Raw genomic sequence first — 72,089 nt, forward strand, 5'->3', positions numbered from 1 at the left:
AGATCTTGACTCATTAATTAACAAGGAGAGACTGGAAGGGAACCTTTCTGAGCTTGGCACGCCCTATCTGGACTAAACTATTGTAATAGTGTTACTTAGACTGGACAACGCTGAATTTGAGAAATGTACAAATGTCTGACTTTTGAATGATTGTTGCCAAGGTTATAGTGAAAGGTCACATTTCTGTGGACGGGAGTGAGCTGTCTCCTGAGAGGAAGGGATAGTCCTAGTGTCAATCATTCTGGGGAGATATGATTCCTAGGAAGAGAAGTGAGGACATGAGGAGACCCACAGCAGAACAGGGGGAAGGGGAAATGTCCCTGGAGGCCAAGGGTCATTTGGATCTAGAGTTGAGGTTCTCATTGCTGTGTGGAGTAGCATTCCCATGGGATTGAAATTAGCACCAAGTACAAATTAGGTGCTTGCCATGGGTAAATAGGTGAGAAGGAGGCACATCGGGATTCTGGGATGGCTCTGCTAGTGGGCAGCAATGCATTATTTCTAATTGACTTTTGACTTAAACTTTCTATTATCCCCAAGGCCCCAGCAGTCTTTTGAAATGACCAAAAAGTCATGGTTGTTCTCACTAGTGTTCTGGGAAATCTGCAGAGCCTCTAGTCACACTGCGGCTATTGATCCTAAATAATATTCCAAACATGCTTCTGAGTTCATGTCCCATGGCAGAATTCATTTTTGTGCCACAAGATCCACACAAATCTTTTACTTGTTTTTAATTCAAGCTTTTTTTTTTTTTTTCATAAATTCCTCTGCTTTTTCTTGTAAGTTTATCTCAAACATCATATAGTTGACCTGGCAGTATTTTGTAGCAGTGTTTGAGGAAACCTACAGTTACCATGTCACAGTCCAGGTAAGCCACCGAGATGAGTAGGTGTGTTAGACTAGCACCTGTTGGTGCTGAATTGTGCAAGGCAGCCTGGCTCGTGGGCCAGAGGTCAGGTCCCACCCCTAAGATTAGTTAGCTCTTCCATAGACAGAGATTTCTCATAGGTCCAGAGTGAGAGTACTCTTCTTCATTATCTTGTTTGCTTTCTGCTGAATATGTTACAATTCACCTGAATTCCTGAAGTTTTGTTCTTTAGTCTAAAGTCACTTCCCATTTTTGATTCTTTGTTATTGCTGCTCTTACCCTTCAAACTAAGAACATAACAAGGGAAAATAATAAATTGTTTTCCCATTTTGGGTCATTATCGTTTTAGCAGTGACTTCCAGTTGACTTTGCAGTTTGAGGGATGGGGTATTCAGATAAAGACAGTTCAGAAAACTCTTTATGCTTTATGATACCTCATGATGATGTAAAATTAATTTTATAATAGAAAGCATCCAGTTCTAACTATATCTAAACTGAAGCTCATATTTTTAAAAAAATCAATAAACTATTTAAAATCATAATTTATATGGGAAAAGTATAAGCAAAAAATATAAGCAATTTAATTTATCCTCAAGTCATATTTATGTTGTGATCTGTAAAGATTCTTCTTTATATGATAAAAATGCATTGCTTTTTATTGGGACTTAGATTAGTATGCTCATGATGGACAAACAGGAAATTTCAAAATCATTACTAATACTACCTTCAGTTATTAATGTTCATATTGCACCTAGAATATTGCAATACAAGTTAAAAATATCCATAATATGTTTTCTTCCAGTTTTTCTAAAGTAGATTCTTACAGCTTTTATTTTGCAGAAGCTAAAAATGGAAACTCACAGCAATTGTCATATTAGTCATTAGGCTTAACAATATCCTCTATTACACAGCACAGTGAAAACAACCAGAGGATAGCAATTTTAGAGTTTTAGTCTGTCAGGACAGTTCTAACCGGGCCAGACTCTTATAAATCTGAAGATAAAGTTGAAATCATAGAAAGACTAAGAATAGTTAGAATAAAGAAAAACACTTCAAAGTCTTTTATTCTCTAGGTATTAAAGCCATATTACAGCACAAATGGGTTCATATGTGCAAATTCACCAAAAGTGACACTTCTGTAACAGTAGTTATCCTTTTCACACATTGAATAGATGGTTCTCCATTTCCGTCAGGATGAAATTAAATTCCTCAGCATGGTTTGTCATGAGCCATCTTTTTTTTTTTTTTTTTTTTTTTGAGACGGAGTTTCATTCTGTCGCCCAGGCTGGAGTGCAGTGGCCAGATCTCGACTCACTGCAAGCTCCGCCTCCCGGGTTCCCGCCATTCTCCTGCCTCAGCCTCCCGAGTAGCTGGGACTACAGGCGCCCGCCACCTCGCCCGGCTAGTTTTTTGTATTTTTTAGTAGAGACGGGGTTTCACCGTGTTAGCCAGGATGGTCTCGATCTCCTGACCTCGTGATCCGCCCGTCTCGGCCTCCCAAAGTGCTGGGATTACAGGCTTGAGCCACCGCGCCCAGCCATGAGCCATCTTTCTAACCTAATTCCCAGCCACGGGAGTTCTTCATCTAACCAATCTGAACCAACCCCTTTCTGCTTCCTTAGCCTGGGGCACTCTCACAGGTCTCTCCGGAGCTTCTCATGTCCTGTTGATGTTGTGTTATCTTGGAGCATTCTCCTACCTTTTTCCTTTTCTTTGCTGGGCCTGTCTCAACATTGTGCTTCTTGAAAGCTTTCTCCAGCTAAGTTAGATAATCTCCTCTAAAATGCCTTAACACCTCAACCCTTCACTCTAACAGTGAATTCAAAGTGATGAGGGAGGGAGATCGGTACTAGGGTCTCCTTTACTCATCTAAGTTCAAGAAAACCATTCTACTTGGGTTTCTGAGGGCTGGCTGGGTCTGGGCCTGGAAGCTTTCCCCGAGGTCATGCTGGAGGCACGTGGAGGATGGGAGGCGAAAACGCTGGAGTGGAGAGAAGTTTGGAGAACTTTCTCTGAGATTGGAAGGGCTCTTCCATACAGAGACCTCCACTGAGGGGTGCCTGGGAGATTGGCACTGGGAATCTCAACTTAGAGTGTCTGAGCCCTTAAAGCTGAGCCTCATGAATTTCAGGGAAGCCCCAGATTTCAGGGAATACATGGCTTAGACGATGAGGAGTCTATTAGACTTGAACCAGAGTGAGATGAATGAAGCTCATACCACCCTTTCGTGATTACTTGGCTGTCTGAAATTCTTGACCTTGAAACTTTTGAATGGACCTCGAGGAGTAGCATCACATATCTGAGGGGAATTTCCTCCGGAATCCATAGGTGGGAGCTCGGGGGACATAAAAGTCAGTTTAGAGAGAAATAAGAGAATATCCCCCTAGTGTTACAAACGACATCTCTATGAAAAAGTGTAGCCTAGTGGGCTAGGAATGATTGCCTTTCGTCCCTTTCTGATTTGGAATTGTTTCCGATAGGAACTGGATTTTATGCATTTCCTTTCTTTCAGCCCCTCACACAAAGCTTGGCCGACTTTGGGCCCTGATAAATAGTCGTTGCATGATGTAGAATCTGTAAGCCTCGTTTTAGAAGGTTTCGTGTGGTAGATATTCCTTTGACCACCTGAAAAACTTCATTTTGGTACCAGTAATTAGTAAACCAATAATTTACATCTAACAACAAAGTCGTTTTTAGAAGGTGCATATAAGTCCCCCAAACTGTCAGTTAATAGAGCACTGAGTGTAATCACTCGTATTTTGGTTGCGTAAAAATGGTTAGATTCGAATTTCTTATATTTGGTTTTAATTTCTGACATGCCAAAACCTGTTTATTCATGCCATTTGGCATAAATTCCTTCTGTCGTGTGTTTTGTCATGTTAGTCAAATCTGGAGAGAATGCTGTACATGTATTTTGCTTTAATCTGAAAACATTGGCAGAATTTGTTCAGACGTCGAAGGGCAGATCCGCTGATCCAATGACAAGGGTGTTCCTGGCATCCAGCAGGGCCCCTGTCGAGGCAGGGATCCCTGCGGGCGGATTGGGGTTCTGCATTGAGATGCACCGCGCAGCGCGGGCGATGGTGCCGCCCTGGGACGATCTGGCCTGCCAGGGCCTCTCTGCAGGCCGGGCGGGGCGGCAGCGCCGCGGGGCAGACGAGGGGCGTGGGAGAGCTGGCAGAGGGTGCGCCAGAGACCGCTTTCCCGAGCGCGATCGCCCCGGTGGCTGCTGGGGAGCAAAGGGGCAGGCTCGGGCAGCTCCTCAGCTGTGCCGGCGATGATAAAACTTGAGAAATAACAAGGAGTGGCCTCTCCGCGTCCTCTGGGTCCAATCTGGTTTCAGGAGTGAAGTTGCTCCCGGGCAGGCAAGCCTGAGAGAGGCCAAAGACACTTAAAGACAAGCAGCGGCGAGAAAAGCACCTCCGCGCCCCACACCTCAGCAGGTCTCGCTCTCGGCACCCTCCTGGCGCCCGCGTTCTCCTGGCCCTGTCCCGCATCCCGATGGCCGCCGCTGGGCTCCGGCGCTCCGTGCGCGGAGCCGCCTGCTGGCAGCTGCTGCTGACCCTCGTGGTGAGCCAGACCTCGCCGGATAGGGCTGGGATGGGGACGGGGGTGGATCCGCTCTGGACGCTGCGCGGAGCTGGGGCCAAAGCGGGCCGAAACGTGACCGCCGCGGCTCAGATCAATGCTGCGGGTCTGGTAGCCGCCCCTAGTTCGGGCCTGCAAGAGTGAGGAGAGAAAACGCGTGCTTGCGGGTCGACTCTGGACTCAGCTTTTTGTTTTGAGACACCGCGTTCGATTGTTGGAATTCTGAGTCGCGCTCAGGCTTCGCTGCGCTCTGGCGGGCGCAGTCGCGGGTTGGGCAGGGGGTTGGGATTCACGCTCCTCCCCAGGTGGTGGAGCTGCTGGTGGTGGTGGTTGGAGGGCGCCTTTGGGTGGAGAGGGAGGAAGAGAGCTTGTTGGTCAGTATTTTAGGACCCCCGAGAGCTCAAAGCACAGACCTGAAATGGGATTTAGGGGCTGCCCCCTCCCCCGCTCCGGGTCCCAGTTGACCTGGATGGGTTCGTTAGTGTGTGCAGCCGTGGCTGTGTCCCTCGGTCCCTTTGTGGGGCTGCCCCTGAGAAGCGGGTTTCTCGGTATCTCCCCTAAAGGGTATTCAGAAGCTCACGCATGCGGTCTACCCCCGCCAGCCTCCCAGCCGGGGGCGGGATGTGCCCGGGGCGCGAAGGTGTGGGAAGCCTGGGCCAGAATGGGGGTTGGGGTTGTGTTGTGTTTGGGGGATGCGGCCGAGGTGGGGAGACGGGTAGAGAGTGACAGTGGTGCGGGATGATGGATGCGGTGGGTTTGGGTAGTACTTGGAGGAGTGCGCGATCAGAGCACAGCCTGGGGTTTCGAGTCTCCGGAAACCTGCTGCCCAGGACCAAATCCTCTAGGAGAGGAAGTTAGAGACAATGCTCTGAGAACATGGGAGACTTGAAGTGTTCGGAACTCTGGCGGCGCGGTTGCACGCGAAGCTTCAGGCTTCAACAGAGTTTCGTTCCGCACGCTCAGAAAGGATCCGCGGACCTGCGACTTCGCGGCATCCACGGATGTGCATGGGGTCCGATGGAAGCGAGGTGTATAGTATCCGCGTCGGCAGTGAGTCGAATCTGGTCTCGCGGATTCTTACTGCTTCCTGGCCCTCCACCCTGGCAAGTGGGAGTGGGTCTAAGGGTTGTCCTCCCTTTAGGTCAGCGAGATATGAATATGGGATTGGTAGTTATGATCTACGATATGTTTATGCAGAAGGAATTGGACAAATAAAGCGCATCTATTTGCCCGGGAACTGTTCCGACAAAGTATCTGAGCTTATGAAATGACTACAAATGCAAACTGCTTGCAAAATGTGTTCTTTTGTAACATATTTAAAAGCTTTTTCAGCTTTTCAGTTTACAAGCATGCATTTGGGGTTTTGTGTTTCCTTTACAAAGGGATTGAGGATGGGGAACGAAACTGCGGGTGCTGCTCTCAGATTTTCTCGCATTCGCTCATGGCTTCTGGAGGCCATAGAAGACCAGGAGATGTCCTGGCAAGGCACGGGTGGGGGTGTCGGGCTGTGGCAAGGAAGAAGGTGGGCGTAAATCTAAATGGAGGAAGCTTCAGCTTTGATCTAGGACATACTGGTTTAAGATTTTCTTTAAAAAAAAATAATTCCATTGAGTTTAGATTAAATGCTATATCTGGAGACTTAAATATCCGAAAGTGTACATAAAATGACAGTTGCTTTCATTTGCAACTGTCAATTTACAAACACTTGCAGTTTCGGACCGAATGGGTAAATTAACACTTCTCTTGACCATCTCATGTCTGTATTTCCTTCCTTTTGACTCACGACTCTCAACTTTTCACTATAATATTAATGACATCGCATTTTAGAAACACTTTTCATTTTATAGAGACTTTAATGGGTATCTTTAAACCATTATTTATCTTTAAAACATTGCTTGTTCTAAGGAGACAGCTTTTCAAAGCAAGTCTTTAACAAGAATCTGAGACTTGTTAAATTTTAGTCTTCCCAGTAAGCAGCCCAACAGGTTGAGGAATTTTCCCATTCTGCACTTTTCCTGTATCTCCTTTCCACCCTGTGCCCCACCACACTCTGAAGTGTAAATACAATTTCTAATAATCACACGCAGAAAGAAAAAAATGAGAGGGGAATACTAAAAAAGAAGTATATCAGAGCATCTCACTATTGTTAAGTTTTTGATTGCCTCAGAAAGTGTATTTTCTTCTTAATGTAACCAGAATTGTTAGGGATGGTGGAAGCTCATTTTCATGAGATCAGTTGTCTTCTGCCTGTTACAAATAATACGAATCTTTTAAAAATATGTGTTGATACTGTTACCAAATCTACTTTAAGAATTATGTTATCTATTATACATTATAAATGGCACATACTTGGACACAGCTAATCCATCATTTTGTTAAACGGGCTCCTTTTCTAAAGGAACTAAAATAGTTGAAACTTTTGAAATAACTCCCCTCAAACCTGTACTTTTCCTCTTTGGAGTTTATGAACTCTGCCTGCAACCTATGTTGATAAATAGGCATCCAAATTTTTATATTTTATAGGGTTAATGTGAATAATGTGAGTCCGTACCAGAAAAACTTGTGTGATTGTTTTGCTCTTGATAATAGTTGATATAATCATCATTTTAAAATGAAAGGGACTATAGTAATTTCTAAAGACTTTTACATTCATGAAAAGAAGATTATGGCAAATAAAGGAAGTAGAGGAAAACTAGTTTTAAAACTGCAAGCTTAAAAAAGTCAAAATTGTAGTATACGTATATTTAGATTGATGCATTATCAGCTACCTTACTAAAAGGAGATTGTTGATGTTCCTATTGAGATACAGCTAGATACGGAAGCACGTTCTGAATAAATAAATGTAAACTCATGCACATTTTTTGGTCCTGTTGTAATTCCCATGTGGCAGTCCTGTTCCATAGATGGTATCTGTGGTGACCTGTAGTTAATCATACTTTCCATTGAAAGTGTGATAGCTGGAATTCCCATCTTACAATGAGTTTGGGTAGAAACAAATTTATTATACTCATCTAAGTACTGAGAATGCAGAGCAGTAAATCTTGCAATTTACTTTTTGAAGTGGTAAGAATTGTAAAGGTAATATTTCCATTCTGAGAAGACTTATGGCCACAGGAGAGATGAAGAGTTTAAAATTCTGTAATTATTGTGTTCAACCCAGAAGATCCTCTTCACATTTAAGACATACCATAAATTTCCATTCTTTTTCTTCTTTCTCTACTGAAGCAGGGTGTCATTTTAGAAAGCCTACTTTGTGTATTTACTATAAAATTAAACACTAGCATAAAAGTGAAACAACTGCAGATAACACCTTTAATTTTCATTCTCTCTTTGGCATTAAATTTTTCAATCAGGATTTAGTGATTTGTCTGATAAGCTTTCTATCATGCAATTAATACAATTTGCTTAGTACTGTAAAATGCAACAAACCAATTTATTTTGCTTAGGCTGCAGTAGGTAATACTTTACATTATCATTTTTAAGCTTAGTTTTTTATATTTTAATTTAAAATATGGGCACTCTTGTATACAGAAGTTATTTTTATTATAAAATAACTTTAAAGGTCATTAGTTCATCATCATTAATATACTAGTGTGTTTACATTTTTTACTTTATTTTATTTTCAATAATGCATCCAAACCTCACAAAAACATAATCTCAATTGAATTCATAGTTTCAAGAAACATACTATAACTGAAGTCTATATTGAATATTATCCCTTTCAAAAGTTGTATTAATGAATTAACTGTACATTCTTTCTAATAATGTCCTAAGTGGCAATGAAAATGAATGAACTACTGCTATATAGTTAGGAACTTTGAAAATATTAGTAATGTTCCATTTCTTAACCTTGAATGTGAGTACCCTAATGTTCATTTTATTATTTATTAAAACACACACGTATGCTATATGTAATCGTTGGTATTTATAATTCATATTTTAGGAAGAACATTTTTAAAAAAGGAAAGAAATGAGCAGTAGAGGGTATGAACTAAACCAAACCTCTTGAGTATAGAGAAACCCTGCTCTAATTGATCAAGTAAAAAAAGAAAAGGCATAGATAAAACAATATTAGAAATGAAAAGGAAGTACAGTTTTGGAGAGAACAAATGTTAAAAAGTAAAATAATAATATTAATAGATAATTCCAATTAATTTGAAAATACAGACAAAACAGACAACTTCTTACAAAATACACATAACCAACATTGACTTGAGTAGGTATACAAAATCTAAATAGACCTATAACCATTAAATAAACTGAATTAGAAGCCAGAGAGCTCCACACACACTTCTTTAGATCCACCAGGCCCGGGCTTATGATAAGTTAATTCTTTCAAAATTATATGGAACAGAGAGTCTGTACTTTCTGTAAATTGTTTCAAACAACAGAAAAATACAGTACTCTTCTTAACTCATTTTATGAGGATTGTATGAAGTTGAAAAATAGTAGCCTGATCTTACTTACAAATATGTGAAATGTTGAGATAAATTGAAAGCAAACCGATATATTTGTAAGCATAAATATATGATGTTCCTATAAGGCTTATCTCAGGAAAGGAAGCATGGTTTCACATTAGAACATCTATTACTGTATTTTAACATAGTATCAACAGAGAAAATGTATCAACAGAGAAAAACTAATTATTTCAAAATAAGTGGAAACAGTTCATTTTAAAAGAATTCATATAATTCATAGTACACTCAGAATACAGAGAATGAACTTTTTTTTTTTTTTTTGAGATGGAGTATCTCTCTGTCACCCAGGCTGTAGTGCAATGGCATGATCTTGACTCACTGAAACCTCTGCTTCCCAGGTTCAAGTGATTCTCCTGCCTCAGCTTCCTGAGTAGCTGGGATTACAGGCTCGCGCCACCATGCCCAGCTAATTTTTGTATTTTTAGTAGAGACGGGGTTTCACCATGTTAGTCAAGCTGGTCTCGAACTCCTGACCTCATGATCTGCCTGCCTCGGACTTCCAGCATGCTGGGATTACAGGTGTGAGCCACTGCACCTGGCCAAGAGTGAACTCTCTTAATGTAATGAGTACATTCATTCTCTTAATGTAATGAATGAATGTTATAAGGAAAAAAGAAAAAGACTCATAATTAATGGCAAAATTATAAAAAATATTCTCTTTAAGTTAGAAACAAATCCATAATGGTCAGTATAGGTGTTTCTATTCAGCATTCCAGAAGAGGTCCTAACAAGCATATTAGATAAAAAATAGCAATAATGAAAGACTTGTAGGATTAAAAGAAAATAAACCTAATTGTCATTTTGCCAGCGACAGGTTTAACTACATAGAAAATCCAACACTATCTATTGACAGATACTAGAACTAATAAAAGTAAGCAAGTTTCATGAATAGAAGCTTAATATTTTTACATGATTGCATATATTATCAAGGGACAACTCAAAAATATGTTAAGAGGAATCCCATTCATACAACAACAAATCAATGTATCTAAGATAAATGTAACAAAAAATGTGAAAGACCTTTATAGCAAAAATTACAAAGCTTTATTGAAAAGCAAACATAATTCGGCTGAGCGCAGTGGCTCATGCCTGTAATCCCAGCACTTTGGGAGGCTAAGGCAGGTGGATCATGAGGTCAGGAGTTCGAGACCAGCCTGGCCAACATGATGAAACCCCATCTCTACTAAAAATACAAAAATTAGCCGGGTGTGGTGGTGCGCGCCTGTAATCTCAGCTACTCAGGAGGCTGAGGCAGGAGAACTGCTTGAACCCCAGGGCAGATATTGTAGTGAGCCGAGATCATGCCACTGCACTCCAGCCTGGGTGACAGAGCGAGACTCCATCTCAAATTGGGGGGGGGGGGGCGGAGAAAAAAACAGCAAAAAGGAAACATAATTCATAAGTAATTGAGAATGAATCATGTTCATGAATGGAAAGTCTCAAGAGCCCTAAATGTCAAATCCTCTTTAAATTAACATTTAAATGAAATGGAATGTCATCAACATCCTAAAAGAAATTTTTACAGAACTTGGGCAGCTGATCATAAAATTGTTTTGAAAGTCAAAGTCTAAAAAGAGCAAAAATACTACTTTAAAAAAGAAGATTGAGCAATGGGGACTTCGAAATTTTTGAGTATCTGGTATACATAAAATTTTAATAAAGATGTGTCAAATAAAAAAACAAAATTGAAGCACTCTGTTTATCAAAAGATTTTGTAATAAAAGGTAAAAAGCAAACTATGTAAAGCTATAAGAAAAAAATAAATTTAAAAAATGCAAACTTAAGTGATTAAAGGAGAAGAATAGACAATTTACAGAAAATAAATGGCAGATAAACACAAGAAAATACAGTCAATCTCACTAAAAATTAATAAAATGCAAATTAAAACAGCCGTTAGGTTGGCAACATGGAAGAAGTCATAAAATTATTTGTAAGGGAGGATATGGGAAATAGAGAGATTTAATATGCTGGGGGCATTAATAGAAATTGATATTAGTACTTTGGAGAGCAACTTCGCAGTAGCTAATAAAATTGAAGATGTTCATGTATGGCACAGTAATTTCCGCTGTAGGCAGTGCTGCTCACATAGCATCATTTGTAATAGAAGAAATGAAAAACAATCTAAATAACCATCAATAGAAAATGACTAGTAATAAACTGTGGTACATTTATGGAAAAATCTCAAACATACTGTTGGGTGAAAAAAGCAAATGGCAAAGGGGTGCATATGAACACATACTACCCAATACCAGCTTATATTTTATAGGCCCAAGCATATACTATATAATAAAAGTATAAAATCCTACTGAGGAAGTATAAATTCTAACTTCTGAAAAAACTATTCCCTGGAGAAGAGTTGGAAATATAATAGAGCATAAGACTTTAGCCACATCTGTAAATTTTAATTTAAAAATGGAGCAAAAATTGCAAAAATTCATTTTTTTAAAGATCTAGATGGACACAGAGCATTTATTATGTTCTAATTGATTTAAATATTTCAGTTAGCTGAAATATTTTGAAAAGAGATGTGAATAAGTATATATTGGGCGTAGCGTTTTTTTGGGATTCAAAAATAGCAACTATAGAGTTACAATATATTTCAACCAATGGGTGGTTTGTTGAAGGAAACCATTTTTCATCCCAAGGTGGCAACTATATGCTTAAGGAAAATATTAAATTAAGCATATGTATGATTTTTTTTTAAAGGGCAAACAACGTATTACTTCATTGTCCCAGTTTGCAATCTGGTTAGGATTTTCTGAAAACGACTTCTTGGCTTATTATACCTAAATTAAACAGCATTGTTACATGTTGGCCCTATTTGTCCGTATTTTTGAGATATTTTATTTATTCTGACTAATTCAAGTGAGGGTAAGGTGAATTTTTGAGAAGTACAATAATTTTAGATCACATATTAGAATAATTTTGATAATGTATATATTTGTATATAGATATATTTACAGTTGTTATGTTACTATGAGTTAAAATCTTTTAATTTGTGTAGAAATCCATTTTATATTTGATTATATCAGAAATAAAATACTTTTTTGTGGTTATTATTCCATTTTATTGTGTTGAAATTACTTCTGTGAATTTGTAAATTTGACAAGGCCTTTCACTACCAATTTGTAGAAGTAACTGGAAAGAGTCATTTTTCGATCAACGTTAGTGCCCTTTTTAGTTTTAAACTGCATTATTGAATTATAATTTACATTCATAAAATTCACCTTCGTTAAGTGTACAATTCAGTGAATTTTAGTAAATTTGAAGAATGTGCAATCATTACTACAATCTGATTTTAGAAGTTTTTCATCACTTTAAAAATAAGCCTCATGCCCATTTACAAGCACTTCCCATGGAAATTTACTTTGTTCCTGCCTATTTACCTATTGTGGACATTTTATGTAAATGAAATCATACAGTATGTGTTGTTTTGTTCTAGTTTCTTTGACTGAGTATGTTTTATAGGTTTATCCTTGTTGTAGCATGCATAGTACTTAACAAAGTAAATTTCATTGTATGGATTGTTTTTACTTTTTGCCTGTTGTGAATAATGGTATGTACTGTGAATATTCATGACAAGTTTTTGTGTGGACATAGGTTTTTATTTCATTTAGGAAGAGTGGAATTGATGGATCATTTAAGTTTATTTTTAACTTTTTGAGAAATTGCAAAACTATTTTCCAAAGTGTCTGCACCACTTTACATTTCCTCCAGCAATGTGTAGAGGTTTCAGTTTCTCGACATCCTCACCAATACTTATTTTTTTCTGTCATATTTATTTTAGTTATCCTAGCAAGTAGGTATTGCATTGTGATTTAGATAACCATTTCCCTAAAACCTAATGATGTTGGGCATCTTTTCATCTACTTTTTGGCCATTTTAATATCTTTTTTGGGATAATACCTATTCCAATCCTTTGCCCATTTTTCTGTGTTATTTGCCTTTTTATTATTGTGTTGCAGGAATTCTCTAAACATTTTTGATACCAGTCCTTTATTGGTTTGAAACTATTTTCTTCTATCCCATGAGTTATATTTTTCACTTTTGTAAAGAAAGTGGTATTTTTCTGGAGAGCAGAAGTTTTTACTTTGAATAAGTATTATTTAACAACTTTTCTTTATCACTGTGTTTTTGGTGTTGTGTATAATAAATCATTTCCTAACCCAACATCATAAAGATTTGCTCTCAAGTTTACCTTTAAATAATTTATTTCTTACATTTATGTCTGTAGTTCATTTTGAGCTAATTTTCATGTATAGTATGAGGTAGGGGTTCAAATTCACTTTTTTTTTTTCAGGAGGATATCAAATCATCCCAATACCATTTGTTGAATAGACTATTTATTTCTCTTGAAATTTCTGCAAGCTAACCATAAATGTAAGGCCTTGTTTCTGGCATTTAAGTTCTATTCCATTCATCTATATATTTATTCTATTGCCAGTACCACTCTGTTTTGATTATTGTAGCTTTGTACCAAGTTTTGAAATTGGTAAATGTGTCTTTCAATTTTTTTTTTGTTTTTCAATTTTATTTGGGTACCTTGTATTTCTATAAAGACTAATTTTCAATTTATTCAAAAAAGTTATCTGGGATTTTTACAGAGATTGTATTGAATCTGTAAATTAATTTTGGGAATGTGTATTCTGATCCATGAAGATGGGCTATCTCTCTATTTATCTAGGTCTTTAAAATTTTCCTTCAGCAATGTTTTATGGTTTTCAGTGTATAATATTTTATTTCTTTGATGACCTTTATTCCTAAGTATTTTATTCTTCTTAATACTCTACAAATCAATTTTCTTGCTTAGTTTTCAAATTTTTCAATGCTAGTGTACAGGAATGCAGTCACATGTTCATCTTGTATCCAGTAGCCTTACTGAACTCATTTATTTAGACAGTTTTTTAGTGGATTTCTAGGATTTTCTATCTACAAATTTATGTCATCTGTGAATAGAAACAATTTTACCTTTTCCTTTCCAATTTGGATGCCTTTGATTTTATTTTCTTGTGTAATTTTCCTGGCTAGAAGCTGCAGTATAATGTTAAATAGAAGCATGGTGAAACCCCATCCCTACTAAAACTATAAAAATTAGCTGCTCATGGTGGTGGGTGCCTGTAATCCCAGCTACTTGGGAGGCTGAGGCGGGAGAATTGCTTGAAGCTGGGAGGTGGAGGGTGCCATGAGCTGAGAGCATGCCATTGCACTCCAGCCTAGGCAATAGTGTGAGACTCAGTCACAAAAATAAATAAATAAATAAATATAAACAAAGAAGCAGTTAGAGCAGAGCAGACATCATTGTCTTATTCCTGATGCTAGAAGAAATAATTCAATCTTTCTCCTTTAAATATGAAATTAGTTGTTGTTTGCCATAAATGAACTTTATCATATTGAGCAAGTCCCTTTCTATTCCTAGTTTGCTGGGGGTTTGTTATAAATGGGTGTTGGACTTTGTCAGTTGCTTGTTTTATATCTATTTATATGATTATGTTTTTTAATCTTTATTTTCTACTGTATTAATGTGACTTTTTAAATTCTAGATCTTCAGTCTTGCTGGTGAAGCCTGCAAAAAGGTGATACTTAATGTACCTTCTAAACTAGAGGCAGACAAAATAATTGGCAGAGGTGAGAAATTTTAAAAGTCTGTTTAAAGCAGAAATTTAGTTTACATAGGCTGGAAAGAGCATGAAAGAGCATACCTTTGCCTTTTGGAGGTAGCCTGAATCTACTAACAAGGGATGTCCCTCCAGGGAGTAAACCAGAAGTTATCATTCTTCTAAAAATGTGAAGATGAGAGAAATATGTTATCAGCCCTAAAGATGTTTATTTTACTTTTTTGCTAAATATTTCCACCTGTGACAGATTTGAATTAATGTGTAAACACGACTCATGGACTGAGCAAATGAATCCTTTGAAAGGTTGTTACTTATATGAGTAGTAATTTATCCACTTGCTTTCTGTTAAGACAAATAGTTGAAGAATGGGATGGATGACAGGTACATTTTGATGTTTATATGCATTTTATTACCCGTTACTAGAGGCCAGAAATCCCAGGGAAGAAAGACTCAATGTGGAGTTTCAGTGTGGGGCCTTGAGAAGCTTGGAACACACAGAGTATCGTGGGCCTGCAGGGGAAATTGTGTACAGAAAAGTGCCAGTGGGAAGAAAAATTCGGAGATCAGATTTTTCTTATGTGACTCTTTACCAAACTCATACACTCCATCGCTCTTTGGCTCATGACTTCTCACTAAATATAGGTGTATCTTAAACCCTCAGATTGTATTGTTAGGGAAACTTCTATATGTTTATTCTGGTGTGTTGGGGGCATGTAGCTAAGTTTTGTCATGATTATAACATGCCCACATCTTTATCTGGAAGGTCATTTTCATAAGTCTATTAGAAGCATATAAAGGTTTAAAACTTTATTTAATAAAAGGTTTATTTAATAGAAATATACAGTTGATAATTATTTTTTAACTGAAAGAAAATGATTATTTTTTAAGTAATGTAAAAAACAAGTTTAGATATCTGGTAAATGCAAAGTGATTGGCTGATTTCATCCCACTTCATGGTTTTTAAAAAGATTATATACATTATTTTAACACATTTTTTCTTCTCATGTGTTTCCACCTTATAACTTGGAAATTTTTACTTGCAGTTAATTTGGAAGAGTGCTTCAGATCTGCAGACCTCATCCAGTCAAGTGATCCTGATTTCAGAGTTCTAAGTGACGGGTCAGTGTACACAGCCAGGGCTGTTGTACTGTCTGATGAGAAAAGATCATTTACCATAAGGCTTTCTGACAAAAGGAAACAGACACAGAAAGAGGTTACTGTGCTGCTAGAACATCAGAAGAAGGTATTTAAAGTACATTAAATATTTTCAGGCATTTTTTTCATTAAAATACTCTCATTAAAAATTGCAAAGAGAAACAAGGATAAATAGGGTATTTTCCCCTTTTGTTTTCATTTTGTTTCCTTTCCTTTCACTTCGCTTCCATTTTCTTACCCTTTTCCTTCCCTTCCATTTTTTCACCCTGTCCCTTTCATTCCTTCCCTTTTCCTTCTCCTTTCCTTCCCCTTCTCTTTCCCCTTCCCTTTCTTCCCTCCCTGTCACCTTCCCTCTCTCCCTTTTTCTATCTTTCTCTCTACCTCACTCTCTTGTCTCTCCCTCTCTCTCTTTCTTAACACTTGTTGAACTCTGGTTTTGGTTTTACTTTATTAAACCTAAATTATTTCTCCTCTGTGAGGGCTTCTTCCACCTCTAAACTCTAACTATTGTCTTTTGTGCACTGGTGTCGGTTTGATTATCCCTCTATTATAGAATTCAGAATTTTTTTAATGCAAAGCCTTTACAGTGAGGAATGCCATTATGAAAGTAGTCACAAAATGATGAAAAGTTTAGGCTGGATTACACCTAATCTGTGTTAACTGTATCAACAATAAAGCTAATTTAAGTTACAGCTTAGCACTTTGCTAAATGTTTAATGCAATTATTTATTAATTAATTCTCATGAAATAAAATATCTCCCTTGCTGCATCATGAAATGAGATGGACATCACTAAAAAGTCTAATAGAACTTTCTCCCGTGATAGAGACGTGCACTGTCCACACTGTTTGATATGGTAGCTCAATATTAATGGCTACTCTGCACTTGGCATGTGGCTAGTGCAACCGAAGGATAGAGCTTCTTATGTTATTTAATGCCAGTTAATTTAAATTTAAATAATCACATGACTTATGGTGGCCAAGGGCTACCGTATCAGACAGTGTATATAGAGCACTGTGGCAGTGAAGGACATATATTTTCTTTCTCTGACCTAAGGGCATGAGCTTTTAACTAAAAGAACAGGTAAGTGCTATCTGGAGATTGTTGTAGAGAGAATGTGTTCTATATCTCTATTTGGGACAAAGCAAGAAGAGCTAAGCATATAATGGTGATTTTCCTAACATGAAAGTATAGTCAGCATTAGAATGGTGTACAAAAAGAAATTCTCTGTTTCTTGAAACCTATAAAATCTGGATATATTCTTTCTTACCCTTCTAATGCAGAAAGACTTTATTAACTGGTTTAGCTTCAGCATGGAAATGCCTGACACTGAACCTCTAAAGAAGGGTTAGGTTTATGAGCTGTCCACTATTTTACACAATGTAGACTGTGATGCTTTTGTTTATTTATGTATTTGTTTTTCTCTAAATTCAGGTACTGAAGACAAGACACACTAGAGAAACTGTTCTCAGGCGTGCCAAGAGGAGATGGGCACCTATTCCTTGCTCTATGCAAGAGAATTCCTTGGGCCCTTTCCCTTTGTTTCTTCAACAAGTAGGTTTACATCTTTTCTGGTTAGGATTGCTTTAATTCTAAGAGTCTGTTTCATTGAGATTTAATACCTCTTTAAACATATAAAAATAAACAGATCTGATTAAAGATGTTCATGAGGTGTAACAAAAGTAAAATGAGAAATAAAATCACTAAAAACCTAATAATAGGTTTCCACTGAGAAAGGCTCTAAAGCCATTGAATGATCTCTATTTGTTTATTCATTCATTTAGCAGGGAGTTACTGAGCACTTACTATATCCTGTGGGAGGTACTGCTCTAGGTCCTAAAGATAGAAGTAAATTTAGTCATGGCCCTTGCTCTCATGTGGTTTACTGGCCTCGTGAAGGAGACAAAAGTAGGATAATAATTACAACTTTTAGTTGTAATTACAACTTTAGTGATGAGTGCTATGATTCTAGTATAGAGCTATTTGGTGATTTGGTAACAAATGAGATGAACATGAAACCCTGAGGTAAGGTGGTAAAAAACAAGAGAAGGCTTAGAGAAGGAGACAACTGAGTTGAGTCCTGAAGAATGGAAAACTTTTCTGCAGGTGAATAACTGTAGAAGAAGAGGGAAGTACAGAAGTGAGAGCTCCTTAGAGGAGCTCTGGGTGGCTTAGGCTTCCAAGTTGTGATGGAATGGAGCAGGTAGATGAGGCTGAAGAAGGAGGTAGGGGTCAAACCACTGTGGACTATGTGCATTCTACTAGTAAGTTTATCTTAATAACAAGGAGAAATTCTTAAGCAGATTACTGACATGATCAGGTTTACTTTTCTCATTAAGATCCAAATGGAACATGTACAACTGAAACCATTACTGAAGTAGGGCTGTGGCCTTCTGCTTGCCTTTTTCCCCTTAAATTTCCAATAGTGTACTTGATATTTAATACTAATGGTGTAACCTGTGTACTAATTGTTTCAGTTTTTAACTATCCTTCCACTGTCATTTACACTTACTTTTTATTCTACCCCAGTGCTAGATATTTGTTTATTATCCATGAATATTATAACTTGAACACTGATGAAGCATGTTAAGAAATGATTTCTAATTGCCAAAGCTGTGCCAATCATAGCTAGTTTTACCCTTTGCTTTACAAAACCAGTCACCATCTCAGTCCTCATTTCCTTGACATATTTACATTTGACATACCTGACCTTTCCCTTATTTTGGAAATGTTTCTTTATTTGGCTCCTAGGACACCACTCATCTAGTTTTCCACTTACTTCGTTGATCACTCCTTAGTAGGTTTGGTTGGATCTTCCTCATCCATCCTCCCAGCCTGCTGTCCCAGTCTCTAAACTTTGGAGAGCTCCAGGGCTCAGTCAATGAATCTTATCTCTTGTTTCTTGATATTTACTCTCTCAGTGATCTCATCAGATCTCCTAACTCTACATACTATTTATACACTGAATACTTAAAACTTGGCATTTCCAGTCCAAACTATCTAATTGATATTAACACTTGGAAGTTTAATAGGGTTTCAAACTAAACTTATGGAAATAAAATGCTTGTTATTTCTCCTAAAAATAGCCATCTCAATTAGCAGAGTTCAATCCTTCTAAATCTCTGGGCATTGGAGTCTGATTCATAAGGTTTAAGCTACAGAAAACATAGTTCTGTCTAAGTTCTTAACAGATAAGGATTTATTACCATTTATTAAAGAGTTTACAGAATTGTCCAGAGGGCTGAAGAAACAAACTTTAGTTGAACTTTCAGGAAAAAATCCTCAAGCTAGCTACACCACAGAATCTACAACCAAGGGACATATTGCCTTCTCCATGATAGAGAAGACATTATTTCAAGAACCAAAGTGCCACTGGCACAGTGAGGAAAACACCATAGCCATATTCCTCCTCATGCAACTTCAGAACAGTCTCTGAACTGTGCCAACCAGCATCAGTGAAAAGATTGATCTGTATCTTATTTTGTAACACAAAGTTGGCAAATATCTAGTAGTACATATGCTATTGCAGAAAAGGAAGGAAAGAAGGAAGGAAGGGAGGGAGGGAGGGAGGAGGGGAGTGAGGGAGGGAGGGAGGGATGGAGGGAGAGAGGGAGGAGGGAAGGAAGGAAAGAAGGAAGGAAGGAAAACAAATGCATCTGAACTGAGATGTCAGAAAAAATAGCAGAAGTAGCAAAAATGAGACACCTGCCTACCTGAAAGAAAGAAAGAAAGAAAGAAAAAGAATGAAAGAAAGAAAGAAAGAAGAAAAGAAAGAAAAGAAAGAAAGAAAAAAAGAAAGAAAAGAAAGAAAGAAAGAGAAAGAAAGAAAGAAAGAAAGAAAGAAAGAAAGAAAAGAAAGAAAGAAAGAAATGTAAACTGTGATGCCAGCAAAAATAACAGAAGCAGCAAAAATGAGACACCTGCCTACCTCACTTTTGGCTTTCTGATCTTGTTCAAGCACATCTGACCATCCATGTTTAAATCCAGAACTCTGGTTTCAAGAGATTCTGCAAAATTTGGGGATTTTGGTTTATTTTTGTTTGAACATTTCTAGCATCTGCACTATGAGAAGACACTGTAGAAGGAAAATGAAACAGATATTGAGCTTCAATTTAGCCTATATGTCTATTCTTCTTATAGTTATTTGATTTCTATATTGTACATTATTGGCATAGGTACATTTTACTGAGATCCCAAATAATAGTGGCTTAAGCAAGACAGAAGTTTATTCCTTTCTTGTAAAAGTGTGATCTGGTAAAAACGCTCTAATTTGAGAAAACACCAAGGACACAGGTTTCTTTACTTTTTAGCTTGGCTGTCCCTGCAGGTTCCAGATGACTCCCCTCTGTGTCCAACAGGGAGAAGACACTCTCTCACCTTCTAGAGCACAACTGGATTTTGCACATATCATTTTTGTTCGTGATATTAAGAGATACTAGCACCCTCCAACATAGCATCCTTGACTTTCATCTTTATACCACACATCCAACCCATCAGCAAATTCTGATGGCTGTACCTTTAAATTATGTCCAGAATCTAACCACTTCTCACCACCCCTATGGCTATCATGTTAGTCTAACTAACTACAGTCTCTTCTCTGGGTTTTTGCGGTAACTTCCTCAGTGGTCTACCTGCTTTTTCCCTTACCCATCCAACCAAATCCAGTCATGCTTGACAAAACAGCAGGTATTACCTTTAAGGATATAAATCAGATGATGTTACTCTTGTCTAAATTCTCCAGTGGTTTTCCATTTGACTCTAAGGAAAAGCCAGCATCCTCGAATTCTCCAATGTGATGTGGCCCCTATTACCTCACTACCTCTTTATCTGCTACTTCTTTTTTCCATGCTCTTTCTATTCCAATCACAGTGACTTTCTTGCTACTCCTTGAACATGCTAGGCAAAACGCCGGCTTGTTCCCTTGCACTTCCTATTTTCTCTGCTAGAAAGATCCTTCCCTATTTATCTTCATAGCTTATTCTTTTAATTTTTGTCAGTTTTCTTCCTAAGGTACATTCCAATTGGGATTCCCTTCTTCATATGAGAATCTCTGTTTGCCTTACTCTTGCCAACAATGGTTATTATTGTTCTTTTCTACCTTTTCTATTGAAATTATCTCTTTAAAATGAAAAGATACATCGGCTGCATTTTAAAAAATTGTAACTGAATTTAGTTTTAATTGTTTTCATATTTTTTTTCCACTTTTAGGTTGAATCTGATGCAGCACAGAACTATACTGTCTTCTACTCAATAAGTGGACGTGGAGTTGATCAAGAACCTTTAAATTTGTTTTATATAGAAAGAGACACTGGAAATCTATTTTGCACTCAGCCTGTGGATCGTGAAGAATATGATGTTTTTGATGTAGGACTTTTATTGATATGCTTGACTTTAAATTATTAAACTATGTTTCTTCTGATGCTTACTCCAGCTACTCTTTCCTGTCTCCTTGCACTCCCTTCTTAGAGGGTATCTTAGAATCAAGGGGAAATAGAATGTGCAACATTTTGGAATACTTGGTCAGCTCTTTGTCTCAACTGCTGTTAGGTAAGCCTGAAATGAAGCAAAGAGGTTCAATACTGGAACGTAAATTTCAATGTATTTAGATGTAAATGTCAGTAAATTTCCAAACAGTTGGTTTTGCTTATGAGATAATCTCTCTCTCTTTCTCACTGGTTACTGGCACCTTTTCTTCACTTCAAGGCGTGTCTACAGTTGATTGGAAGAATCCTCTTTCTATACTGCTCTTACTTCCATTTTTGCCTTTCTTCCACACAGATGATTATTTGATCACATCTGAGAACTACATAAGAAAGTGAAAGTGGGAGACCAAACTCAAATAAGGGTTAATAAGCCAGTATTCTGATATAGATGAGCTTATAGTCAATGGGAAATAACTCAGATAATTTTCAGTATAATATGGTAAACGCTGGGAGGTCATGTGTCATTCCTGTGACTCTGATGGAATGATTATTGGAAAGAGAGATTCTGTTCCTACAAAAAGAGAGAAGAGATGCTGTGTAAACAAACATGACTGATGTCCCCCATGTGACATGCTTTGCATTTGCTTAGAAAATTTTCAATTCAGTGTTGTAATCACATGTTGAATAGAAATATATTCTATTTGACATTACATTGCCTTTAATCATCAATGGGGAAATTAGTACATGTATTTCCTCAGAAAAATTCTTACAAATATGTGGTCTATTAGCTAAAATAATAACAGCTCAGTAGTTACAAATTGGGCATTGCTGCTTTATTTAGATAATGTAGTAGGAATTTTTCCCATTGCAGTGAGTTTAATTGTTCTCTCCAGCATAATTTTCTGATTACAGAGAGGATTTATATTCACACTTAATTCCTCAGTCTAATGGACAGAGTCAGCCCCGACTTCACTGTACTCTGACCTCGGTTTTATTTGTGATAGCCATTTCCACCACATACTGAATGATCTTTGCAGTAAAGTGTTTCTCTATTTGGTGCTTTGATAATTAAAAACCTAGTGAATACAAAAACTTCAAAGTAGTTTATTATTGAAAAGATTTCAAAGCAGTTAGTAGAGAAAGCATCTTATTCTGTCTTGCCAGAATCTGATATTAATGGAACTTTCTTCTTGCTGTTTTGCAGTTGATTGCTTATGCGTCAACTGCAGATGGATATTCAGCAGATCTGCCTCTCCCACTACCCATCAGAGTTGAGGATGAAAATGACAACCGCCCTGTTTTCACAGAAGCAATTTATAATTTTGAAGTTTCAGAAAGTAGTAGACTTGGTAAGTCTGCTTTTAAGAATAAAAAGAATCATTTTAAACATGTCTGTGTACATTTTAAAAGACATTGAGCTTTTTATACTCAAGGCCAGATCAGCCTGAGATAACGTTGAACTAGTATCTACTTACCAGAAAACACTTAATCCCATCACTTTCAATCAATATGTGCCTTACCCAGATAGTACAGAAGTTTTTGTCGTTGTCAATATGATACTAATTAACTGTAAAGGCAGCTAACAGTTATTCAAGCTTTGTATGATACTTAGTTTATGTATTTTATTTCATTTCCTCATTATGTGAGTGTTTCATTATTCTCAACTCCAAGAGAAGACATGCAGGGTGGAATGAACAATAAAACTAAAATCGGTATGGTTTTTTTTTTTTGGGGGGGGGTTTATTTAGGAAGGTGTTAAATGGTTTCCACTGAGGGTACAACTTTTTTTATGTTCCTATTCATATTCTCTTCTTTTAAAACTACTACCTCACTACTTCCAATTTAGAATGAATACCAGAATAACTTCAGAGAAACTTACATCAAATGTTCTCCATTCTAAACACTTGCTCTTACCTGTGGAAAACTGAAGTATTTTAGTTTACCTGGCCCTTAAAATGTGGCACTTATGATGGCTTCTGAGACTTGTAATATGGAGAATAACTACTCACAATAAAGTTTAAAGGAAGAGGATTCAGTCATAAAGGATGACTTTGCCAATTTGCTTTTTAAAGTTTTCAGTAGTTGCTTAGATCTTCACTGCAATATTATATCTGCTTTTTCCGTCCACGTTTTCCTTTGTTAACTTGATGTCATAGATGTTAACTTCTATGGTACAGTTTAAAAATTTTTTTAAAATTATTGGTTTGGAGTTTAGGAAACTTAGTTTTGTTTCTTTTTAAATAAATTTTATTGTGTATACACTATTGTGTATAGTGAAGGTTTACAACATGATGTTATGGAATACACACAGATAATAAAATGGCCACTATAGCATAGAAAACATAGTTTTTAATGTAGGGTCTGTTACTAACTCACTGTGGAAACTCATGGAAGTCCCTCTGAGGTTTCTTACATGTAAAAGGAGCTCATTACATTAGATGACCTATAATGTTTTTAGCCTCACAATTCTATGACATTACATTATATATTAAAGGCAATATAATGTATTGCCTTTAATTAATTAGCAATGGGATATGCTTTCCCTTTTTCCAAAAGGGGTAATTGGTTTCAGGCTTTCTTGAGGATTCTGTTCTCTTCCCTAGTAACAGAGAAACATAAAGGACAAACACATTGATGCGCAGCTTAACCCAAGGTACTTTAAGTACATTTTATCAGTAGGTTCAGATCAGTTGAGGCTGTGATACTAAACTGGTTTATTAGAACAAATCAAATCAGGAAGTAGCAAAAAGATTATAGAAAGGAGAGGCTGGACTACTAAAGGTCGATCGATCATCTATATTATTACTGCATACCCCTAATCAGTCTTGATTTAGCTATCAATCAAAAGTCCAATTTTTAAAAAATCTGATTATTAAGGACACATGGTTTATTCCTCCAGCTAGGTTTGTTATTGAAATATGTGCAGATATGTATTCAAATTATTTTTGACTGCCATTTAACTAATTTCTTTAGTAATTTATGATCAAATGTGTTAAACTGTGAGCAAAACAAAAGTATACCTTCATTTTCAGCATCAGAGTGTTTTGTGTGATGAATTTGAAGTTATCTTCATCAGTCCTATCTAAAGATGAAATAATACTCTGGTAATAAATACATTTTAAATTAGGTTTCCACCATCATTGTTAGCATTTTAAGAACTTTGAAAGCATATTTAGCAATTCTGAAAATTAAAGGCTCTTTTATTTTTTAATGTGTAGGTACTACAGTGGGCGTGGTTTGTGCCACAGACAGAGATGAACCGGACACAATGCATACGCGCCTGAAATACAGCATTTTGCAGCAGACACCAAGATCCCCTGGGCTGTTTTCTGTGCATCCCAGCACAGGTGTAATCACCACAGTCTCTCATTATTTGGACAGAGAGGTAGCTCACACACTCCATAGAATTTCATTTCGCTGAGGATTACGCTTCCCTCCCCCATTTATTATAACTTGCTATCCTGTGGATTAATAGTTTAATTTTATTTTAGGCATAAGACAGTAAGAATTCTTAACATATTTTCTGTTTTTTTAAAAAAATATTATTTCTATTTCCTTATGTTAGAGTAGCCATAAGGACTAGAAATGCAGATCAATTGGCATTTAGAAGGGATGAGAAAAGAAAAAATTTCATTATAAATTTTTTTTTTCTTATGTGTGGCTAGTTGGTTCCAATTCAGCAAAGGTCTCAATTTTCTTGTAGGACAATCAGTTTTGCTTGTTCTATGAGTGTAGATCATGCCCTGATTTCTACTTTAATTATTATAGATATATATTTTTTTTTAGTGGGAAAAGGATTAGTTGAAATAAAATTGATGGATTATTAAAAATATGTAACACTTTTTTGGATGATTGTAATAGCATATTGTCATGTATCTAGTACTTTATATGTTGAACTTCTTAATGCATACTTTTATTTGCCCTTTAGAATATTTTTGTTTGACTAGATAGGTGTTATATCCAATCTATAAAGGAAAAATGTGACAGAAACCTTGATTGACTTGCTCAAGTCAAATTATTGCACTGAATCTTATCTTTAGTTTTTATTGTTCTATTTTGTCAGCAATCATGCATTATTGACTAAGGCAGATGAATCAATTTTATATGCACAAAATAGCTTTATTGGAATAGTTCAATGTTTCCCACTACAACTAGAATACCTTATACAGAAGAGTCAATATCACTGGAAAATATAAGGAAGAAGTCAATGGGATTTGATGACAAAGAAACAGGGAGGGATGGTAGGAATCCCTGAGAAGTAGTACAAACGTTTTAATTATCGTTCTTTTTATTTTCTGTGGGGCTGGAGCATTTTATGTTATAGATAAAATACATAAGGATAATAATAAGTGGGAAAGTTTTAAGGAGAAAATCCAAACGTGCTTTTGTGTCTGTGGAGTATGTAGAGATGATGTGGTAATCAAGTGAATAATCGAAACTTTGCAAGTTAACAGATTTTAGTCATCACATTTTTTAAAATGAAGTTTAGAAAAATTAAATTTAGGGGTCTACAACTTGTAAGATACAGTTTTAGGATTAAACCCAGGTCTGCTACTTTCCTGATGAAGAAAAAACCTACCAGGATTTTATGGGCAATAACCATGGAGCGTTGAGGGGAACAACATGAGAAGTAAAAATCATGGGAGATTAAAAAAAATGAATTTAGAGGAAGATAAACAGAATATCAGGGATTCTTAAAGCATATGGGAAGAGCGTTTTAAGTTGGGAATATTGGTTTACTTTCTCTGTTTGTATTTTTTTTTTTTTGAGAGGGGGTCTCGCTCTGTTGCCCAGGCTGAAGTGCAATGGCACAATCATGGTGTACTGCAACCTCTACCTCCTGGGCTCAAACAATCCTCCCACCTCAGCCTCCTGTGTAGCTGGGATTACAGGACGCACATGGTCCTGTAAAAAAAAAATGGCTTTTTTTTTATTGTTTGTGGAGACAGGGTTTTGCCATGCTGCCCACGCTGGTCTAGACTCTTGTGCTCAAGCAATAAGCCTGCCTCAGCCTCCCAAAGTGTTGGAATTTACAGGTGTGAGCCATGGCCAGAATATTGATTTTCAATATGGAAGGGAGTTCAAGTAAAATAAAGACTGAGGGAAGAGATAGAAGGAAACAAAAAATGAAGAAAAATAAAAGAATAAAAACGTGACTAAAGAATAGTAAGACAAAAGAAGAAGGACACAAAGATGATTGTACCACAAATTAATGACTTCAATTCACTATCACCACACCATCTGCAAAATTTCATTGCCAAATCTAACAGCAACCTTAAGTCCCTGTCTATTGCTGACACTTGTTAACACTCTCTCTTCCCTTAGATTTCTGGTCTTCCTCCTGCTTCTGTGATCTTTCCTTTTTAGTGGCCTTTGCATAGTCTTCTTATTCCCTTCACGGTAGGAATGCTGTAGGTCCTTATATCCTAGGTTCTTCTAATCTGCAACCTCTGCTGAATTGAATAATCTGATTCCTGCCATAATTTCAACCATCATCTACATACTGATGACTTCTGGATAGACATTTCTGGCCATGATCTCTTTGGTACATATGAGGCCATATATCCAGGTGTCTTTTGGACTTTACTCCTTAGATTTCCTTTTGGCACATAAGATTCAACATACGCAAAACAAAACTCAGTATTTCTACCCCTTTGCCAACCTCAGTAGTGTTTACTTCCTCTGAGAACTGTTCTCCTGAATTTCCTGTATTGTTTGGTGGTGCCCCTGTCTTCCTATCTCTCCAAATGGGACACCTGAAAATCATTCTCGATACCTTCTTTCTCTCTTGATTTGTATGTAGAATTTACTGTTAAGTCCTACTCCATTTTAACTCCCAAGTAACTTTCCTGCCATCCTTTCTCTTTGTCCTCGTTGCTACTGCCTCAGATTTGGGACACCTGCCCTATTTATTTATTTGTTTGTTGTTTAGAGAAGAGATCTTGCTCTGTCGCTCAGGCTTTAGTGCTGTGGCGTGATCATAACTCACTGTTACCTCAAACTCCCACTCAAGGGTCCATCCACTTCAGCCTCTCAAGTAGCTTGGGAGTACAGACACATCACCGTGCCCAGCTAAACTTTTATTTTTTTGTAGAGATGAGCTATATTGCCCAGGCCTGAGTCACACTCGTGGCCTCAAGCGATCCTTCTACGTTGGCCTCCCAAAGTGCTGGGATTACAGGCGTTAGCCACTGCGCTGGCCCAAGCCATCTGTTTTAGAAGATGGCTGCAGGCGAGTTTCGACTAATTGCTTAGATTTTTCAGCTTACTCCAAATTATGCCAAAACTTCGTTAAGAATATATTTTTTAAACACTCAAATGTTCTGGCTGGGCGTGGTGTCTCATGTCTGTAATCCCAGCACTTTGGGAGGCCGAGGTGGGTGAATCATGAGGTCAAGAGTTTGAGACCAGCCTGGCCAACATGGTGAAACTCCGACCCTACAAAAATACAAAAAATTAGCCGGGCGTTGTGGTGGGCACCTGTAATCCTAGATACTAGGGAGGCTGAGGCAGGAGAATCATTTGAACTCAGGAGGCGGAGGTTACAGTGAGCCGAGATGACGCCACTCTACTCCAGCCTGGGTGACAGTGTGAGACTGTCTTAAAACAAAACAAAACTAAACTAAACCAAGCTAAAATGTTCTTATTTTGTGTTGCCCCTACGACTTCCAAAAACCTTTTAGCTATTACCTGTTACTTAAAGCATAAGTACTATTTCTGAGTACGGGTCTTTGTAATTTATTATTTATTTATTTATTTATTTATTTATTTATTTATTTATTTATTTTTTATTTTTTTTGAGATGGAGTCTCGCTCTGTCGCCCAGGCTGGAGTGCAGTGGGCGGATCTCAGCTCACTGCAAGCTCTGCCTCCCGGGTTCCCGCCATTCTCCTGCCTCAGCCTCCCGAGTAGCTGGGACTACAGGCGCCCGCCACCTCGCCCGACTAGTTTTTTGTATTTTTTAGTAGAGACGGGGGTTCACCGTGTTAGCCAGGATGGTCTCGATCTCGTGACCTCGTGATCCGCCCGTCTGGGCCTCCCAAAGTGCTGAGATTACAGGCTTGAGCCACCGCACCCGGCCATGGGTCTTTGTAATTTAATCTCTGCCTGCCTCTTCAGTTTTATCCTTGTCTACCACATTGCTAGAGTCTGTGCAAATATGGAAAGCACAGACACACACAGATGTGTGTGCATGTGAGTGAGTGAGTGCAATTAGGTTTCACTCATAAATCTAACAAAAATTTTTCAAGACTAGTTAAATATTTGCTTTGTATTCAGGTTGTAGACAAGTACTCATTGATAATGAAAGTACAAGACATGGACGGCCAGTTTTTTGGATTGATAGGCACATCAACTTGTATCATAACAGTAACAGATTCAAATGATAATGCACCCACTTTCAGACAAAATGCTGTAAGTATATAATATCAAAATCTACCTCTGTCTTATCTGCTGTCATTTTTTATTTAAACTGAATTAATAAAATTAATACTTCATAAAGTATCATACTTTGAAGTATGTATATTTTATGAGTAAAATTAAAGTTGAAACAAATGATATGTAAATTTATTTTATTTATTCATATTAGTGCTCCTATTATCTCCCTTCTGTTAAAGGGCAGTAACATCAGTCTTCATTTGTAATGAAACTTCTTTTATTTACAAGATAACCCTTAATGAAACAATAGTGTTTATGATTCATAGTTTTAAAATAATCTATATAAAATTATAATGGAAAGTATTTTTGGAATGGAAGAAACTTTATTTTTTTTTTGTAAAAGTTGTCTATAAAGTAAAATTTCAATTTTCAATGACTTCTTTCTGTTTCAGTATGAGGCATTTGTAGAGGAAAATGCATTCAATGTGGAAATCTTACGAATACCTGTAGAAGATAAGGATTTAATTAATACTGCCAATTGGAGAGTCAATTTTACCATTTTAAAGGGAAACGAAAACGGACATTTCAAAATCAGCACAGACAAAGAAACTAATGAAGGTGTTCTTTGTGTTGTAAAGGTACAGTAATGTGTAATTGACAACTTAGCAAATTAACAGATTTTAGTTAACTAATAATTTAATCAACTAGTTTCAGATCATAGACTCTGCAAGTTGGAAGAGAATTTAAAATCTATTTAAACCACTATTCCAATCTCATGCTTGTCTGTCTTCTGTAATTTTATTGCCGATTGCCAGTCACCTAGCTTTTGCTTGAACACTCTCATTTATAAGGATCTCCATAGCTCCATTGGCCACTTATTCCACATTTGAAATGCTTTGGTTCTCAGAAGTTCTTTCTTCTACTGTGCCCAGGTTATTTTTCTTATAACTCATGTATTTGGTTCTGATTCTTCCTCTAATGCTATTCAGAACAGGTATAATTCTTTTGAAAAGGCTGCTATGTTCATTTGAGACTTACCTTCTGTAAGATAAATATTCTCAGTTTCTTAATTCTTACATGATGTGACATACAAGCCCATATTCTTCTCGTTTTCTCTATAATATATGCCTGGTTGTATTTGATCCTTTTAAAGGTGATATTGACAATGAAATTTAGTGTTATCTCAGACAGCAATGAACGAACTTATTTTTTGTTCAATATGTTGTATATTTGGTTGTGCTGGTACATTCTAGGGTCCAGGGTAGGAAGAGGGTAGGAAGGGATCTGTTTGAAAAGGATTATTGGTTTTATACTTCCTGCCCAGAGCAAAAAAAAAAATTAATATTGTCCTATGGACAAGAATAAGGGTCATTCATTGAGTGAAAGAGGCTTATCTGCCAAAAATAGTATAGTGGCATCTTTGGTACATAAACCCCTCTATTTGCAGTTATTCCTCCATAAAAATTTCCAAGGCTCATATACTAAGACTTGGCAAGTTCTGTCCAGATGTGAAGAGTCAAATATCAACTCTTGACATCAAACCTCCCTATTTCATTTTTTTATAATATGATCTGCTCAAATTGAATACTAAAAACCCAAGTACTTAAAAAAACCACTATGCTTTACAGTTGACAGTAATAGGAAAGGAAATAAGAAAATACCGCTTACTGCTTTTGTTTTTTATTAGTCTAAATCAATCTAGTCTTTGTTTGAGCTCTCCAGAAAGCAGAATGCAAGACAAAGACCTGAACATGGGTAGATATTTACGAAGTGGGTCCCAGGAAGCCAATGTTAAAATGGGGAAATAAGACAAGAAAGGAGGAAAAGCCAATCCAGTCTGTGTTATTGAGCTCGTCATCTTTGGTGTTCATCCATTCTAGAAACCATGTAGAACTTGCCTCATAATTATCCCCTCAAAGATGGATACTTGGGGCATTTACCCCTCACATCCCTTCTCAGTACCCAGACCCCACTGGTTGAAGGTTTCCCCCAGGGATCCTTAAATTCACCGCACTTCTGGATTGGGCTGTGCCTGCTGTCTGCTGAGGGAGTCCTCTGGTTTTAGGGGGACCCTGAATCTGAAGAGCCAAATCTTTCAGTGCTTGAGATGTAAATCTGTCAGCACTCATGGGAACTGGCTGAGGGGCTGTGGTGTATAATTGTTCTGAAAAGGGCTACCGTGTATCTCATAGTTTTCAAGGCTGAACACTTAGGTAGTACAGGCATTTGTTTCGAATTGATGTGATTGCAGCAGATGTTTTGTTAAGTGTTCTCCTGGACACCCTTCTCCCCTCTTCCTCCTGATGCAGGCGAATCCCAAAATTGGGCCTCAGCCCATTCCTGGCTTCACCCAGAAAAGAATTTAAGAGCAAGACAACGGAGTAAAGTGAAAGCAAAGCAAGCTTATTAGAGCAACAGACAAAGGAAATTGGTGACTCCACAGACAGAGCAGGGCTACTCCCTAGGCAGAGTAGCAATTGTGGATTGCTGACTAGCTCTATTTATAGCTACTCCTTAATTATATGCTAAATAGGGGGTGGGTTATTGATGAATTTTCTAAAAAACGGGCAGGAGTTCCTGGAACTGAGGGTTTCTTCCCTTTTAGATCATATAAAGTAACTTCTGGATATTACCATGGCATCTGTAAACCTTCATGGCACTGGTGGGAATGTCTTTTAGCATGCTAATGCATTATTATGAGCATATAATGAGCAGTGAGCCAACTAGAGGTCTCGTTCATCATCTTCTTGGTTTAACTGACTGTGGCTGGTTTCTTGACTGCATACTGTTTTGATGAGATTCTGTTTTAATCAGCAGGGTCATGACTGGTGCTCAGAAAACAAGTCCTGCTGATCGCCTACCTCACCCCCACCAAGCCTGGGCTTCTCCTGTAAATAAGTCAAAGGAATAGTTTAAGATTTGGGGAGGGTGGATGATACTAACTACAGTAGCTTCTGTCAGAGACCCAAGCTCAGACCTTTTGGTATGCTGTCCATCTGTTCCTTGGTCAGAAGGCAGCTCCTCCAGTCTCTCTCAAGGCTGTTACTCAAGAGCCATATGGAGAAACTCTATTATTATCATTATTATTTAATATCAGTGGTTTTGTCTTGCTTAGAGGAGATAAAATTTAAATACCATTAGGAATTAAATTTCTATTTGTAAGTTTTTTTGACCAATACAACATGAGCTCTAGTAAACTTTTTCAAAAGAATATACTCTAATTTTTAGAAAGGCCTAATCAATGAGTATATGTACTCAATGGTCTTTTGTATGTTTTTTTGTCCAAGGAGTTCTGACCGTAGAGGTATTAAGAAAATATTTCCAAAGATGATTGGAAATTATAACCTATATCATGGAATATTTCTCATTCCATGTGACTGATACACATTTGTTTTGTTTCTGGGTAGCACTCCAGGATTCTCCAGAATGGGGAGCAGTTAGATAAATAATACTTTGCTTTGTTTCTGGTTCAGATTAACCTAATTTCACATCTGGAGAATATCAAAAATTTCCCTAATACATTTATATACGTTTGTTTCCATTATTTTAAAACATTAGATAGTTGCCCTTATATTTGATATTACATCTTAATTTCTGCATCAAGGAAATACTTTTAATATTTTTAGAATTTTAAAAGAAGTTACCATGAATCAAGTTCCTTTTATGTCACAGAAAATGCTAAGCACTTTACATAAGTTGTAGGTAGTTTTCACATCCCCTATATGACAAGGTGTTATTATCCCTATTTTACATTGACTAAAAAAAAAAGCAAACCCCCAAAACACAACAACCACCTAAGGCTGATGAAGGTAAATAACTTCCTCAAAGTCAAGCATATATTAACTGTCCACCCTGGAGTACAAACGTGATCTGTTTTGTTCCCAAATTAATTATCTTTCCATTACCGTGTGCCATGTCTCATTAAGCCCACATGGCAGTTTGTATTCAGTATGTCACAGAATCTATTATATCTGCAGCCCCTTATCATGAAATCCAATTATGTTCTCAGATTCATACTTCATATTAAATGCAAATTAACAATAATGGCTAACATTTATTATTTACTAAATGCCAGACACTATGCCAAGTGCTTAACCTGTAGTATCTCATTTAATTGTTTTAAATGTCAATAGATTATTTATTACATTTATTCAATAATAAAGCCAGTAATTTTAAATTTTTCAGTAAGCAGTTCATTAGTTCAAAGTTCAAAAGAAACAAAAATTCAAAGTTCAAAAAAACAAAAAGCATGGTGTAAAACGTCTCACTTTTACTTGCTCTGTCAGCCACTCAGCTCTCCTTGGAAGAATTAATACATGCCACCTGTTTCCTGTATATTATTCAAAAGATATTATCTATACACACAAACATGTTTAGGTAATCTTATCATGTCTCTTTTTAAAAAACAAATACATTTCACTTCAATTAGCATATCTCTTGAGCTCATTACATATACATTGGTAATATTTCATGGTATGGTATGGACGTATCATACTTTTTTAACCAGTTCCATATCTATGGACGTTTAGACCACACCCATGGATAGTCTGTATTCCTTATTCTGTGCTCTTCTTCATTCAACAACCTTTCTCTCAAGTCATTACATATTGGTATGTACTGGTATGTAAATAGCTTTGCTATTTTTTACAGCTATCTATTTTAGACATTACAGTAAAATATCCATCATATGAATATAAATTATTATTTAACTAGTTCATTATAAATGGAAATTTAGACCATATCAATTGAAATTCTAATTTATTTTCATTATTTCAAAATATACTACAATGAATATACTACAATGTAAATGCAGGATAGTTTTCTAGAAATGGAATGGTTTAGTCAAGGACATGGCTATTTTTTCTGTGGTGAATTTATTGCCTGATTGTCCTCCCGAGAGGTGGTGCATGTTGACATGCTCACCAGAAATGTACACACATGCCTGTTGTACAATAATTGCCAATGATATTTTCAAGTTTTGATATTTATCAGTCAAATAGCAAAAAAAAGGTGTTTCAGTGTAGCTGAGCATTCCTTTTATATGAAGACACCATTGAATGTATTTTATATCTTCAAGCTCACTAGTCCTGTCTTTTAGCCACTTTCTATGTTTTGCTCTTCTCATCTATTAACTATTCATTTATAAGAGTTTTATGGTAGGAAATATTCTTGCAAATATTTTTACCCATTTTTATTGTTGTGTAAGTTTGCTTGTGTTGGTTTTTGACCTCTAGGATTTGTTTTGTTGGCAGGGTTTGCTTGTTCAAGGTCACGATTTATCAGAGGCTTCTATGGTTATGAGATTTGTGTCATTATGATGGTATTGACATTATGAAAGTATTTTATCTGAAATTCTTCTAATTTATTATTGTTTAATTATCTATCTATCCAGTTAAATTTTTGATCTGTATGAAATTTATCCTAGAGCAAATGTGATATGAATCCAATTTTAGTTTTTCTATCTGTTCCAACACAATTCATGTTTTGACATATTTTCATTGTCATAAAATAAGATACATGTATATTTGAGTTTGTTCTAGACTTTCTCTTTTGTACCATTAATTCATTGTTTATTAATTAGCATCTATACACTGCTGTATTATTGCTAGCTATTTAAGAATATCAAATGTATAATATGCATTTTAGTATTTGCAGTGTTCCATGCCATTCTTACCTAGTGATCTTCCTTTGTGGATTTTGTTCTTATGAATATCTTGCTTGTTTGTTGTTCCATGTGAACTTTCAGATCACATCCCAAGTTTAAAAATATTCCTTTTGATGTTTTTACAATTATATTAATTTTGTAGAAAGAGTTGGGGAGAATTAGCATTTTTCTCATAAGTCATACCCAAGATCATAATTAAATTTTTTCAGCTGTTGTGCCTAATATCTGTCTAGGATTTACATCCATATCCACAAAAATGATTTATCCATAGTTTTTCCTTTTGTATAATTGCTATTAAGTTTTTACTATCTAGTTTTTGCTTGCTTCATAAAAATAATTTATTTTCCTTATTTTTTTTCATGCTCTGAAACAGTGTCCCACGAAACCCCCCAAAAACATTGAATTAAAAGATTTATTTATCCTTCCAAAACAAGCCAAGTGGTTATTACTCTCATTCTTCTCATTTGCAGATGAGTAGACTGAATCAAAGAGAAATAACATGCTGCAGCCCATACAGCTAGGATGGGTGATTTGTACCCCACAATCAGGTGTTGAATGTCCAAACTATCTAGGAGAGATAACTCTGTTCGTACATCCAAGATACAAATCCGGATCTGTCTGATGCAGAGCTCTTACTCATAATTCCTGGGCTATTCTCCTTCTGGCTTGGTATCCTTGCTTCCCTTATGTCGCCTCTTTTCCATACCTGAGTTACTTAGCTTGATAAAGCCATTACTTCATTTGCACAAGAGGATCTTCTCTTTTTGGAACCTTAATTCATTTCTACTTTTGGGTGTTTCCTTTTTAAATTATATTCTTCTTCTGACGTTACTAGCTCCTTTGCTAATCGTACCTTCTCTTTTCCTTTGAGTCATTCATATTATTTGCTAACATTTTGATTAATAAAATTTGCTTTTGCCATGTTATGTTATCCTTTTCATATTTTATCCAAACCCTTAGAAAAGCTGAATTATCACAGGGCTCCTTTGATAGCCATACTAGTCTTTGAAAGTATCTTATTCTTTTCCTTGGGAAACAGTTGTGATTGTGTGGTTAAATCATGTCTTTAAGTACTTTTTTTTTTTGGAGATGGAGTCTCACTCTGTCTCCCAGGCCGGAATGCAGTAGTGTGATCTTGGCTCACTACAACCTCTACCTCCCCACCTCCCAGGTTCAAGCAATTCTCCTGTCTCAGCCTCCCAAGCAGCTGGGACTACAGGTGCACACCTCCATGCCCGGCTAATTTTTTGTATTTTAGTAGAGATGGGGTTTCACCGCCTTGTCCAGGCTGGTCTTGAACTCCTGAGCTCCGGCAATCCGCTCGCCTTGGCCTCCCAAAGTGCTAGGATTACAGGCGTGAGCCACCGCGCCTGGCGTCTTTAAGTACTTTTTAATCTCAGTGAGTCACCTTTTATTTGAAAATCAAACCCTATATAATCAGGGTGTTCAAAACCCATCTTTCTGTCATGTAGGCTATGTACCTAATGATGAGTAACCTTTTGCGTACTGATTAAGGAATGACATCACTATGTTGTTAACTCGAAAGGAATCTTCCTCTTCCAATGCCCTGGTTCTTCCTTGCTAGTGAGAATTGTATTCAGGGAAAGAGAGCACCTTATTCATTCCTTTATGCCTCAAAGAATTAAGTAATCAGTAGGCCAAACCAAGAATTGCTCTGGTATACTTCTTTTAGCTGAATAAAGCTTGCAAACATTTTCTTGTTAGTTAGCGTCTCTTTTTATCGCATTACATTGGCTGTTAACAAAAACATACATCATTTACTCCCTTCATTTGCCTCTGCGACAGCTTGAGAGATTACTCAGAATTTAGTGTAAAGCACTTATTTTATGCTGTAGTGTTAAATGTCATTCTTACAACAATTTCACAGAAGAGAAAAGTTAAAGAGACTAAATAACTTTCCCAGTGCCACACAGCTAGGATGTAGTGTAGACAGAATTTGAACCTAGCTCTTTGACTCTTAAGTATACGCTGTCAAGCACTATGTTAAATTGTTTTCCACAGCTGTGTGATCTTGGAAAGTTAGCCTCTGTGTTATCTGTAAAATGGGAACAATACTTCTCTCTGCCTCCCTAATAGCTTTTCAAATATAATATTGAATGTAAAAGCACTTGGTAAACTGTAGGATATTATTATTTTATTTTAAAAAGTTATACGATGTCCTTGAGACTAGTGTTATACTGTTCCATAATAGATAACTTTTCTGTAACCACAAAGCATGAGTGATACGGCCTTTTGCTGAGTTCTGGGTAAACTCATTCCATCTCAGTAGCTTCTGTCCATTTGAGCAGCAGCAGTGATGCATATGGGCTTGAGTGAGGATGATATTATTCTTGGTCATTCTCAACATGGAGAGTCCTCAGCTCCATTTCCACAGCTATCCATTTTCTAGGGAGTTGTCATCTCAGTGCAGATGTGGGATATTTTTAAACACTTTTTTTAAATGGTGAAACAAAAACGTACCCTGAGGTGGAAGAGAATTTACATGCTTTCCTATTAATTAATGGGATTAACTAATCTCGTTAATCTTTGGGACTTCATCTCACCAGATTTTTAATTTTGGAGAGTTTTAAGCTACTAAGACAATATCCATCTTAAGCGTTGAAAAATGGGACAAAGAAGCTCCAAGGCTTCAGTGAGTGTTTTTGGATTGAATAGTTGCACCTCCTCCAGTGCAGCCGCTGTTCTCTACATTTCCATCCATTTCTCATTGCCAGCAGTTGCTCTTACTCTCCATGTGATCACACCAGCGCATGAAATTTGTGAAGCAGTGTTCATCAGCATCAAATGAACAGATACTAATTTTTTTTTCCTTGACTCTCCAGTTTCTGGGATACTCAAACAAAATATAAAAGATTTTACATACATTTTGTAGATTCTAAGATTCAGAAACTTTCTTGACTTTTTAGTGGACTCGTGATATTCGTGTCTTACTCCGTTAATACCTAGGTGTGGAGAAAGATTTAAAATAATTTTATTCACCAGTTTTGATTATGTTCAATGTTTAGCCAGTGATTGTTCTGATAAGCAGAAAGAGAAATTGAAGAAAAAGTGCTTCAACTTTATAATACAGTGTAACATAATGTTTTATGGGTTTAACTTGATTTGTTATCTGAAACTGAATTTAATCAAAGATTGATTTGGAAATCTTTTAGAGACCAGTGAGCCAATTAAGCAGCACACGATAGCATAGGGATTATAGCGTGGGCTAAGGAAATGGGCTCAGGTCAGCCTACCTGGCTTCAAACTCAAGCTCAAATGATTATCTTTTGGCCTTAAAAAAATAAGTTTATCTCCTTTTCCCATTTTCTGCTCTGTAAAATGAGGATGAGGCCAATAATACTTAGTTCATAATGTCATGAGGATTTAGTGAGTTTATTTTCACTGTTAGAGCAGTGCCTGAGATTCAATGTCATTGAAATTATCACATTGTATTTCCCTTATTCCTCTGTGTATCTACTGTGAAAATTTCATTGGATGAATTATAAACAAAAGCAAAGTATAATTCTCAAATTTTCAAAAATTTAATTTTCATAAAAATAGGTAGTGGGCATGGATGGATAAAGGTTTTCACTCATTCATGAAGGAACCAGAAAAAAGACAAGTTGATTCCTAAGAAGAAATGAGCCTCTGGATGGATTTTGATAAAAGCAAAAGCAGAAATTAGATGGCTCAGTTAGATGCCTTAGAGGGCAATTAAAACAGACATCTGGGCCCGGGCATGGTGGTTCACGCCTGTAATCCCAGCATTTTGGGATGCCAAGGGAGGTGGATCACCTGAGTTCAGGAGTTGGAGACCAGCCTGACTAAGATGGCAGAACCCCATCTCTACTAAAGAAAAAAATACAAAAATTAGCTGAGTACAGTGGCACGTGCCTGTAGTCCCAGCTACATGGGAGGCTGAGGCAGGAGAATTACTTGAACCAAAGAAGTGGAGGTTGCAGTGAGCCAAGATTGTGCCACTGCTCTCCAGCCTGGGTGACAAAACAAGGCAAGACTCTGTCTCAAAAATGAAATAAAATAAAATAAAATAAAATAAAATAAAACACCCAGACATTGGGAATATCTTTTCTATGAAACTGAAAATGAAATCATTGCACCTTTTGGTTTTGTGAAAGTCAACATCAAACTTTACAAGAATTATAAAATGCCTGGGCCATAGTCAGTAGTAACTGATAAGCCAAATAAAGGCACCTTCCCATACTCAGATGACCCTTAGCCCAGCCTGTTAGACAGTGCTCCAAGGAGGGCCATAAGAATACTGTCATCTGTTTGCATTATTTTTTGAATCAGAATCATTTTCCTTAGTAAGAGTGAAATATAAAAATACTTCAGGAATTTCTTTTGTCCAACTCTATAAAACCACCTGCAGAAGCTTTTGGAACATTCTTGGTAAAGGCTTAGCACAGGATTCACTCTCTTTCTAGCAAGGGATAACAGTCAGTATTAACAAAATGTGAACATAGAATTTATGCAACACTGGTCAGAATGACAAATGTTCACTTGCCATTTGAAGCACCAAATGTATTTTACACTGATAATGACATACATGGACTTTATTTTAAAGCCACTGAATTATGAAGAAAACCATCAAGTGAACCTGGAAATCGGAGTAAACAATGAAGCACCATTTACTAGAGATATACCCAGAGTGACAGCGTTGAACAGAGCCTTGGTTACAGTTCATGTGAGGGATCTGGATGAGGGGCCTGAATGCACCCCTGCAGCCCAATATGTGCGGATTAAAGAAAACTTAGCAGTGGGGTCAAAGATCAATGGCTATAAGGCATATGACCCCGAAACTAGAAATGGCAATGGTTTAAGGTAAAAATAAATCTATAACCACATACTAATAATGTATTTGTAATCATTGAGATAGTAACTTATTTGAAAACATTTTCTAATGCTAAAGATTATTATTTTTTTTTATTAACAGGTACAAAAAATTGCATGATCCTAAAGGTTGGATCACCATTGATGAAATTTCAGGGTCAATCATAACTTCCAAAATCCTGGATAGGGAGGTTGAAACTCCCAAAAATGAATTGTATAATATTACAGTCTTGGCAATAGACAAAGGTAAAAAATGAAGTTTTAATCTGGTATTTTATAAAGGAATTAGAGAATAAAATATAATTATTCTTATGCAGTTTTTTTGGTGGTAAGTATATGGAATTCTTTGAAATTAAAGACTCTTTCTGTCTCTCTTAATTATCTAACAAGGTGAAACTGGTGGCAAGAAGCCATGTTTTATTTATCTTTATATTCCCAATAGGGCAGGACCTTACATTTTTATATATTTCTGTGCTAGAGGACAAAAATAAAACTGAAATCTAAAACTAGATAAAATGGTCTCATCAGACTTCCACATCTGTTTGTGCCACTTTAAATTGAGCTTTAAATTGAACTATATGTTCAGCCGAATATTACGTCAAAGTGATCCTTTTCTTGAATTCTGTTCCTTAAAGTAACTCAGAGTTTTTCAACCTTGTCTTCACATTAAAATAAAAATAATACTCTGTAGATACTTTGTTAGAATAACTGAATCAGAATCTCTGGTTGTGGAGCCTGGGAATCTTATATTAAAAAAAATCTTCCTAGTGGTTTGAATATATCCTGGGATTGGAAATCTTATCTGTAACCACTTTACTGCTCATTAACACCTGGCACCTGGAACCCCCAAAAGTAGAGATTGAAATTGAGACATTTATTTTTATTTGGTAGTAATTCTGGTAAAAGATTTATTGGCAGTTGTATCTGATATTATCAGTAGCAATAGTCATTTCAGACTAGCTGCAGATTCTATTTATCCATCTATGTTCTTATTTATTTATCATTTCCTTTAATAATCACTTTATTTAAAAACAGATATCCTATGTAGAATGAACCTGGGAGGCGGAGTTTGCAGTGAACTGGAATTGTGCCACTGCACTCCAGCCTGGGCAACAGAGCAAGACTCCGTCTCAAAAAACAACAACAACAACAACAACAAAAAACAAGAATATAATTGAATTGACTTTGAATTGACTTTTTATTCTTTAAGAAATTATAAAAGAATTTTAAAATAACACTAAACCTTATTCCTCTGTCCTTAGATAATAGGTCATGTACTGGAACACTTGCTGTGGACATTGAAGACATAAATGATAATCCACCAGAAATACTTCAAGAATATGTAGTCATTTGCAAACCAAAAATGGGTTATACTGACATTTTAGCTGTTGATCCTGATGAACCTGTCCATGGAGCTCCATTTTATTTCAGTTTGCCAAATACTTCTCCAGAAATCAGTAGACTGTGGAGCCTCACCAAAGTTAATGGTATTTAATAAAAAATAATGATTTATAAACTCTGAAATAACTGAGAATAACTGGAGGATAGATTGACTTGCTTACCTACACAAAGCATTAAGTAAAACTGAGTCTCATTAATATATTTTAGAAGGATAAACTAACCTTTTATAAATATTGTATGGGGGCTCTGTTATATATAAAATGAAAGAAGTTGTAATTTTTATGAAGGCAAAATTTACATTTACAACAAAGAAAAGCTTTGTTAAAAATGTTGGGCAGCTTATCATTAAGACAAACTGTGTGTGTATGTGTGTGTGTTTGTGTGTGTGTGTGTATGTTTTTAAAAATAATACCGGTGGCTGGGCACGGTGACTCATGCCTCTAATCCCAGCACTTTGGGAGCCCTAGGTGGGTGGATGACTTGAGGTCAGGAGTTCAAGACCAGCCTGGCCAACATGGTGAAACCCCCTTTCTGTTAAAAATACATAAATTATCTGGGCGTGATGGCAGGCACCTGTAATCCAAGCTACCGGGGAGGCTGAGGCAGGAAAATCTCTTAAACCCAGTAGGCCGAAGTTGCAGTGAGTTGAGAGATGGTGCCACTGCATTCTAGCCTGGGGCACAGAGGGAGATTGCATCTGCTCTCTTCTCACCAGTGAGGTGAGGAGAGAGCAGAAGATGTGTAGTTTAAATTGTATTGTAAGCTGACTCTGGAAGTGAGGAGCTCAGGTGTATAGACTAAGCACTCTAGGGTATCCTGGAAGTGAACTTGGCGGGATACGGGAAGGGATATGAGAAGGACTGTTGAGGGGCTGCTGCCTATTGTAGCAGTTTATGGGGGGTGTCATGCTCTGTACTTCATCCATACTTCACTGTTGTTACTGCCATGTTCTTTCATGCAACTGGGCTTTTGTGTGGATAGCCCTATCTACATAGAATACCTCTTTTTCCGATTCTTAGCTTGATATTTTTGAGCATGATTTTTTTTCATGATATTTATGAACACCTACTATCTATTAAGCACTAGTCCAGATCCTGAGGATTTATATAGAGATGAACAAGACAGACACAATCCCAGCTGAGATGCTCCACCTCTGAAGTTTGTCTTGAATTGGAAGGAGTGGCACCATGACCCTTTGCTACCTGCATTGCAGTGCCTTTCCTGTTGTATTAACATCTGATTACCTCTCCCTTCCAATACATGAGTTTCCTAGAGCGTTTGCAATTCATCTTTGTACTGCCAGCACCTAGCCTAATGCTTAGTAGATACTAACTGCTTCATAAATGTTTGCTTGTTCAATAATTGATTAGTAATGTGCATAAAAGAAGAAACATACCAGAAGAATTAGTACATCCATGTCATTAGAGTTTAGAAGGTTTTAGTAAGAATGCCAAGAGGTTGGGTGGAAGAAAGGGTGGAATCTGGTGGTGAAGGGCCTTGTGTGCCAGGCTGAGAGGACTAACCTTGGTACAGTAGGCAACAGCAGTTATGCATTGGGAATGTGAAAGTAAGGCAATGCCATCCCAGGATTTACATCTTTTAAAGGTGACACTGGTGACAGGAGGACAATATGAAGGGAGCATAGGTGAGTGAAGGAAAATCAGAGGCAAATACACTACTGTGAATAAGACATTACTATGGCTCCACTTGTTGTCTTGAGGGAGTGGAGGGATTTCAAGGATCTTACCTTAGATACAGTGTGGTATTGAGTGGTCCTAAGTAAACCCAAGTGGTAATTCATATTCCTCTAGGGAGCCTTCAGGTATGAGGTGTGCAGCCAAAATCTTTGAAATTCTTACAGCTACAGCAGAGCATTTAATTAAGGCTTAGGAATTCCAGATGACTTCCAGGGTGTGTTTTATGCTACTTTTTCATTTTACTTATTCTATTATAAAAACTCAAGGAGGTTGTAACTGCCATTGAAATTCTGTGGAGCTTTTGGTTAGTTGATAATATGGTCATTAAAATAATAGACCAAGACTATTGGGGAAAATTGACTATCACAGTTGGTAAAAGTGAATTATTATATAGACACTTCTGTTTTGTGTAAGTCTTATAAGTAGCCTGAGTGACATTAATTAGCTTCTGGTACTAAGATTACTTCCAGATACAAGGCGTTAATTGTAAACAATCTATTGTGCTTTGAAAAAATTGCCTTATCCATATGAATAATGTGCAAATACTAGAAGGTCAGTGGATAAGAGAATGTGAACTTCAGAAACTATTTGTGTGTACCTGTAGATACATTGGTACTGGAGAAAAATGCTTGAAGCGTATGTTAACAGCCAACCTAACATTATTAGTTTGTATAGATAAACATTACTAGAACACTACTGGGCCACTCCAATGCCAAATTATTTCTTAAGGGCTCCTTTCTAAGGAATTACAAGGGACAACATATATAAGACAATATTAGAGTTTGAAAGGGTTGAAGATAGTCCTCCATTTTTATTTACTTTCATGTGGCAGGCAGTTCCTTGAGAATGATGCCTTCAAAAACAAGCGTGATGAAACAAATGCTAAATGATAAATGATCATTAAAAAATAAACTTCTTTTATTTTCTTTCAGACACAGCTGCCCGTCTTTCATATCAGAAAAATGCTGGATTTCAAGAATATACCATTCCTATTACTGTAAAAGACAGGGCCGGCCAAGCTGCAACAAAATTATTGAGAGTTAATCTATGTGAGTGTACTCATCCAGCTCAGTGTCGTGTGACTTCAAGGAGTGCAGGAGTAGTACTTGGAAAATGGGCAATCCTCGCAATACTACTGGGTATAGCACTGCTCTTTTGTAAGTATTTTCACTTTCTTGAACTTAAAATATATATAACAAATCTAGGTGCAGGAAAAGATCTTTAAAAAATAATCTTGTCCAAGCATCCGTCAGGTGTGAGTCTCTTTCCAAGTTCCTTTTGTGTTATTACCTGAGTTCTGTTTGAATATTTTCTGTGAAGGGAACATGATCCTTCTTGAGATAAAAGACTTTATGCTTAGACATAATTTTTGAAAATTCCTTAGATTTCACAGAATCTGACAAACAGCCTTTATTTCTTGGTTCCAGTGCCATTCCTTTTAGGGCTAAATAGAATAATCTAAAATTTCTGCCTTAGGAAAGTCCACTAAAAACTACTTTCATTCCGTATCTTTTTTTTTTTTTTTTTGAGACGGAGTCTCGCTCTGTGGCCCAGGCTGGAGTGCAGTGGCCGGATCTCAGCTCACTGCAAGCTCCGCCTCCCGGGTTTACGCCATTCTCCTGCCTCAGCCTCCCAAGCAGCTGGGACTACAGGGTCCCGCCACGTCGCCCGGCTAGTTTTTTTGTATTTTTTAGTAGAGACGGGGTTTCACTGTGTTAGACAGGATGGTGTCGATCTCCTGACCTCGTAATCCGCCCGTCTCGGCCTCCCAAAGTGCTGGGATTACAGGCTTCATTCCGTATCTTTTTACCATTCAGCCGCAGAGTTATGGGAGATGTTCTGTTCTCAGCAGTATCTCTTCTTGGGTATATCTTGCCAATTTTAAATTCTGTTAACCTCCTCCAGCCTAGATTAGCTTTGTTTTGCGGTAAGAGTAGAAGTTAAGCGCAAAAAACTCAGGAATCAGACTGCCTGGGTTTGTACCCCGGCTTCATCGCTTGTAAGCCATGTGACCTGGGACAAATTACTTAGCTGTGCTTCAATTTTCTCATCTGTAAAAGGAATAATTGTAGTAGCCTACCATATGGTGTAGCACTGAGTATTAAATAAGGTAATGCATGTGAAGTGCTTAGAACAGTACATAGTAAATTTCTAATGTGTTCATTATTTTTCATCAAGTCAAAAAATAAACATATATCAAATACCTACTGTAGGCGGGAAACTGTTCTAGGTGCTTAGGAAAAATAGGGAAGGTCAAACAAACAAACGAACAAGCAAAAACAATCAATCTGCCTTGTGACAGTTAATGAATAAATTAAATGCTATGGAGGAAAAAAAGAGAGGGAAATAATTAGGATCTGTAGTGCCATGGAGTGTGTTGGTGAGGGGGGTATTGGTGCCAGTGGTTGCAATTTTCAATACAGAGGTCAGACCTGAGAAGATTATTTTTAATGATTTTTGGAAGAGGTGAAAGAGTTAGCCAGGTGGAATGCCTGGGGCAAGAACTTTCAGTCAGAGAGGGAAGTCAATGGAAAGACCCTAATTTGTGATTATGTCTGGAGAAACCAAGGAGTGGCAGGGAAACCAGTGTGGTGAGAGTGGACAAAGGGAAGAGGATTAGGAAATGGAGCCAGAAAGGTAGTGTGGGGCCATGTAGGATAGGCTAGAGTTGTCACGCTTTTTCTGTAAAGGACCAGGTAGTATATATGTCAAGCTTTGCAGGCCATGTGTTTTCCATTGTATCCAATCAAATCTGTCCCTGAAACAATAACATTGCTATAAAAATATATAAATTATGGGCATTACTGTGTTCCAATAGAACAATACATATGGACTGTAAAATTTGAATTTCATGTAATTTTCACATTATAAACTCTTATTCTTCTGAATTTTTTCAACCATTTAAAAATACAAAGTCTTAGCTCATAGGCCATGCAAAAATATGTAGTGGTCTGAGTTTGGGGATTTTGCCAATGCACTATAGGGTCTTTTAGACTGAAAGAATTGTTGTTATTATTCTTAGTTTAATTATCATGTATTTTCAATCTCCCACAATTATGATTTAGAATAAGAATTCTTAATAGGCAAGATGCAAAGTAGGTTCAAGTAAGATAAATCTTTTCTAGGAAAGCAGTCTGTCTTTTTCATGTTTTTTTGTACACAATTCTCTTTTTACATTTTCATGTGGGGAAATTATTTTGGGGGGAATCAGTAAATTTTTTCAAAGTCTTTGTCTTAAATGTTGGTGATTTCTTTTCTTTATGTACTGTTTAACTCATAATTCTAAGTACTTTATTTTGATGGGCAGAATTCAAGCAATTAGAGAGATATAATAAAAAAATACAGATGATTGCTTCTGATTCTAAAATCTAAGCTAGCTGGTGACATGTTAACTTAGAACAGCCAAGATAATTCATGGGAAGCCATGCTTAGTGGCTTTATCTTCTACTTTGATCCTTAGGTCGTAAGAAATAAATGATGATGATTTTATTCTATGTATGCTAAAATAAGTTATTTTATTTTTATTTTTAAATTCAGCTGTATTGCTAACTTTAGTATGTGGAGTTTTGGGTACAACTAAAGGCAAACGTTTTCCTGAAGATTTAGCACAGCAAAACTTAATTATATCAAACACAGAAGCACCTGGAGATGATAGATTGGTAAGTAACTTTTAAATAAATATGTATTTGTATCTCTGATAATTTATTTAATTCATCCTCATAAACTCATTTCAGAATTTAGGAGTTAATTTATATTTTTAATTGAATCAGATTTAGTAGGCATAAATATTGTCTGTCAATATGCAAATGTTTATATAGTGGTAATTTATTAAACTTCGTGATCCAGACGTATTGTTTTAGTTATCTTTTTTGCACTCTAGTGTTATAGTTTCAACTTGTTCTTTGATGGTGAGAATTTATTATAGCAATAATTTGTTTTGCCTGCACTCTACAATGTATATTTCCAGATATAATTTGTTCATGTAACTTGTTAACCATTTATAATGGGGAAAAAAGCTTGCTAAAAGTTCTCAAGTTAACTAGGAAAATATCAATGAGATATTTCTAAAAGAAAGGGAGAGGGGTTTGGAAGACTACTGCCACTCTTTCCTTATATATTTCTTAGGACTTCTGAGGTGCTTTTATGCTTCTTGTTTTGTGTGAAGTGTATATATATACACAAAAGTACTTACAAGGCATGTTCTCTCCTCAAAAATATGTCAACTTATTTATGAGAAATAGATCCCACTTTTATGGAAAAGCAAAATAGGAACATGACAATAAACCAATATGATAAAGCACTGTCAGCGTTCAAAAATTCCTGTGATACCTAAGTGTACTCATGTGGTTTGGATCAACCAGAAAGGCTAGTGACAAGAGGTACAGCTTATTTGGTAACTTAAAGAATAAGAAGGGTTTGAAAGTGAAGAGATGGTGAGAATAGCTAAAGGAGAGGAAAACAGCATAACCTATAAGACTTTTACTTAATATTTGTTCTTTGCCATTTAATGTTAGAGCTGATTATATTGAGTGGCCACTTCACAATATTTACCTGTTCTGTGTTAGGAACACTTCTAAAAGGAGCTTGGAAATATTAATTTATACAAAAACATAAAATTTCTTCTTGAATCTATAAACTTGCTTTAATACAATGAGTAAAAGTGATCATTTTAGCTTTGGATCTGAATTTCATTTGAAGGCATGCACATGGGGTTAGGAGTTGGGTGAATAATCAGGGCTGGAAAAGTAAACTTGGAAATTATTGACATGGATAAGCAGTTGTTGATACCCTGTGAGAATGAACTTTGGGAAATGCAGCTGTAGGAGGACAGAAAGGAGCAGAGAATAGAAAATATGAAAGCTGGCTCTGTAGGTTCAGCATTGCTTTAGTTTGTTTTAAATTCCTCTTTTATCCACTTAGAAATATGATCTTTGAACTTGTGTTTATTACAACAAAAGTGTACCATCAAGAAGATTTAATAATGAGGAGAGCTTTTTTCCTTTTTTGTAATTGAATTTTATTGTAACAGCAACCTAAGTAAAAAAATATAGGGTAGCACTGCCACCAAATGGCTACTTTTCAATTTTTTTTTCTGGTATTTTTTTCTAAGGCAATATAAATATGACTTTGTAGATATATTTCAGGTTCATTAAATCATCTGCACTTGAAAAATCTTTCAATTTAGTTGAAGACTGCATTTTAAGTAGAAAAATATTTAAATTGATAAGAAGGTGGCACAAAGGAACCTGAATGTAATGGAGGTTCTTGCCCTGAAAGTAATGTAACTGTTTGTAATGAAAACTGACATGTCGAGGTTACCACTGTAACTAAACTTCTGTCCTATAGCTCAGAGGGTTGGAGTGAAGTTCCAGTATTAAGCTAATGTTCAATGAAGACATTTTCATTTTAAAGCATTTCCTTGACTCTTTGTCATCCTCTAGTTCCTTCCAAATCTCTCTTTTTTTTTCAAACTGAACTTTTGGAAAGAAAAAACTATATTTGATTTCTCTATGATACTACTTCCTGCTTACCCAGCACTTCTTGGAAATTCTTTCGACAAAGATGATCAATGGCTGTTCTTTCACTTAAATCCAATGGACACTTATACTTTAATTGAACCCATTCTTACCTTGCTGTGATTTTTCTGTTGTTGTTAACATCATTGGCTGCTCCCACTCCTTATCATATTCTCTCTTCATGGCTTCAGAATCCTGCCTCTTTGGTTTTCTCTGTTGTCTCAGTGGCTACTCAGATCTGGCCTGTCACAGCTGTCTCTTACCCACCCCTTAACATGTGATTTTTCTTGTGGTTCTATCCTTAGCCCTTTTTTCTTTTGGTTAACAATTTTCTCGGGATTGGTCTTCTATTCCCATGGCCTCAACTATCACCTATTTGGGAGTGACTCCCAGAATTATATCTCCAGCTCAAAGCTCTCATCTGAGTTCCAAATCCGCATATTCATATATTCATCTTGGACATCCCACATGTTTCTAAAGTTTACCGTATCTAAACTTTAGTTGCTCACTCTCCTCTTGCCCACAAGCACATCTTTCCTCCCTGTTTCAGTGAGTTGTACCATCTACCTATTTGCCTTCATGGAACACAAAAGAATAATTTCTGACTCTGTCCTTGATTGCCTCATCAATCTAGATACTTGTAGACTCTCTGTGGAGTCCACCTACTTCTTTCAATCATGACTGCTTCTACCTTGGCTTAGATCCTTATCATTTTCTTTTTTTTTCTTTTTTTTTTTTTTTTTTGAGACGGAGTCTCGCTCTGTCACCCAGACTGGAGTGCAGTGGCCTGATCTCAGCTCACTGCAAGCTCCGCCTCCCGGGTTCACGCCATTCTCCTGCCTCAGCCTCCCAAGTAGCTGGGACTACAGGCGCCCGCCACCTCACCCGGCTAGTTTTTTGTATTTTTCGTAGAGACAGGGTTTCACCATGTTAGCCAGGATGGTCTCGATCTCCTGACCTCGTGATCTGCCCGTCTCGGCCTCCCAAAGTGCTGGGATTACAGGCTTGAGCCACCGCGCCCGGCCGATCCTTATCATTTTCACCTGGAATATCAGATCAGATCAGATGCAGTGACCACCATCTGACCTCCATGACACTAAATTTGTCTTATTTTTCTTCCACATTATTGCCGAGAATGATATTTTTGAAACGTGTTTCTCTCTGTAATGAGTTAAAATTCTTCACAGTCCCTATAATCCTCATAATAAAGTATTTTTTTTAGCATGGCATATAGATCTTTATATATTATGGCCTTTTATAATCTCTCCAGCCTCCCCGCAACGCCAGTCTTATGTGGTAGCTGTTCTCAACTGACTGAAGTTGGGGACCCCTGAAGGACATTGTTTGCCTTTTGCCTCCAGAACCTTCTGCAGTGGTTGCCTTGTTTGTCCCACTCCTCCTAGTCCCTAGTCTCTTAGCTCAGAGTTTTTCCAGTCTACTTCACTTACCCTGTTTGGATTTGAATTTTAATGCTCTACTTCTGTGCTCCTGTAACATTTTGTGCTCACCTACATAGTAGAGTAATCACATTCTTAAAGTATTTGTTTTTCTCTCTCCTTGGAATAAGAGCTTCTTGGAGCCATCGAGAGACTATGCCTATGTTTATATCCCTAGGCTTTTGCATTTGCTATGGGTGAAATTTGTCCCTAAAAGCTGATGTGTTGGAAACTTAATCCCCAATGCAACAGTGTTGAGAGGTGAGACCTTTAGCAGGTGATTAGATCATGAGGGCTCTGCTCTTACTAATGGATTACTGTCCTTATCGTGGGAATGGGTTTATTATCATGAAAGCTTATTGTAAAACAAGTTCAGTCCCCTGTTGCTCCTCTTTCTCTCTCCCTCTCCCTCTCACTCTTGCTCTTTTGCCCTTCCACATTCTGCCATGGGACGGGCCCTCGCTTAATGTGAACTCCTTGATCTTGGACTTCCCAGACTTCATAACTGTAAGAAATAAACCTCTGTTCTTTAAAAATTACCCAGTCTCGGGTATTCTGTTATAGCAGCACAAAATGAATGAAGACAGCATCTGGGCGCATAATCAGAAACTGATGAATGTCTGTTGAATGAATGAATGAATAAAAAGGTTGAATAAATGTCCTCTCTCCTTTGCCTTCTCATGACAACTTAGAATCCATTTGCTCTCAACATGAATTATTTTATTTTATTATTTCAGTGCTCTGCCAATGGATTTATGACCCAGACTGCCAACAACTCTAGCCAAGGTTTTTGTGGCACCGTGGGATCAGGAATGAAAAATGGAGGACAGGAAACCATTGAAATGATGAAAGGAGGACATCAGACCTTGGAATCCTGCCGGGGGGCTGGGCACCATCACACCCTGGACTCCTGCAGGGGAGGACACACGGAGGTGGACAACTGCAGATACACCTACTCGGAGTGGCACAGTTTTACTCAGCCCCGTCTCGGTGAAGTGAGTTTCCTTAGGTGTTTTGACTCTAAAATTTAAACTTCTGAATGGAGAAAAGTAGAAAATTCAAATTAACATATATTTTCAGAAACTGCTTTTCCGTATTTTTCTGTGGGCCCTCTCTTGCTTGCTCTGTTCATTTTCCTGTGCTCTTTGATTTTGTTACATTATTTAATTTAAAAGAGATTTTATTTCACTTGTCATATTTCACTTAATTTATAGAATCCCATAAATATTGGAGGTTTTTAGTATTCTTCACTAACATCTCACTTTTGGTTGTGTATTTACCTCATGAACCCTTTTGACATAGAAGAATGTGAAAGCAATTCTAGTTCCTCACAATGACAAACTTTTCAAATGAAATCTGTATTTCTCTGTGAAAACAAAAACATTTGAATGCAGTTTTAGCATAAAGATTAAATAGCAAGATTTATATATTTTTTATTTTATTGCAAATTGACAAAATATAACTGAATGTGTTTATGGGGCACAAAGTGATATTATGATTTATGTCTGCAATGTAGAATGACTAAATCACACTTAACATACACATCACCTCAAATACTTATTTTTTTGTGGTGAGAACATTTGAAGTGTACTTTCTTTGCAATTTTGAAATATACAATATACTATTATTAACTATCATCACCATTGCAGGGCATGTTTTAAATATACAAAGCACCATGCAAATGTAAAGTGCTTTTATTTTAAGGAAAACAAGAATGTGAAAGAAAGAAGGAATTAAAATAAGGAATTTTCTGTTCATACCAAAATCCCCTATGAAGTGGAAGCTTTTTTCTTTCTTTTTTTTTTTTTTAAAAAAAAAGACAGGGTCTTGATCTGTCGCTGAGGCTGGAGTTCAGTGGTGCAATCTCCGCTCACTGCAGCCTTGACTTCCTGGGCTCAGGTGATCCTCCTATGTCAGCCCCCTGAGTAGCTTGGACTATAGGTGTAGACCACCACACCTGGCTAAATTTTGCATGTTTTGTGGAGAGGGGGTTTTGCCATGCTGCCCAGGTTGGTCTCCAATTCTCAGTCTCAAGTGATCCATCCACCTTGGCCTCCCAAAGTGCTGGGATTATAGGCATGAGCCACTGTGTCTGGCAAAATCCACTACGAAGCTTTTAAAATATACTGATGTCTGTATTCTACTCTAAAAGATTCCTATTTAATGAATTTGGGTTTTCTTGTTTGTTTTGTTTTTGTTTTACATTTCTGAGATGATTCAAATGTGCAGCTAGATAGAAAGCCACTGGATTAGACACTCTTCTGAACTAAATTTTTACCTCTTTTATCAGAGGATACCAGTGCCATTGCAGGACAAACAGTGGACCTTTCATCCTTGGATGGAATGCAAATGGGTGATACTCTGGTATAGGGCTGTAGGTTATGTATCCATAGCATTTTGGAGGGTCAAATTCAAGTGTTAATTCTTTTTCTACTTCTAGACAGTCAGTATTCATGTAAGATCAGGTTGAGATGGAGTGAAGCTTAAGACATAGTCTTAGGAGGGTTCCTCAATTGCACACCAGGTAATGGGAGGTAAGGCTAACAACGTCATGAAGAAAGAACGTAAGTCATGCCAATGAGCTCCACATAGGCAAGGAGTGGGCACCCAGGTGAGGAAAAGGAGGAGACATGGCAGTTGATGAGTTGGCAGACAGGCCAGTGGCAGACAGGGTAGATGTGGCTGAATGCCTGGCTTCTTTATTACAGAAGCCCCGTTTTTGCAATATGGGTTATGTTCATTCTTTTTAATTTCATTGAACTTTTTGGTGCATATATATATTTTGCCATGTTTTGGGTATCTTGGAAACTTGATTCTGAAGTTAAATTGGTAAATCCTACCTACTTTATGACTGCATATAATAGTGATTCTAGTTAAAATGTATTTTACATTTAATATGTGCTGGGCATAATATGTGTATTATGCATTATTATTTTGTCATTAATTTCTAAAATAATCTCGTTAGGTGGTCACTGAGACTAAAGGATATTTGGTGACTTGTCCAAAATCATACAGCTAGTTGGTAAAGCCAGAGCTTTGACTCACAACCAAGACTGTTTGACATCCAATCTCAAACTCCCAACCAGTATGACTATTGTCTCTATTTTTTGGACTAACCTGACCTCTGTGTATAAAATTTAGGGATAAGCGTTTAATGATAACTTGAATGTACTTAAATATAACACTTGTATACATAATTTTTTACTTATATGGATTATTAGAAATGTAAACTATACTGACTTTATGGTATGGTTGTAATATAGACCAATCATGTGCATTTTTTGTGTGTAGGAATCCATTAGAGGACACACTGGTTAAAAATTAAACATAAAAGGTAAATAAAAATAAATTTTATGTTCATATATTTAAGTTGTTTAAAACTATAATACAATTCATTTTTTTAAAAAATTTTACAGAAATTGCATCGATGTAATCAGAATGAAGACCACATGCCATCCCAAGATTATGTCCTTACTTATAACTACGAGGGAAGAGGATCTCCAGCTGGTTCTGTGGGTTGCTGCAGTGAAAAACAGGAAGAAGACGGCCTTGACTTTTTAAATAATTTGGAACCCAAATTTATTACATTAGCAGAAGCATGCACAAAGAGATAATGTCACAGTGCTACAATTAGGTCTTTGCCAGACATTCTGGAGGTTTCCAAAAATAATATTGTAAAGTTCAATTTCAACATGTATGTAGATGATGACTTTTTTTTCTCAATTTTGAATTATGCTACTCACCAATTTATATTTTTTAAGCATGTTGTTGCTTATCTTTTCCAAAAAGTGAAAAATGTTAAAACAGACAACTAGTAAATCTCAAGCTGCAGCATTGAAATTAAGGTCTCTAAAGCATCTGCTCTTTTTTTTTTTTAAACAGATATTTTAGTAATAAATGTGTTAGATAAATATTAGTCCAACAATAGCTAAGTTATGCTAATATCACATTATTATATATTCACTTACAGTGATAGTTTAAAAAATAAACAAGAAATATTGAGTATTACTATGTGAAGAAAAATTTGGAAAAGAAACACTGAAGACTGAATTAACTTAAAAATGTTGCAGCTCATAAAGAATAGGGACTCACCTCTACCGCACTACCGAATTCATTTGACTTTGGAGGCAAAATTTGTTGAAGCGCCCCATGAAGTAGCAATTTTCCATAGGAATATAGTTGGAAAAAAATGTGTGTACATATATTATTATTAATCAATGCAACATTTAAAATGAAATGAAAACAAAGAGGAAAATTGTAAAAACTTGAAATGAGGCTGGGGTATAGTTTGTCCTGCAATAGAAAAAAGAGAGAGCTTCCTAGGCCTAGCTCTTAAATGCTGCATTATAACTGAGTCTGTCAGGAAATAGTTCCTGTCCAATTTGTGTAATTTGTTTAAAATTGTAAACAAATTAAACTTTTCTGGTTTCTGTGGAAAGGAAAGAGGGAACCTGATGGAACAGTAGGTTTGCTTTGCAGTCTGTTTCAAGATTTCTGTATCCACAAGTTAGTAGCAAACTTGGGAATACTCGCTGTAGCTAGGGTTCCCTGATTTTTGGTAGCAAGGGTCCAGAGATGAGGTGTTTTTTTGGGGAGCTAATAACAAAAACATTTTAAAACTTACCTTTACTGAAGTTAAATCCTCTATTGCTGTTTCTGTTCTCTCTTATATTGACCAACATCTTTTTAATTTAGAACCAAATAACCATGTCCTCCCAGAGTATAGAGGCTAGAGGGAGCTGAGGGGCGGATCTCACTGAAAGCACCCTGGGGAGATTGAGTGTCCTTAGGCCTAAGCCCCACAAACTTGACACCTGATCAGGGCCTGAGAGCTACAAAATTTCATTTTTCTCCTTACCGCCCTTCTTCTGAGTGGTATTGGCGTGAATCAAGGAAAGCTAGGCCTCGTGGGCCCCCTTCTTTCAGCTTTCTGCTAACATTGTCAGCAACGCCTCCAGCAGAGATTCCCTTAAGTGACAAATACTCCAGGTGTTCCACCATCCTTCAGTGCGAATTAATTTTTAATCAGTTTGCTTTCTCCAGAGAAATTTTAAAATAATAGAAGAAATAGAAACTTTGAATGTATAAAAGAAAAAGATCAAGTTGTCATTTTAGAACAGAGGGAACTTTAGGAGAAAGCAGCCTAAGTAAGGCATTTGGAAGTCAGAGGGCAACATGAAGACGCAGGCCTTCTAGGGCAAGGAGAGGACACAAGGACTATGGGTGAGAGTAAAGGCAACATCATCTATTTCATACTTTTTCCTAGGCTTGGCACTGCCTTTTCCTTTCCCAGGCCAATGGCAACTGCCATTTGAGTCTGCTGAGGGATCAGCCAACCTCTTCTCTATGGCTAACCTTATTTGGAGTGAGAAATCAAGGAGACAGAGCTGACTGAATGATGAGTCTGAAGGCATTTGCAGGATGAGCCTGAACTGGTTGTGCAGAACAAACAAGGCATTCATGGGAATTGCTGTATTCCTTCTGTAGCCCTCCCTCTGGGCACTAAGAAGGTCTATGAATTAAATGGGTATCTAAAATTCTGATTTATTCCTACATTTTTTGTTTTCTAATTTGACCCTGAAATATATGTGTTTTAGATTTATACTTTTTATTTTCCTTTTTTTTTGAGACAGAGTCTCGCTCTGTCGCCCAGGCTGGAGTGCAGTGGCGCGATCTCGGCTCACTGCAAACTCCGCTTCCCGGTTCACGCCATTCACCTGCATCAGCCTCCCGAGTAGCTGGGACTACAGGCGCCCGCCACCACACCTGGCTAATTTTTTGTATTTTTAGTAGAGACGGGGTTCCACCGTGTTAGCCAGGATGGTCTCGATCTCCTGAGCTCGTGATCCGCCCACCTCGGCCTCCCAAAGTGCTGGGATTACAGGCGTGAGCCGCCGCGCTTGGCTTTATTTTCCGTTTGAAGTTTTCTTATTTTAATGTAATCATTTTGAACATGTGTGAAAGTTGATCATGTGAATTGGATCAATCTTGAAATACTCAACCAAAAGACAGTAGAGAAGCCAGGGGGAGAAAACTCAGGGCACAAAATATTGCTCTGAGAATGGAGTTCTCTGCAAGCCTCGTTGATGAAATTGTCTACTGTAACCAGAAGCCAGTTTTATCTAATGGCTACTGAAACACCCACTGTGCTTTGCGCACTCCCTCACTCGCCAATCAAAACGTGCCACCTCCCCAAGACCTTACTAGGGCCGACAAATTTCTCAAAGAGCAACCAGTATCACTTCCCTGTTTATAAAACCTCTAACCTTGTCTTTGTTCTTTGAACATGCCGAAAACCACCTGGTCTGCATGTATGCCCTAATTTGCAATTCTTTCATCTCAAATGAAAATTTAATTTCAGGGATTCATTTCTATGTTTTATTTGACTTTCCCATATGTAGTATTATTATTTCCTTATATGTGTAAGGTGAAATTTATGGTATTTCAGTGTGCAAGAAAATATATTTTTAAAGCTTTCATTTCTCCCCCAGTGAATGATTTGGAATTTTTATGTAAATGTACAGATTGGTTTTTTCTTATTTTTATAAGGAAGCAGCTGTCTAAAATGCAGTGGGGTTTGTTTTGCAACGTTTTAAACAGAGCTTTAATATTGCTGTTAAAAGAAGTTCCTTTGCTTTTAAAGAAACGTGGCTGCTTAAAATAAGCAGAAATTGGATGTGGAAAGTAATATTTACAGATATGGGGGGATGTAATAAAACAACATTAACTTGGTTTCTTGTTTTTGCTGTATTTAGAGATTAAATAATTCTAAGATGATCACATTGCAAAATTGTGCTTATGGCTGGCATGGAAATAGAAATACTCAATTATGTCTTTGTTATACTAATGGGGAATATTTTGGACAATGGGTCATTATCAAATTGTTGGCATCATTAATATATATTGTAATGTTGGGAAGAGATCACTATTTTGAAGCACAACTCTACAAATGAGTATCTATGTATACATATGTATAATAAATTTTGATTGGGTATTAAAAGTATTAGAAGGTGGTTACAATTGCAGAGTATTCCATGAATAGTACACTGACACAGGGGTTTTACTTTGAGGAGCAGTGTAGTCAATGGAAAACATGAGTTAAAAAGAAAAGCAGTCAATATTGCAGTCTTGATTCTGCCACTTACAGGATAGATAATGCCTGAACTTTAATCACAAGATGATCCAACCATAAAGGTGCTCTGTGCTTCACAGTGAATCTTTTCCCAATGCAGGAGTGTGCTCCCCCACAAGCATAAGACTGATCATTTCAAAAATGTATTAGTTATATCAAAAGTCTTAAAATTTAATATAGGTTGAACCAAAATTTCAATACCAGTAACTTCTATTGTAACCATTATTTTTGTGTATGGCTTCAAGAATGTTCATTGGATTTTTGTTTGTAATAGCAAAATATTGGATAAATTTCACATGTCCCTCAGTATTGATTTGGTTGAATGTTGGGTCATAATGGTTGAGAAGCATGGATGCTAGAGCCAGATTGCTTGGATATGAATCCTGGATCTGTCACTTACTTTCTGTGTGACCTTTGAAAGGCTACTTATTTCTTCTCTTAGCTTTCTCATTAAAATCAATGAACAATGCCAGCCTCATGGGGTCATTGGATGATTAAATTAGTTAATATACTTAAAGTACATAGAACCCTGCCTGCACATAGTAAAATAATTACAAGTGTGAGTAGTTGGTAAAATTATGTAGTTGGATATACTACCGAACAATATCTAATCTCTTTTTAGGGAAATACAGTTTGTGCATATATATACATATACATATATGTATACACACACAAATATACACATATATGTGTGTGTGTGTGTGTGTATATATATATATATAATCCCAAAACATGATTTCCAGACAATGGAATTGATAATTTATTCTTTCTGTATTGATTTTTTCACAATGAACACTGATAACACTTATTTTATTTTAAGTTCCAGGATACATGTGCAGGACGTGCAGGTTTGTTAGATAGGTAAATGTGTCCCATGGTGGTTTGCTGCACCTATCAAGCCGATAGCATTTTTAATTTAAGAAAAAGGTTAATACCAGCCTAGACAGTTTCTCTTGGCTCTTATACTATTTAGAATTAGGCTCAGTTTCTAATTGGACAGAAAAATTAAATAGTATTCAGAATATGTTTACAGGCTTCTCTATTTGACAGATTATTTTGATTGCAAAGGTTTGAATCTCAGAACCTTCTTTTCCCTTTACTTAAAAAAAGTGGTAAAATTAATAAAACATGGTTATGAGTGGTTAAAATTCATCATTTTCACCATTTTAAAGTGTATAATTCGGTGACTTTAGTACATTTGAAATGTTGTGCGACTGTTACCACTATCTAGTTTTGGAACATTTTCATCACCCAAAGAGGAAACCTTTTAAGCCGTCATTCCCCTCTTCCCCTCCCTGTATTATTCCCTGGCAATCACTAATATCTTTTCTGTCTCTATGGATTTGCCTATTCTGGACATTCATATAAATGAAATCATACATATGTGGCTTTGTGTGTCTGGCTTCTTTCACTGAAATGAGGACGTTTCATGCATCTCTTTACTTGGGAATGAAATCCTAGAATATCTTAAAGGACTTGTTCAGGCTTTTCTTAGGAACAAATATGATTATCAGTCATCTCTCAAATTCAAAATGCGTATTTTTAAAAGGAACGTCAAATGAGGTAAAGCAAAAATTGATCTGACAATAAGTATAACAGCATGTACAAATACTTGTTATTTGTACAAGTATCATATCTTCTTGGCAAACATTTTTCAGCTATAAAAATTGGTTAGCATAAATGATCACAAAGAAACCTGACAATGCAAATACTATAAATGGTTTAATTTTATATAAGGGGCCAATCAATCAAATGATTCAGTTTTTATTGTAAAATATAAGCAGAAAATAATTCCTATTCAAATAATATTAATGAAATAATTTAAAAAATTAGTTTAACTTTGCTTTGGAAAAATTAAAATTGTTTAATTTTATTTAAGCTTAAAATACCTTATGGATAAAAATTTATAAATCCAGGCATAATTCTAATTATGATATCTGTACTCAAAAGGGTAAAACCTTCTAAAAAGTTGAAACTTGAGTTGAAATCTGCTGTTGTTCACATCTGAACTATCTAAATGGATCCATCTTTCTGTCAACGTGCTCTATACGTTAGTCAGCATGCTGTCTAAAATAGAATCCATTCTGGAGGGTAACGTCTGCTGAAAATAACATGCTACATTCCTGTGCCAGAACGCGTTCTGTGTAACACCACTGAACATCTTTAGGGAGTTCTTGCCTAGACTTTTTACATTCATGACTGAGAGTGGCTTGCACTAAAATACTAGCCTCTGCTCTAAAATAAATTCACCAAAAAAGTAGCAGCATCAAATCTACTTAGAAATGATCACATTTGCCTCTATATAAGATGATCTTTCTCCCAGACTGTGCTTTACTGAATCTCAAGAGCCCCCCACTACCCCCCGCCCCAGCAGCTTCTGTCCCTGTCTGTTGGCTGCCCAACATTTTACCTTCCAGAGAACAGAGAGACCACAGGATTTAGTATGGGCAATGGGGTAGACCTGGGAAGATGGGGAAGAAATTAGTTTTCTCCTGAAAAGCATGAGATTGTAATACACACAAATATCCTGTAACACTTTTTTTTTTTTTTTCCTTTTCTGGTGTTTGATTTGTTCTTATTGCCCAGCTCCCATCCCATTTAAGCAACTATGCCTCTCAGTGCTTGTTAGCTACTATGTAAGTAAACCATAAAATTAACGTGGAAATTCCTGGTCTGAAGCTCCCAGGTGACCCTGACCAGAGTAAGTGCTGCCTCAGTGATCACCTGTGTAAGTTTATGACCAAACACCAGGTGCCGTCCTTACCCAGAACTCTTATTACCCCATAAGAGTAGGCAAAATTTACACTCAGTCTCAGAAACATCGGGGTGAAAATAAAATCCCAAAAGACTGAGATTTATCTCCACTACTTTGATTCAGTTAGGACTCTAAATAGAAATCGACCAATAGAAAAATAAAGGAAGCTAAATTTCTGGAACGTAGGAGAAGTGAACTGAGATTCTTACCCACTAGTCAAACAAGAGAACAACTGGAAATTAATGACAGAGAGGCAGAAACATTTCCTTTCGCGATAAACTGGTTTGCACTTTTTGTTGTTGTTTTTTTTTATTTTTGGACGGGGGTGGGTTATGTAAGTTCCACGTGAGTCCTCCAGGTGGAAGGGCCTTGTTGTTCTGCCTTTGCCTCTGGGCACCAGTGTGCATGGCTCCTTTTCAAGTTTCTACAAGAAAGTGGGGAACACACCCTTCAGTGACTCAGACCTCTCCCATGCCCATGAACAAACGGGAATAGACACATGGGGCTGGACAGACACATTGATAGTGCCAGGACTGTTGTTACTAAAGATGACTTCAAAGAGAAAAGAGTCTTCAGAAACCAATTTGAAGAAAGCTACAGCTGCAACTTACCCGTTGAAGAATACGCCTCTGCCTCCCATGCACAATGCAACCATAGTGGGAGGAGCATGCGCACTGTGAACGCTGTAAACCAGTGTTTTTTATTGGTTCAAACTAATAGATGCAATATGATTCCACAAGGAATCTGAGTATTCTGCTACTGAATTCTCATGTAATTTATATTGATTTTGTTGTTTTATTTTCCAGATACCTTAAGGTAAATGTGTGTTGTGCAATACAAATGTATAATTTATTTTATTAAAAGATAGATTTTAGTTTTAACCTTAATAGATTCACTCCCTGTACATATGTAATCTGATTCTATATAAATTGCATTACCCGTTATAGAATTGTGTTGTGACATTAAAATTATGGCTCATAGACTTTTCAAGTTTCTGTGACATAATGTGATGTGTTCCAAGCCAAAGAAGACTTTCACAGAAATTTCTAATATGTTGAGAGCTCTCAGTTGTTTTTTTCTTAATGTGAATCATCACAGACACCTTAAAGCAGATACATATTATATAAGTTTATTTGGGGAAAGATAAAAAAAGGTCTTAAGCATATAAGGCATAGAAAGAGAAAACAAAAGTAGAGAAGAAAGAAGTGACATGAATTTTCTTAGAATCATATTGGTTTAGTCACATTTTTATTCTGTGGTTCTACCTTAGTGAAGTGGGATATCTCTGATGCACAAAGCCATGTCTCAGAGTAGTGTCACATGAATCCCTTTCTCAGTGTAACCTTGAAATGCTGTACTCTTCAAAAGAAAGCAAGTCACCTCATGCTCTTGATCCAGAAAGATTACATATAATTTAGAAGGAATTAGATTGTATTTATGTATTAACTTAGACTACAAATCACATCATCAATCACAAATTCCGATGTGGAAAATATGCCATTATTTTTTCATAACTTTTGTCTTTATCTTGACATCCTCCCCATTTAGGCAGGTGGCAAGAGTGAAATAAAAATACAATTTTATTAGGTTAAAATTAGGATTCTCCTCATTCTTCTATCCACAGATTGTGTCTGAATTTCAAGGATTATATGCCCCTTCAACTAATTGGAAATCAGAGTGAAGGATTTCTGCTCTTGAGATCTTCAGATGGAGGACTTGTCACATTTTTTAAAATGCTATTTTATACTAGTACTTCAAAAAGTTGTGATTTTTGAATCTAACCAATCTTTCTCACCAGATTTTCCTGGTAATTCAATTAAACAAATTATGTCAGTGATCTGGAGTAATTTCCTATCTCCAGTCTATACATCCACATGCATACCAAACATATTAACAACAGAATCAGATCATTGTCTTGATAGATGAGGACAAGGCAACAAAAGAACAATGATCCAAAGAGAAGAACAACACATAAACACACATGCACACACACGCTCACACACACGCACACACAGAGACACATGCATACATGTGCACACACATGCACACACACACAGACACACGCCCACAGATGCACACATACAGGTGCACACACGCACACATGCGCACAGACATGCACACACACACAGACGCACACACATGCACACGCACACACATGCACACACACAGGCACACACATGCAGACTCATGCACACATGCACACACACAGACACATGCACACATGCACACACATGCACACACACACATACACACACACAAAATATAAACCAAGTTTGAGTGCAAGTTATGTTCTAAACAGATACAATAGCTGTTTGGCTCATCATGAGAAAAATGTTTAACTTTCCAAGTGACCTGGGTAAGCGACTCAGTTTCTCTGAGTTTCACTTGGTTGTCTAAAACAGGGCTCTTCGTTCAATTGCTCAGTTATTCAGGCATTCGAATTTTGACAAATATTTCTTGGTGAACTATCACATGCCAAGCACACACAGTTCTAGAGGCTAAAGATGTAGCAGTGAATAAAATGGTCAAAATCTGTGTTCTCTTGTCGAATGCATCCCAGAAACAAAGGAGAGACAGGTAATAAACAAATATACAAATACATGTATAATACATCGTGTAGCAATAAATAATATGAAGAAAAATAAAGCAGAGTGAGGGGCATAGAGAACAATGGCAGGTTTTTATTTTATTAAGAATGGTTGAAGGATGCCCTTATGAAAAGGTGGCATTTGAGTAGAGACCTGAAGGAAGTGAAAGGACGTGAGGGAGCAAGCCATGTGGGCATGGGGTAAAAATGGGCAGAGAATTTCTGGGGAAAGGAAACAGCTAACTCAAGGGTCCTGAGGTGCTATTTTGCTTGATATGTTCAATAAAGTGGATGCAACTGAACTTGACTGAGAGCGAGGAAGAGTGAGAGGAGATGACAAGGAGGCAACAGTGGGAAGCCAGGGTCTGTAGGGTCATTGACTATGATAGCAGATGGGAGGCCAGGCATGGTGGCTCACGAATAATCCTAGTGCTTTGGAAGGCTGAGATGAGAGGATTGCCTGAGGTCAGGAGTTCAAGACCAGTCTGGGCAACATAGTGAGACCTCATCTCTACAAAAAATTGAATACATTAGCTAGTGTGGTGGCACATGCCTGTAGGCCCATTTACTTCGGAGGCTGAGGCAGGAGGATCACTTGAGCCCAGTAGTTGGAGGCTGCAGTGAGCTATGATTGTGTTACTGCACTCCAGCCTGGGTGACAGAGTGAGATCTTGTCTCAAAACAGACAAACAAATAAAATTTAAAAAGTAATAATGATATGGGATCTCACTTCAAGTAAGATCTATTGGATGGTTTTGAGCAGAGGAGAGACATGAGCTCTCATAGTTTCTGCACCATAGGTTAAATGTTAGTACACATGTTTTCTTGTTTTTTCCCTTCTCTTCCTTTTCATCTTCTTTCTTTGCTTTCTCTGCTTTTTAAAACATTCTTTTATTTATTTATTTTTTTGAGATGGAGTCTCATTCTGTCGCCCAATCTGGAGTGAAGCGGTGTGATCTCGGCTCACTGTAACCTCCATCTCCCAAGTTCACGTGATTCTCCTGCCTCAGCCTCCCAAGCAGGTGGGATTACAGGCACACACCACACCTGGGTAATTTTCGTTTTTGTATTTTTAGTAGAGACAAGATTTCACCGTGTTGACCAGGCTGGTCTCAAACTCCAGTCTGTTATTGGGATTACAGGCGTGAGCCACCATGCCCATCCCATTCTTCAATTTATATGAAATGTTTCACAAAGTTTGCATGTTATCCCTGTGCAGGGGTCATGCTAATCTCTGTGTCATTGATGTAAAATTTTAGTACACGTGTTGCAGAAGCCAACACTCTTTTTATTTTCTTCCCCCACCATCCGCCTCCCTCCACCTTCTCCTTCCTCCTTCTTTTGTGTTATTTTTTCTGCTTCATTGTTCTAACCCACAGTTAGAACTGAGTTTGCATCCCGGCTTTGCCACCTGCCAGATGCCTTATTTGCATGTCACAGTGGAGGCCCTATGTGAGTGACTCTGGAATATCACAGGGAATATATAAAAAGACCTGAACCAGCAAGTGTTCTTGAGAACCTAAGTTGCCAGGATCAACATTTGGCATCTTGTTCTAACAATGGAACTCTAACTTGCCTTCTAACATATCTTCACAGCAAGGAACCTGATCTGATTTCAGATCTGATGTCTTCCCTCCAGCCAGCTTACATTACCTGTGAATGTTTTGACTCCACCTCAAGTCAATCCACTCTTGTTACAATGCTTGGAAAACATCCCCTTCACACAGAGCCCACATAGCCTTCCAAACTTTATGCCATCTTTTGGTCCCTCAGTCTAGGTTTCCTTTTGATCTTTGCACCAACAGTTCTACAATTTACACGGTGGTAAGAAAGGCAAAAGATGTAAATATTTAGGCTCCGAGGAGCCTGTGAAACAAATATATGGATCAATCTTCCTTATGATTAAGCAGATTAAAACAAAGTTTTCAAGGTGATTAAATTTGGAAATTTGTGTAACTTTTATAATAAAAATCATATCAATTGTGTCTACTGACATTCTTTATAAATAGACGTAAGGTCACTTGTCAAATTGTTTTACTAGGGAGTTAATTCTACCCCTGAGTTTATGTATGTGTCTAAGTAACATATTTTAGATAGTTTTTGGAAGGAGTCAAACATGACTAATGTATGATATGGTAATTATTGATCCATTTATTATTAATTACTTCAGCTGTACCTTAATTCATAGTTAATACACTGTTTTATTTTCTTTACTTTTCCCTTCTTTATTTAAAACCAGATGCTTTATTTTACACACCATAAAAGCTCAGTGCAATTTAGGTGTGGTAGGTAGATATTTGTAAGTGCTTTCTTCCTGCTGCTTTTACACGAATTGGCCGGGCGCAGTGGCTCACGTCTGTAATCACAGCACTTTGGGAGGCAGAGGTGGGTGGATCAGTTGAGGTCAGGAGTTCGAGATCAGCCTGTCCAGCGTGGTGAAACCCCATCTCTATTAAAAATACAAAAACATTAGCCGGCGTGATGGCGCATGCCTGTAGTCCCAGCTACCTGAGAGGCTGAGCCAGGAGAATGGCTTGAACCTGGGAGGTGTAGGTTGCAGTGAGCCAAGATCGCGCCATTGCACTCCAGCCTGGGTAACAGCAAGGATCCATCTCAAAATAAATAAATAAATAAATAAATAAATAAATAAATAAATACATAAATACATAAATAAATAAATGTACTTGAGATAATTTCCATGATAAGATTTATTTATTTTCCATAGCTTGTCAACACTAGACGAAAAATCCCAGTTTGGGATTACGGCCTATTTTTTTTTTAAATTCTGTTAAAACTTCTGTAAAGTTGATGAGGTTAAGATTTCAGGATAGAGACTGATCTAGGCGACTTTTTGAAAAATACATAATATTGTTAAAATGGCAATAAACCCTAGATTGATTTCAGATTCAACACAATTCCTATCAGAATCCTAGCTGGTTTCTTTGTAGAATTTGACAAACTGATACTAAAATTGATAAGGAAACTCAAGGGACTTAACAACAGCCAAACCAAATGAAAAAGAAGAATGAATTTGGAAGATCACACTTTCTGATGGCAAAACTTACTCTAATGCTTTTTTCACTTGTAGATATTCAAGTAATGTTGTCAGGTGGTGGTAAAATTAGCCTATTACCTCTTCTCTCTCTCTCGTTTTTTACATCTCTTCACTACACAATTTTAGTCGATAGTATTGTCTTTCATAGTGTTTACCTCTGTACTTTTAAATATGCTGAGACTTCTGTTACTTGAATTGTCCTCTTTACACGATATATTAAATATTTTGAGTCTCAGCTACTATAGATAAGGGAATTGGAATGTATGTTTTATTTTCCTCCTATTTCCCTTTTTCACTTCCATGTTTTAAAACAGATTTGTAATTTTCCTTTAGCTCTTTGGGCACATTTAAGACAGTTGTTTTAAATTTTTTTGTCTGGTAAATGTGCTATCTAGGCTTCCTCCCAGCCAGTTTACGTCAATTTATTTTGTTCCTTTGAATGAGTCATGTTTTCCTGTTCCTTATTTACCTTGTGATTATTTTGCTGTCATTGCAAATCGGGCATTTTGTTATTATAATGTAGTAACTCTGAAAATCAGATTTTCCTCATTCTTCAAGACTTCCTATTTTTTAATTGTTAAAAGCTTCAGTAATCCATCTGTTTTGAGACATTTTTAAACTATGCAGCAATTATTCTTCTATATGGACTCATTGAAGCCTCTGTTCCTTTAGCTCATGTTCAGCAAGTGCTTTGAAAGAGATTTCCTTGAATGCCAGGAGTCGAAATAGACAAATAAACAAAAACGTCACCCTGCCACACACACACACACACACACACACACAGACAGACACACACACACAGGACTGAAAAGAAAGAACAACTACCTCTCCCAGTCTACACAAACTGACTTCACGCAGGGTCAGCCTTTCATCGGTTAGCTAGGCTCGCCCTGAGCCCAGGCCTCACCTTGAGGTGAAAGCTTAAGGTCTTCTCAGGACATTTCTGAGTGTGAATCTTGGCTGGACATGCACTTGTGATTCTCTAAAATCCCCTATGTATGTAAACAGTTGCTTTTCAATGTCCTAATTTCCCAGAGTCTTACCTCAGCTTCTCCTCTGGGCCTTAGATGGTCTATTATGCGTGATCTCTTATCCCAGGCATGTGTGGGTTTGTAGTTCCTTACAGCTTTTACGAGGATCTCGTTCTTTGCCTGTATTCCAAATTATGAGAGAGACTAGTGCATCAGTTCTTCAAATAACCTCCAAAACGTTAGAACAGATATGCCCAGTAATTTGCAAATAAGGTATGTTCTGCTCCCTTCAATTTGAGGATGAGAAGAACTAGAAACTGAGTTGCTTTTTCCATGACCAAGATTACCACTGGGCCAGGGACAGAGTGGAGAAAGTAAAAACACCACAAAAGGTCTCCTACTGTTTTGGAGATACCTTATTGATTTGGTGTTTGCTTGGTTGCTATAAACCTTTGTTTTCAGAGCTCATTCAAAGTTGGTTAAGATCATTTGAGGGTGTTTTGTTGTTGTTGTTGTTATTCAACGTTTCTTTGGAGGAAAAGCATTTGGAGCTTTTTAGTCTGCCATTCTGCTGATGTTGGATTCTACAGAATTCTTAACTTTCCAAATAATTCCATTTGTTTTCGTGTTTATATGCATCTTCTGGTATTTTATGTGTAAAAAGATGTGATCGGAATAAAATAATCAAAGAATGCATTGTTTATCGTCTAGAAGTTTAGCTTTATTCCCCACTGAGCCATGAGTAGAATGTTAAATCCTAATGACTCAGGCTCAATGATAACATTTGTCTGTGGAAATTATTTATAAAGTATTTCCTGATTTTGGTAATAGTTATGTAAAACAGCTTACATTGCTGTGCTTGATTTCCCTGTAGAGTTGGTAAATATACTTCAAATACTTTATATATACTTCAAATATCACATATTTATTTCAAGTCATAAAACTATTTGCTTTTATTTACAAATATATATATATATCTGTTGGCTTTAAAAAAATATATTTTAAAATACCTAGTAGTGTTGACTTTATGTTTAAAATCCTTTTTTATGTTTTTAAGGATTTCTTGTATTTTTTCTTTTAGAAGAAATGACACTCTTTTTCTGAGGAACTATAATATGTGGACATAGGAACTGTCTTTGTGAAGGTAATTTTCAAAATCATGTTGACTTAATCAACTCAATTAATGTTGTAATTATGAAATATCCTCACAAGTAGGCTTTAAAGTTGGTTTTGCTTCCAATTACATTTTCAATTAACTAAGAAGTGCTTTGTGGATAAAAATGTGTCCAAATAAGACCTTTGAAAATAAAGGGGTCATTTTGGAGAATGTCAACCAAGCACTTTCAAAGGATTATTTTAATAATGACACAAGGGTAAACATTAGAGAGAGGCGAGCCGCTCTACGGTGTTGACTGCCCATAGGAGTATGCTAGAATGTCAATGCCCAACCGAGTCAATAACCACTTAATATCATGATAAATCTTTCTACATGTGTCTTTTATAAAAAACAGGAAGATAAAAATGTGTAACGAGATAATCATAATGTTCCTGTTTTTTAAAAGGTATAAGGAGATAATCATTATGTTTCTGTTTTTTTTAAAAAAGATATTATTATAATAAAAATGATATATACTTATTATTAAAAATGTAAACATTGAAAACAAGTATAAATAACAAAACATATATCATCCCCAAGTTCCACCAATCTGAACTATCCCAGTTGGGGATCCTTTGCATTCTTATGGTAGCAAAGTTTCATCCTCCACTCAGCCTAGTGCCTTGAAAGAGGAAAAGCTATGTATGATCTTCCTACCTAAGCTGAGGTCTCAAGGCGAACCTTGAAAACTTCTGCTTCCAGCAGTTTCCTACTCTCGGTGGTTTTATCTTTGTAATTTTCCTCACAGCAGCTGTCAGCTTATCTCAGAATTGAAGGCTATTGGTAGGAATATTCACGATTTAAAAAATAATTTCTATTCTTTCCTCAGTACTCTCTCTTTGAGGTGGGATGGAGGTCAGAAGCTGTGCTACATGTAAAACCACAAGACTTTGTTTATTTATTTTGGTGTTTGTTTCTTTTCAAAGTTTGGGGGGGAGGTTGCACACGACCAGGCTTCATTTCTTGTTTGATTGCAACTGGTAAATTTATTTTAACTGGTTTTAGTCTACATTATGATGAATACAGCTTGAGATAAAATCATTATAGATTTATCTAGATGCATACATATTAGGCTGTTATACTCTAGCTTTGTGTATCAACATCAAAAATCTGGGTGGTAAAAGTAAAAGCTAATCTTTTACCTCTTACCTTAACCACATATATTTTATTGATATCATGTCAAGAATCCGTATGTTTTCAATACTAGACATTAAGAATTATCTGTCTTCAGTTCATGAAAACAATGGTAGTACTAAAAAAATTACCCCAGACAATTTTTAAAATATATCAAGGATGAATTATACACTTATTTAGCACCTACTTAGTCTTTTATTTTTTTTTCTTCTTACTTACTGTCTCTAATTTATATACAGATGTTCTAGCTGGAGAAAATAATGACAAAAATTTTAATGTTACAACAATATTTCTATATAATAAATATTTTCTTCCAAAATTAATTGCAAATTTAGACAGGATTTGTTTCCATTAGAGAATACCAAAGAAAATGTTTAAAAAACATTAATATAAATAATTGTAAATATTTTAAAAGTGTACTTAAGATTTTTTGCGTAATGCAGGAGTTTTCTTTTCCATGAAAGTATGGATTTTTAATTTCTGTGTGAGAATAGTGAAGAGGGAAAGAATGTCTAGACATTCTTTCCATATTAATGAGTAGTGAATCATTATATGACTTGGATTTTTTTTTTTTTTTTGATACTAGGATGTGGCCAAGATCTTCAGGAAAAAAAAAAAAAAAAAGGCACCATACCTGAAGGCAAGGGAAATGGCAGACAAATATCCTAAAAAATGATTCTGTAAACCAAAACTGTAGTCAAAAATTTATTAAGTAACCTAATACATATAGACATCAAAATAAACTAGGCAAAATTCTTACCTAGAAAGAAAAAAGTCTATGTCAGAATTTGGAGAAAGGAAAGAAAAACCAGAGCTCTAGAAGCAAAAGCATTCAAGCGAACAGTATTCAAACTAAGGATTTAGATTATTTTATATCATGGTGGAATTTACTGGAGAAAAGGAAGGTTTTACTGAGACACCAAGGAACAACATTTATCAAGAGAGGCAAAATGACAAAAATATGAGAAAACGAGAGGTAATACCAACTATAATTTAAAATAAGATGATTTTCCGGAACCTTAAAATGATAACTGTGTACTCATGTGTTGATGTGGTTGTGTCTACTTGAATCAGAAAACAAGGTGAGGAGAAACAGGTACAGCTGTCATAAAATCCAAGTATGGAAAAAGTATGGAATCCAGTGGCAAGACCTTATTCAGTGTGGATAAGAAAAGGAAGCAAATTAATCTAGTCGACAAATCAGATGAGGATGCTGCATCCTATTTGTGATACTGATTGCAAATGCTTCTTCAATTTGTGTCTCAGCAGCTGAAGGACAAGATATGTATCTCTATATTGGACCAGTAACCTCTTCTCCAGGTCACATTGATTTTCTCTTCTTCTTGTAAATTTGCTGAAGGCAAAAGTAACAATTGCAACGACCTGTAATTTAAACAAAATGTGACTTTTAAAAAAATTAACCTAAAGTTAGCAGGAATGGATCTCTGTGTGTCATCACAGTCCCGTTTTATACTCCTCTGTCTTGCTATTTGCTATATGGAAATTAATGATCCAGCATCTTCTCTAGGAATGCAACTAGAAAAAGGAGGTGAGAAGCTGGTACAGTGATGGTGAAGGGACGTGGCCACACAATTCTTCGTCTGGTCATGCCAAGAGTTACTTTGAGTCAAATTCAAATGTCTGAAAAACTATCACTCAAATTGATCCAGCACTGAAAACATCAATTCCCTATTCCTTCTCATGGACCTTCCTGTAGTTTATAAGCCAGAAATGTAATATCTCAATTTCTCAGCCTCATTCGCATCTAGGGTTTTGGCCGCAATTTAGGTTCCATCCATCAGGTGCCTTTGTACATGCCCTAGAAGTCAGAAGTGAGGCAGACATCTGGTTTGTGTTTCTCATGTGCTTCTGAAAAGAACTATTTTGGAGGTGCCTTATTTTTCTGCAATTGTTTCCTGCTAATTTATGCTTCTTGGTTGTGACTTTGTCCCGATGGGGGTAGTTTCATAAGTGTAGTAGTAGTGGTTTACTCCTGGAGCTAGTTGCTGTAGAACTATTCCCATGGTGACATTGTTCTGCAGTGTGGCTCAGTTACTTCCTACATATTCAACTTAGAATGTGTTTCCTCAGACTTCTCAACAAGTCTGTAAACAATTAATACTCTTAATTAATACTTTTGCTAAAACTACTTGAAGTATAATCTGTTCTCCTTGAACCCTGACCCATACTGTCTCCTATTCATTGGTGAATTCAAATATCTAACACTGGTTCAAACAGTACAGTTAAATATTGACGGTATTAAATACTGGCTAAAATGTTCATAGCATTGAAAAGCTGGCTGCTGAAATGTGTGCATTGGCAGGTATTACTAGTGTGCATGGCTGGCAGTGAGATAACAGTGTCCACCGCTAAACCATTTCCCAGCTACTGCTTTGGATTGAGACACAGGACAATTTCTCAGGTTTCAAAGACATGGTTGATGTGTCATTCCAGTTCAGATGTCAGATTGCAAGCTCTCTTGTGTGTCTGAATGTGTGCAGTAGGCGGTTAAAATAGGCATTTATGATAACTACAAGTCTCATCAAGAAACCTATTCCTTTTGTGACAGGAAGACCTCTAAGATGGTCCTCAGTGATCCTAATATCCTAGAATTTAGACTCCTGTGTAATCTCTCTTTGAACGCAGTCTGGACATTGGGACTCTATTCTAACCAACAGAGCATGGCAAAGTTAAGGAGGTGTGACTTCTGTAATTTGGTTACAAAATATTGCAATTTCCATGTTGTTTGTTGACTTTACTGCTTTTTCAGCTTCTACTATTTGATGAAGCAAGTTTCTATGTTGAGGATGCTCATACAGCAAAAATCTGAGGACTCCCTCCAGCCAACAAGTTAGAGAGAAACTGAGGCCCTACCCCGAGAACCCATGAAGAACTGAGTCCTACCCGCAACCATGCTAGCTTGGGAGAAGTTCCTTACCTGGTTGATCCTTGCAATGATTATAGGCCACTGACACCATTATTATTATAGCCTGTGAGAGACCCTGAAATAGAACAGATTTCTAACTGAAAGGAACTGTGAGATAATAAATATGTCTTCTTTTAAGCCCTAAGTTTTGCCATGATTCGTTACTCGGTAATGGATACTTGTGGCTCAGTTTTATTTAGCTGTACTAAATTGGTAGTTTGTTCATTGGGAAAGCACCTGATGTCTCCGCTGGCAAGCAGGGAGTGTGATCACTTCCAACCGTCTTAGTTTAGAATTGCAAAGATTAAAAATATTTGAAACAAGATGGAGAGGCTTCTGTCATTTTAGCGAAGCATTTGAAAATTGTAAGCTCTATTGGTTAAGGATTGGTGAAGAATATTCACTTTGAAAAAGACCATTCTCTTTCTCTCTCATTTCCGCTGGTCTCTCAGGTCGACTATCTCAAAATTGTCAGTGGTATGTTAGCATTATTTTTAATCATTATTTTCTGAAATATCTTTTCTGCTTTCACATGATAACTATGCTTATATTTCCCCAGCTGCTTTTTAACTTCTTTCCAACTGAACAAGTTATGAAAACTCTACTTTTCTACCCCACCTGCCACTTTCTGTCTCCCCCTGTCTCTGGCTCTTGCACTCTGTGCCCATTTCTCCCATCTCTGGCTGCAAGGAAAGAAGATACCTTAGTCCTTGAAGGGAGAGTCACTCTAAGCCAGGATAAAAGCATCCGTAGCAGGCCAGCATCATTTTGAGTGGGACCATTGTGAGACTGAAGAGCTGACCTCAGGTGTTTGGGATTTATGAGGTGAGACTTCCAGGTGCCAGCTGTGCACAGTGTCAGCATAGGGAGGTCATGTAATTATATCCAGAGTCCCCAACTGTCTGCTGTTTAGTTCCCATTTAAGAGGAAATGTCACACTGCTTGCTCCAAAGTACCTGCATTCCAGTTCCAACGTGTGAGGGGGAGCTACAAATGTCTTAAGTTTTCTTGACAGTTTTTGGTTATCTTATGAAGATTTCTGCTCCATAATGGTTGCAACATCTGAATCTCTTAGAAGACTCCTGGACACCTGGTGAAGTGGGTATGTGGTTGAAAATGGACTCTCATCTGTACTTTTGGGGTTGAACTGGGTAGTTTGACATCCTCAGCCTAGGGAAAAGAGAAAGTAGGCTGGAAGATAACCAAGCCTGAATTCCATGATGAGATATAACATAGTTAACACAATTGACTGGAAAGAAATACATATCCGAAAGTGTTCTCACTGAAATAGTCCCAGTGGACTG

The 72,089-nt window shown here is 36.9% G+C and overlaps 1 protein-coding gene and 1 non-coding gene across 4 annotated transcripts; one reads left to right on the plus strand and one right to left on the minus strand.

The window, feature by feature from the left end:
- Positions 1-4,089: 4,089 nt before the first annotated feature.
- Positions 4,090-56,673, plus strand: LOC105468134 (desmocollin 3). Of its 3 annotated transcripts, XM_011718176.3 has the most exons (17): positions 4,091-4,438; positions 14,475-14,559; positions 15,593-15,792; positions 17,138-17,257; positions 20,912-21,067; positions 22,331-22,475; positions 24,345-24,511; positions 28,405-28,539; positions 28,956-29,141; positions 38,754-39,010; positions 39,123-39,265; positions 40,282-40,506; positions 43,050-43,274; positions 45,655-45,776; positions 49,807-50,064; positions 52,361-52,403; positions 52,486-52,616. In XM_011718176.3, exons 1-16 carry the CDS (start codon positions 4,370-4,372, stop codon positions 52,385-52,387), a joined length of 2,520 nt encoding a protein of 839 aa, XP_011716478.2. In that variant the 5' UTR covers positions 4,091-4,369; the 3' UTR covers positions 52,388-52,403; positions 52,486-52,616. The 3 variants fall into 3 exon arrangements, with proteins under 3 accessions (XP_011716487.2, XP_011716478.2, XP_011716470.2); XM_011718168.3 differs by lacking the exon at positions 52,361-52,403 and having other exon boundaries at positions 52,486-56,673; XM_011718185.3 differs by lacking the exons at positions 28,405-28,539; positions 28,956-29,141; positions 52,361-52,403 and having other exon boundaries at positions 4,090-4,438; positions 52,486-56,673.
- A 6,043-nt stretch (positions 56,674-62,716) lies between these two features.
- On the minus strand, positions 62,717-62,826 carry LOC112424627 (U6 spliceosomal RNA). The gene has a single exon (XR_003015413.1). It is a non-coding gene; the product is annotated as a U6 spliceosomal RNA (small nuclear RNA).
- Positions 62,827-72,089: the final 9,263 nt, after the last annotated feature.

This window comes from Macaca nemestrina, chromosome 19 (assembly GCF_043159975.1).
Source record: "Macaca nemestrina isolate mMacNem1 chromosome 19, mMacNem.hap1, whole genome shotgun sequence".
Lineage (NCBI taxonomy): Eukaryota > Metazoa > Chordata > Mammalia > Primates > Cercopithecidae > Macaca > Macaca nemestrina.

Excerpts from the sequence above, each read along its gene's own strand:
- LOC105468134 (XM_011718168.3), top strand. The coding sequence starts at position 4,370 with ATGGCCGCCGCTGGGCTCCGGCGCTCCGTGCGCGGAGCCGCCTGCTGG. Across the intron at positions 15,793-17,137 it reads TGCTAGAACATCAGAAGAAG|GTACTGAAGACAAGACACAC; the intron begins GTATTTAAAGTA and ends CTCTAAATTCAG. Across the intron at positions 24,512-28,404 it reads CTCATTATTTGGACAGAGAG|GTTGTAGACAAGTACTCATT; the intron begins GTAGCTCACACA and ends CTTTGTATTCAG.